This window comes from Carlito syrichta, unplaced genomic scaffold, assembly GCF_000164805.1.
Source record: "Carlito syrichta isolate Samal-C Ts95f unplaced genomic scaffold, Tarsius_syrichta-2.0.1 Scaffold84601, whole genome shotgun sequence".
In the NCBI taxonomy this organism is placed as follows: Eukaryota; Metazoa; Chordata; class Mammalia; order Primates; family Tarsiidae; genus Carlito; species Carlito syrichta.
The window spans coordinates 406,531-478,619 of record NW_007028697.1 but is presented as its reverse complement, the minus strand read 5'-3'; the positions used below and the strand labels follow the sequence as shown (position 1 = coordinate 478,619).

The 72,089-nt window shown below is 46.7% G+C and overlaps 1 protein-coding gene and 1 pseudogene across 1 annotated transcript; one reads left to right on the top strand and one right to left on the bottom strand.

Moving 5' to 3' along the window:
- Nucleotides 1–16,315: 16,315 nt before the first annotated feature.
- On the bottom strand, nucleotides 16,316–63,898 carry PDHX (pyruvate dehydrogenase complex component X). Its single transcript, XM_021711475.1, has 10 exons — nucleotides 63,816–63,898; nucleotides 52,764–52,864; nucleotides 48,597–48,796; nucleotides 45,578–45,676; nucleotides 39,044–39,212; nucleotides 36,867–37,014; nucleotides 28,631–28,689; nucleotides 24,918–25,076; nucleotides 18,168–18,232; nucleotides 16,316–17,440 (listed from the first exon to the last, which is right to left on the bottom strand). Exons 1-10 carry the CDS (start codon nucleotides 63,874–63,876, stop codon nucleotides 17,182–17,184), a joined length of 1,320 nt encoding a protein of 439 aa, XP_021567150.1. The 5' UTR covers nucleotides 63,877–63,898; the 3' UTR covers nucleotides 16,316–17,181.
- On the top strand, nucleotides 33,590–34,032 carry LOC110595487 (annotated as a pseudogene).
- Nucleotides 63,899–72,089: the final 8,191 nt, after the last annotated feature.

The window sequence follows — 72,089 nt, the reverse complement described above, 5'->3', positions numbered from 1 at the left end:
ACGTGAACAGGCTTGAGAGGTCCTAGGGTCATCCTCGACCTCTGGGCAGCTGGGCTTGGGATCTGCCCTTGCCAGTGGAAGTAGGTAATTGCCATATTCTTGCCATTAAAAATCATGCTACATGAGAACCCTTAAGCAAAACTTTGCACATGTCATGTGTCTTTCAAAGAAGTTTCTAGAAATAGGATTAGACACCACCACATTTCCCTTCTGATTCTGTCATATCGCTTCACCACTCGGTTCATAATAAAGCGAATACTGACAACAGCAGTTTTATTTCCTGAGGCTTCGTAGGTGTCAGGCACTGTATCTGGCACTTTTCATGCGCTGTCTTGTTGAGCCTGTCATCAACCCAGCAGGGCAAGTTCGAGAATGAGCTCCCTTTTTGGGATGAGGGATGGAGCCACAGGGCATGCAAGTTACTTGCTCAAAGTGACCAAGTCAGTGCCAGACCCAGGCCTTCTGACCCAGAGTCTGCCCCATCCTTTCCGAGAGAATCCACCTCCATTCAGGAGGAGACAGCTTGGGGAATGTCTAGTGAGGCCGGTGGCCTTGCATGGGACAGGAGGCCAAATGGAAACTCATTGCATCTTGCATCTTCATTAACAAATCTTTGAGTTTAGTGCTGATATAAAGATTCAAGTTCAAGGCCATAAAAAAGATTTCACTCCAGCTGTGCCCATGCATAGTTTAATCAGCACAGTGGTTCTCTTTAACCTCTGACAAGCAGATGGTGGAAGTGAATTTTTTCCCAGTTATAGTAACTGGCTGTCTTGGAGTTCTGTCACATGAGGCCGTGTGAAGCATGAAACGGGATGGCGGGTCAATCCATTTCCAGGCTTACAACCTTACAGTTAAGAGCATAGTTGCTCGTTTTACATTTTAACAGGCCCACAAGATCCCCCAGAGCAAGGACTGCTGGGAGGCCGCCCTTCAGTTTGTGGCAGGAAGGTGGTGTGTGGACTCATGGCTGGAGTGCCTTCAGACTGGTATTCACCATAGAAAGTTTCCCAAGCACCCTCAGGTGTTGTCAGCGTCGAGTCCCTGGGCTTTCCCATCATGAACCCTCCGGGAGCAGGTGGCTGGGGGCAGTGCACAGGGCTGCCAGGCTCCGTCCTCCGTGGCCCACACACCCACGACCATGCCCCCTCCGGGGGACCCGACGCACTTGGTAGTCACCAGAGGCACACGACACCCCGGAGCAAGTCCATGGACAGGGGTTTTCTTGGCTCCCATCGACCTGGCGGCCACGGGCACACCTGCCATGTGCTGGGTGAGGAGCTCTCCCCCATGTGTCTGGCTGCCAAGCAGGGACTCCACTCGTGTGCCTGCCCCTGGGCGGCTCAGACTCATCCCCAGCTAAACACCGGGTCACTTCACCTCAATGTGTTCATCTGAGTGTTTGTCAGGCATTCCCAGTGCTCCCTTGTGTTGGTCTGACCATCACAACTCTTTCAAGCCCACCTGGGCGTCCGCCTCCTGCGTCCTTCAAGGCTCTGTGTTCCTGGGAATGTCACGCAACACACCCTGACGGGCACCCTGTCCAGTCCCTCCCCTTCCATGGGCCACTGAACACACAGGAGTCTGACCTCTCTGGGAGTGAGCCCCGAGACCCTTACCCCGCCCTTCCTCTCATTCATTTTAATTTCTAGGTTTGTCACATGCCAGGCTGAAGACACTGAGATCAGAGGCTCATAAGAGGTGGACGGGACATAAGAGGGCCTGATGACACCAGGCCCTGTGCTAGGGACAGGCTAGAAGGACCTTCCCGGACACAGAGATCCCAGGAGAGCCCAGCGTGAGCCATGAAGAGGTTGTGTTGCTCAGGGGCTTCGGAGACAACTGGCGAGGGGGGGTCAAACCACGGGCGGTGGACTGGACATAAAGAGAGGTGGCATCCTGTTGGGTTCTAAGAGCTGCTGGAGGTGACCTTGATCTTCAGGCAGGGGCGAGACAGTAGAGCAGGAAGGGGCCTGAGGGCATGTAGGAAAGGCCAGAATCCGCAGAGTGACTCATCTGAGGGGGCTGCTCGACTCTCGAGATGGCCCCAGGTGCGGGAAGCTGAGCCCAGGCCTGGTGCGGCTCACACCGAGTCTTCCGGCGTGTGGAGCACGCTTGCTACCACGGCGTCTCACATACGTATTTCAAAGACGTCATGGCTTGGGACAGGAGAATGAATGCCTTTGTAAAGGTGAAATACAGCATAACTACCAAACAAAGAAGAATAGATTAAAAATCCTATTACTTGGTCTTGTTTGGTAACTTGAGGCCAATGCCATGAGCCAACAGTAACCACTAAGGTGCCCTTCAGTGCAGGAAAAAAATGTCTCCAAGTTTTCTTTTGAAAACAAATGACCAGTCCTGCCTCGAATCCAAATGGACCCATGACCACACATGTCGCTCCTGTCCCTGTGCCCACTCGAGTTCACATATTCAGAGCAACACACACAGTCACATATTCGGTATTTTTCACTCAGCATCCCAGGAATATCTGTCCATTTGCTCGTCTTATTTCGCCTTCACCTTCTCCTTCACCAATTTTCCCTTTAAAAAAAAGGCAAAGGTCACCAGGCGCCCGGTTATCCGAGTACCGTAAGTTAAAGCCTTTGCTACAGCCATCCCCTAATTAAAGGGAGTTCAATTTTTCACTTAGGAAAAAAACACAGGTGGTGCAGATGATGACAACAAGTCTCAAGTAAGGTGCTTCTGAAGGCCTCGGTTATGGTATTGCAGGAAAGAAGCAGAGACTGCCACAAGGCCTCCAAGCGGAGACCAGTCAGTGCCGCAACCATCACATGTACCACACGCAAGAGGGGGTGCAGTGTGTCCACAGAAAGCATCTCGTCTCGACAGCACCGGTCGGCCCCAGGGTTCCCCGTCCTGAAAGGAGTGTCTGGTGAAGCCACACTGACTCTGGGGACGGGGAGCCCCGCCAGCCGGGCCCCACCAGGGCCGAGCCCGAGTTCACCCTGGACCAGCTGGCACTGTGCTGGTGCCTTGGGGGCAGGGGCGGGGGAAGATGCCCCCATGAGCAAAACCACTGGCAGAAACCACAGAGCAGAGGACTGCCGGGCAAGAGCAGGGACTATCGCCAGAAGGTGCTATGCCAGGTCTTATCTCTGAACTTTTATTAGGCTTCTTTTCCTGTGACTTGTCATTGCAAAACATGTGTGGGAGCCTTGTGGGACTTTCAGAACTGTCCAGGAACAGCCGGTCAGCAACCGAGTCGTTTGAAAGAGAGGTCTGTATCCACCCAAAGAGAGCTAAGTAGCCAGATAACTAGAAACGTGATATTAAAATATCCACCAAGAAAATAAAAGTCCCAAATTGTTTTTTCCAAGACCTTGATTCAGTAAAAGCAAAGAAAATACCTGGAACATAAGATATTTTTGTTTTGTACTAATCAGTATTTATTTGGCCGGATTTTTCAGCCTTTTAGTGAAATTGTTCCTCTTGATATTTTCCAAAGTTGTAACACTTACTTGGTAAAGAAGAAAACACACACATACACAGACAGACACATGCGCGCGCGCGCGGGGCACACTCCACCCAAATCCAGGCTCAGGCTCATCTACCTTCCACTTAAGGAACAATGACTTGCAACACTCTCCTAATGGTGGCTAAAATGGAAACATTTTAAAGGGGTGTTGGAGTTGGCTCTCAAAACAGCCAGGCACAGTGGCTCACCCTGTAAGTCCAGCACTGGGAGGCTGAGGCGGGAGGATCACTTGAGTCCAGGTCTCTGGGACCAGCCTGGCCAACATATTTTGTAGTGAGAACTTGTCACTACAAAAATAAAAACAAAAAAGTTAGCCAGGCACAATGGCACCTGCCTGTAGTTCCAGCTACTCGGGAGTCTGAGGTGGGAGGAGCGGCTAAGCCCAGGAGGTGGAGGCTGTGGTGAGCCTTGATCATGCCACTGCACTGCAGCCTGGACGATAGAGCAAGCAAGACCCTGACTCAAAACAACCAGACCCCCACTTCAAAAAACAAAACAAGACAAAAACAGGTGCTTCTACTAAATGTGGCTCCACTCTCACTCTTTTTTTTTTTTTTTTGAGTTGGAGTCTCACTCTGTCGCCCAGACTGGAGTGCAGTGGCCACTCCCGGCCACCGCAGCCTCGACCTGTTGGGCTCTGGTGATCCTTCCGCCTCAGCCTTCCGAGTAGCTGGAAGTACAGGCGTACGCTACCATGCCTGGCTAATTTTTTTGATTTATTGTAGAGATGAGGTCTCACCAAGTTGCCTAGGCGGGTCTCGAACCCGTGGGCTCAGGCAATCCACTCACCTCAGCCTCCCAAAGGCCATTCTCATTCTTTTAAAGTTGTCTCTAGCATTGAAAGCACCAAGAGAATACCTGAAATGCATCATGGCATTCTGACTAGTATTTAATTAACAGCTTAAACATGCTTGTTGATTTACCAATAATAGATAATTTAGTGTCCAAATGAAATGCCCACAGGTAGTTAAATCTAGTCACTGATGACAGGCTAGGAGACCCAGACACCTAAGGGCCTCGAGTGAGGGGCGTCTCCACACCTCAAGGGTTCCTTCTGGATGAGTCATTCTAAAGAACATCCTAGCCTGACTTCTCGAAGTAAACACACAATTACTCAAAATGCAACTTGACTTTCACTTCCTCCTATAGTGCTTCTCATAAGCTGGAGGGCCCCAGGAGGATGTAGCCTCTCTGAAGAGGAATTTAGCCAACAGTCCCTTGAGAACAAGAACAAACGGTGCGAAGACACATTTGCACACAGAGACACCTTTAAAAAAGCAGGGGCTGGAGAGGAGGCAGGTGAGTGGGAATGAAAACGCCTTCTGGTTAAGCAGATTAGCGCCCATTCCTAGCTGGCCTCAGCCGCTCCAGGTGACCTGGCGAGAGCGTTCCCTTCTGCGAGCGGCAGGGTGTCCAGCTTTCCCTGCCTGTCTCCCCAGGCGAGCAGCCTTTCCTCCAAGTACAAGCTCCTCAGCTTTGTTGGAATTAGTTATCGTAACACACACAGGCACTGGGTCAAGGTCTTGGAAAAAACAACTGGTGAGTTTATGTATCTGGATGCCAAGTATTTGTACTGAAACGAGAGAAACCAGAAACGAATGGGGGCTCACAGCCAGTAGCGTAAAGACCTGCACATGTCACCGGCTCGGTGGAACCTTCCTGTCCACGATGCACGCACATGGCTGTTGGGACTTGTTGGGTGGCGACTGGAGGCACCTGTGGTCCTAGCTGACCGGGCATGTGCTGTTGGCTGGCGGCTGTGCACAGCAGAGGTTCACAATTGTTGAATGAATAGTATTGTTTCCACGTATTATTTTTGTTTCACATGAGTAAACGTTTCATCCATTAAGTCAGGTAATTCATTTAAAATCAGTGACAATGTTTTCAAAATGATAATTCCTACCCACAAAAGCAGGTCTCATGTAGACTGCTGAGCCTTTCCGCACTGTCTTACCATTTGGTCGCATTCCATATGACAAGACTATGTCTCTTCTCCCCGCTTCTCCGACTGGGCTCTGTGCCACCTACTAAGTCCGCCGCGCAGCACCACCCTGGCCCGAGCACCTGCTCCACGACAGTGGACGGGACTCTTGTCAGCGTTGCTCCTTCACAGCAAGCATGACCCCACGTGCCCCCGCAGGCGGCGCCGGCAATCACAGCCGTTCCAGCAAGTGAGGGGTGTCCAGCGGCGCCAGGCCCCTGCTGTGTGCAGGATGGTGGCCCCAGGGGGCCTGACGACCCCTCACTGGGGAGGCATTGCAGGCCTGCCCTCTGGCCTGCAGTGCTCCCTGACCCCACTGGCCTGGGCCCACCTGTGCTTGGGGGTGGGCTTCCCAGCTGCCCAGTGACTATGAACGTTCGGCCTGGGCAACCCAATGAACTTTTCTGCCATTAGCACCTGGACCCTACCTAATTAGGCCTGGCTGACAAGGGTGTCAATGATCAGTAAGGCAGCCTGAAGCCTTTGAAGGTAACACAGAGGGAACTGCTTTGGGACTGAACTAGGACCTGAGTCAAGCACCAGAGCAGTGTTCCATACCGTATTTCACTCCAGAGGCATGAAGCCTCTCATGTGTCAGAAGCTTCTATCTTTCTAAGCTGACCTTTCAGAGGCACAAGCCCCAACACTCAACTTCTGTATTTCAGGTTAAGAGTAAAACACGACAAAAACAGAAACAGCCCTCAGCTCACTCTGCACTCTCCCAGAAAGGCACAAAGGTCCCCATGGGAGAGACTGGGCTCTGAGTGGCGATGTGGTCAATGAGCCCATCTCATGGCCGAGGAAGGCTTCCCGCCACCGCGAGGAGGGCTCCCCTGCTCCTGACCGGCTCCCGCAGCAGCATGGCCTCGAGGGCTGCAGGCAGCGGCGACGAGCTGGGTGGGGGCTGAGGCTGCGCCAGCTCAGTGATCTCCCTGAGAGCCCACGCGGGAGGCATCTCTGCAGTCATCACACACAGCAACCACGTGGTACACGCCTGCACAGAGCCTGGGCGACCACACAAGTGCCACTGCGTGACCAATCTTCCTTTTGCGCATTTCACAGCGAAAGACACTGAGGGATGGAGAGAAAGCTGGAAGTAAGCTTTGAAAACACAGCAGGCAAACTCAGGAGACCGAACTGCATGAGGGCCCAGCAGCCCTCCCTCCGGGCGCTCCGCTGCCCTCCCTGCCACCAGCACTTGGTAGCCCTCCGGGAGGCCAGCCACTCATCACCACCCACAGGGTCCTGATGGACACCGCTCCAAGCAAAAATGCCGATGAGCCATGACAACGCGAGTCTCTGTGTCTGCAGGACACTTCACACCTGCAGGAGCTAGGACCAGTGAGGCCACCTGACTCCCAGAGCCTTATCTTCAGGAGGCCTGTTTGGCCAGAGTAGTCAAGAATTCCCTAAGTTGAGACTTTCAGAGACGCGTTCTTTTAGGCATGAAAAGGCAAACACGGCTAATGAATGATTTTCTAATCATTTCTCAACTTCTAACAGAAGCTCCAGCTTCCCTCAAGTGGTCTACAACAAAGGTTAAATCAAAACACCCCCTTTCTCAGAAAGAAGATGGCCACTTGAACTTGTTGCAAAAAACAGACATGAGACAAAATGTGAAAATACACTTTATACGCTCAAAGAGACAAAACACTGCTACTGAGAGGCTAACACTCATTTTTCAAATCATCTCTATCCATCACAGTTTCAATGAGATGGTGTCTTCGGTGTTACAAGCTGTGTCTTCCCTCCGAACCTGCCTGCCCCATTACTCGAAGCCAGGGGAGACACGAGAAGAAAAGATTTTAACGTAAAGTTGTTTGAAATTAGTCTGTCCGCAGACCATGGCTCTTCCCGTTTATAAGAAGTTTAAATGCCGACCGAAATGGACCAGGGCAGTCCGCGGCCCAGGACTGCCCAGCTCGACCTGCCTGTGTGCTACGGGCCGGTCAATGCCGGTGAGCGCTGCAAGGCCCCCATGGGCAGCATTCCGTTTAGATGAGTGGCTAATCCTCCCTGCAACATCGGCATCCCTTCACTGAGACAAGGCTACCCTGGGCAGCGTGATGACAACTGCCCTTCCCAAGCTGTCAACCCACACTCACAGCCACATGCCTGCTCGCAGCACCACCTGCCTTTCAAGGAAAGGGCAGAAAACCAGGCTTACTCTCTGCACACCCTGTACGACTGGCCCATACAGCTCGGTGTAGGATTAAGTCCAAAGTGCAAAAGAGGGAACACCTAGATGCAGAAGTTCCACTTGACGCCACATGAAGTCCCCACACCAGCGTGTGCCACTTCTTAGGAATGTTCACAGGGCCTGTCCCACCAGAGGGCAGTGACTTCAAACCAGCACAAGACAGTGGTGCAGCTGTGTCCGTAAACGTCTGTCAGGAACGGTAACCAGGAGTCACTGGGCCATTCTGACTCGTTGCTGTTTTCACGTCCAGGTGTTAACTGGAATATGTGTTACCTTTTCCTTAGAAGTCTTCCCAGTATTTTAGGCATTTTTCTGTGTTTAAATGAGAAAATGAGACTGACTAGGTACAAAATCCCATGTTCTTTCCCCTCACTGTAATGCCTCTTACGAACACAGTACCGTGGAGTACTGCAATGGGCCTGATGTGGCAGAAAGGGGGGTTGGTAGCAGTTAAAGGTATTTCCTTTTGAAAGGCAAGCTGCAAGCTTTAAAGACCCACCAGGCTCCAGGCAGGTTTTGTCTAAGAAAGGCCAAATGGCCAGAGACTGGCCATTTCATGGAAATGCAAGAGTAACTAATTCACAGACTTATCCAAAACCCCTCTTCTAAAGTTGATGGTTTACAACCCTGCAGTTCCTGAAAATCATTTGTTCTTTGAAAAATCTGATTTTGCTGAGTACAACCAAGTAAGATTCCAAAGGAAATATGTAATCACTCAACATGATCCCCTCCCTTACCTAAACAAGGGTATAAGACCCCGCTTCTCCCATTCTAAGGTGCTTGATTTGGATGCATTAGCCCCTCGAAGCCCACTGGGCCGGCCAGCGTAATAAAGTGCCACTTCCTATAATAGCCTCGGTGTCACGATCTCTCTGTCTTCCCGCTACGTATCTGGTGCATTGGCCGGGAAATGGAGAGTTTGGAGATGGTGTGTTCCACCTCCTTTTTCATCGAGGTACAACCTCCAGGGCAACGGGAAGGGCAATCTCGCCTGGTGTGCAATGGACCCTTTGATCCGTAGGAGGGAGGCCCCTCCCGGCGCACTGAAGCTTAGATCACGGAAGCACAACAGGGACTCAAGAGGCGAGGAACTGGCATAAGGATGACCACCTGACAGAAAGGACAGAAAGACCACCCAACGGAAAGGGTAGGAATAAAGGCCTTTGCATAGACCTGCCAATGAATGGCAAAAGGGGAACTTGATCACCTCCCGGAGCCCGGTAGTAATCTCCAGGCTGAAGGAAAGGGCTGAAAGGCAGTGAAAGGAAACACTGTCTGAAGATGAAACCATAGGCTCCTTGGATTAGGACAGAGTTGAAGAATGTGCTGTGTGATTGTGTGTGAATGAGACAGACGGCGGGAGGGTTCTGCATAAAGTTAGTCTGTGTTGGGGGTGTACCAACCTGCCAATTGCTAAGAGGTGTCTGAGATATCTTTGTGAGAAATATGACTGGAAGGGGACAAAGCAGATGTTTCCCCTACCCCTCATCCTCTTATTTGTGAGTGTCTGTCATTTTGAATCTGCTAAAAAGCTGGTTGAGTTATTATGCTTTGTTTGATGGGACATGTTGTCGTTTAAAAACTTGATCAGCGTATGTTTCTTTATGTCATTTTATGTCTCCCTTTATTTGTGTGGTGTTTTCTCCCAACCCGTTGGTACTGTTAAAATTTCTGCCTTTTGTTGTTCAGGTTGTGGAAAAATTGCCTACTGCATATGTGAAGTGTTACCGGTTATCTTAAATTCTTTCCGGGAACCACGCCCCCTCCCTTCCTTAGCCTGGGTTCTCCTTCATAAATTCTGAAGGAGCTCATTCTAATCCACCTGTAAAGAAACGTAGAAATGTCTCTTATATGCTACTTAGCTTTTGCTAACTCAGTGTAAGTTAATGCTAGCCTTGGAGAATATAATTTTGTAATCTTTCTCTGGCAACTAAGGGAATGAACAGGCTGTTCTTGTTTTCAAATGCTAAAAGCCAGGTTAGTTGAGAGTAAATCTGTTTCTAAAGGTTTAGGCCTTGCCTAAGATCGTAATCAACCGCTTGTCCCTGTAAAACTGTTGGGAAGTCTCTTAGAAGTTGTGTAATGTATGCTGAGTCCCTACTTTATATTGTAATGCTAAATAACACTGCTGCTTGGGTTTTTGGCTAAGCCTAACTAGCACACCTCTTAGAAGACTGGTAAAACTTTAAATGCTGAATACTTTGCAGGACTTAATAAGGCATGGGAACTGGCCATTCCCACCTGATTAAGTCACCCTGTAAGCTCAGTACTTCACCTAAGGGACAGGCCAAGTATTAGGCACACTGTGGAGCATAGAGACCTAATCACTTTCATTTAATTGTCCACGTCTTAACGACTAAGGTTGCTGTTTAGTAATTCATGAGGATTTTTGACAATTTTGCCTGATCATAATTAGGAATAAGTAAGAACAGATCATTTTACATCTATGTGGTCTGTTCACTCTAAAAAGGTTTGTACCAGGCCATTTTCGTAGATATCACTGGAAAGTCGTGTAGAAAAATTTTAAAAAGGGCTTCAAGGAAGACTGAGAACACTCAGCCTGGAAAAGACCATCAGGGTCCTAGGAATTCCCAGCATTGCTGTTGATGGCTTTATTTAGTTATTTGTTTGTTTTAAAATTCTTCTTTGAGGAATAAATTGCAAGTGTTCAGAACAAATTCTGGGTTTTCAAGAAACATGACCAAGAAAATATGTAATAATCTGTACCCTCAGACACCTCAATAGGACAGATTTTGAATAATATGAGCAAATTAAAATTATGTGATTTAATAATAATAAGTATATTATTAAAAATCAAATTTGAACTCACTACAAGTCAGCAGATGATAAGATTTGGAAAGGAGCAAAACTATCTGGCAGTTAAATTCACTTTGTAGACCTAAAAATAATGGTCAAAAATTCTGTATGCAGAGGCATTTAAAGAAATTTATTTCACTACTTAGCAAACAAGATTATATCCTATAGAATGTTAAATGCCTAATTCCAGAGGCTTGACCCAGGACTATGAATACCAAACTCCCAATTATAGAAAACCTCTGAAGTTCTTAGAAACTGAAACATTAAGAAGAAAAAAAAAGGAGAAGAACTCCAAAATGAGCACTAGCCAGAGAAAAGGTAAACAAATTGGCAGTTGCCACTAAAGGCAAAGCTTGAGTCACCCAAAAGAGGCCTGATAAGGATAAATCTGCTAAGGGGGGTGGTATGGATGGTATCAGCTGCTATGAATGTGGTCGATCTGGGCACCTAAAGCACAATTGTTCTTGATGGCCTAAGCCCGCAGGACCTTGTCCAACATCTGGACTAAAAAGCCACTGAAAGAGATGGTGTGGCCTCTCCCGAACGGGGGGAGGGGCACCTAGCTCAGTGATGGTGGTTGTTGACTGAAGGGGGAGGGGCACGGCCCAGCACAGCACTCTGTCATCCACCCAGAGAAGCCTTGGGTCTATATAAATGTGGCTGGGGTCCAAATTAATTTCTTAATTAATACTGAGGTTAAGTTTCTAGCCCTTGTGCTCATACTGAACTTCTTTCTCCTAAAAACTGTTCTCTAGTGGGAGTTAAAGGTATTCCAAAAGTTAAATGTTTCATCTAACGGTTACTAAAAGGTGAATTCAGATTATAACTGTAACAGGTAATCTATAAATAAATAAAAAGAAAAGCAAAAAGCAAAGAAAAAATATAAAAAGGTTGTTGGTATACAAGGATTTAGTAAGAAAACAAAAAAGGAAGGAATATAAGAAAAAATATATTTTTATCTAAAAAAGAAATCTTATATGGTACATTCCTGCCCTATAATAAATAGTTATGAGAATTTTTAAAAAGGGGGTTAAAGAACAAAAATAAAATAGTATAAACGTGCCAAAAATGGTATGAGAAAAGTTTATAAGAAAAAGAAAAAATATATGCAGAAAAAATTCTATAAACAATCTAGGCATAATAAAGTCTTTTCTGGATACAAGTCTCCAAACATTTTTGGATTTCTCTTCAAATTTTATATAGAATTTACTTAAGTGCCTAGTTCAAATTATAGTCTAAAAACAATCTGTCAGGTTATCATTATAGTCCAGAAATACATTAAAAACTCCAAAGGCTGGTACTTGTAATAAAGCTGCAGAAATTAAAGTTTATCATTTAAGTTATGTTAATAACTTTGGGCCTTGTAGCTTTTGTACAAAAAGGTAATCAGCCACTGCCTACAATTGTCAAAATGTAGGCCTGACTTTATTCCTTTTATTGAGCTAGAATCCAGTAATTTCATGCCCACATAACAGTCATGCAAGAATTCCAGTCAGTGCCAGCAAACAAATCTGGACGCCTCAAGATAGACAGGGAGAGATTTTCAATCTCGGCTAGGCAAGACTGCGCCCATTATCAGCTCTGAAGAAATTACAGAAGATGGACCTTCACCCCTCAGCACCCCAAATGGTTATGGAATTGAAAAATGTCTAAAGAATAAAGATTGAGGCAGGGTAGCTAGTACAGGCTAGACATAAATGAATTTCCTATAGGTAGGTTTTAAAAGGCACTCAAACGTTTCTACTGCAGGCCAAGTGGCAACCTATCCCACCCATTAGCAAATCCAGGGAAAACTCCATCAGATGTAGAACTAGGACGTACAATCTTTCGATTCGTGGTCTAGCATAATAATCACTAGAAATCCTTTGGAGACACGAGTAAACTAAACACAGGTATTTGGTATTGCATCACTCAGGATCCAAGTCCCTGAAATGGAATTTGTTAAACCTTTGAAATTGTCTAACAGTAGGCCTTTTCCCACACCTCTGAAAGAAAGGGGGCCACAAACATAAATGCTCATAAGAAAATGTGTTGTCCATTTGGAACAAATTTTTTTTTTTTTTGAGTTGGAATCTCACTGTCGCCCAGACTGGAGTGCAGTGGCCGCTCCTGGCCACCGCAGCCTCGACCTATTGGGCTCTGGAGATCCTTCCACCTCAGCCTTCCGAGTAGCTGGAACTGCAGGCACGTGCTACCACGCCCGGCTAATTTTTAAATTTATTGTAGAGATGAGGTCTTGCCAAGTTGCCCAGGAGGGTCTCGAACCGCGGGCTCAGGCAATCCACTCACCTCGGCCTCCCAAAGTGCGAGATTACAGGCTGAGCCACTGAGCCCGGCCTGGAACAAATTTTAATCAGTTTATAAGCTTATTTCCCTAGACAATTCTTGGACCAGAAGAAACTCAAACACCCCAGGGAAGTAAGTGCTGCTAAAAATTGAAGGAAGGAAGGGCTCAAGCAACAACTGTAAGAAAAAAAGGACCCTAAGGGTGGTCCTGTTCCTATACTATTCTATAGAATTTAAATACTTAACTTCTCTATCATGATGAAACCCCTCTATGAAGCCTCAAAGGGGGGTGAACAGAAGCCCGTTATGGGAAAAGGCCCCCAAACAGGCCTTTGAATAAAGTAAATAGGCTCCTCGCCTTTTGAAATTCTTTATGAGCGGCCACCCTCTCTTGTTAAGGGCATACAGGAATTAGGAAGTCTTGCCCTAAAACAGCAAATGCAAGCCTCAGGTTCAGTCCTAAATGCCATCCATTGTCAAGTCAGAGAATGATTGCCAATTAGTTTAACTACCGATGCCCATTCTTTTTAGCCAGGTAATATGGTATGGGTAAAAGAATGAAATGTACAACCTCTAAACCTCTGGAGGGGGGCCATTTACTATTTTTTTGTTTACCCTGACCAGTCAAAGTAGCCGAAGTAGTTCCTCGGATTCATTATAGCAGAATAGGATTGGGAGTGCACTGCAGATTCAGCAACACCCCTTAAGGTGACCGTCCATAAAGTCAAAATTTCTCAAGCCCTGCTCTAGAAGCCTGAGGATACTTCAAGCCCTGCTTCAGTCACACACCCGGCGGATTAAGGATTCAGCTTAAGAACTCAGCGGACATTACTGATAAGCCATTGTTTTGCTTTGTCAACCTTTATATTTGCTAAACTGTTTGTCATTTTAATTGCTGTAGAACTGACTTTATTTGCTGTAGAATTAACAGGCTTGTCCCCATTGAGCATGTCAGAAAAGGGTTTCCTAGCATTCCCGTTCTTTCTTATAATAGGAAATGTTCTTGTGCTTTTATGTATTTCTGCCTAATTTGGGTGTTTATCGCTTCCCTCACACACCCAGCATGTACATGTATAGAAACCATCTGGCCAGACTTAAGAGTTTTCCATCATTATTCATCCCAGCCAGGAGTTTGTTGTGGTGGCCAACAAGACCTGTTTGGTATTGGGCATCTGCTTATGCATCTAAATTTTCTCAATGTACTAAAGGGCTATTTTGAACATATGAAAAGGTTACATATGCCCAGCTCCCAGAATTATGAAAAGGCGCATGTACCATAGGAATAATCCAGTCAGGATTTTTCCATCTGCTTAACTCAAGGGGGGATGAACTAGGCATTCCCCTTCATGAAGGCCTCAAAACACGAGATGCTCAATCCCTCAACCAAGTTCCTAGTATAGGAGGGGCCCAGGTTTGAAAAAATAACAAATGGCCACCCCAGAAAATTATAAATACTTATGGCCTAGCCACATGGGCACAAGATAGGAGTCAAAAATGCCGCACGCCTATATATATGTTAAGTCGCATTATCAGGTTACAAACTGTCTGAGAAATTATAACTAATCAAACAGCCATGGTTTTTGAGCTTGCTGCTCAGCAAGAAGCCCAAATGAGCGCAGCTATTTATCAAAACTGCTTAGTTTTAAACTACCTGCTAGCGGAAAAAGAAGTAGTATGTGGTAAATTTAATAGCTCTAACTGCTGTTTGCAAATGGATAATAATGGTAAAGTTATAACTGATATAGCCACCAATGTTAGAAGACTTGCCCATGTCCCGATGCAAAAATGGCAAGGCATAGAAATCGGCAATTAATTTGAAAACATGTTCTCGGGTCTGGGAGGATTTAAGTACATTATTGGATCTGCAGTCCTATTGGTGGGATCCTGTCTTATCCACCCTTGCATAGCCCCAATAATTATGAATGCCATTTCTAAGTTTGTGGAAACAGTTGTTGAATGAAAAACTGCAGCCCATATAATGTGAATGTACCAAACTAAGAATAAGGATGCCTTAAATATATAAAAAATCAAGCATCAAGTGGGGAATGATGTGGCAGAAAGGAGGGTTGGTAGCAGTCAAAGGTATTTCCTTTTGAAAGGCAAGCTGCAAGCTTTAAAGACCCGCCAGGCTCCAGGCAGGTTTTGTCTAAGAAAGGCCAAATGGCCAGAGACTGGCCATTTCATGGAAATGCAAAAGAGTAACTAATTCACAGATTTATCCAAAACCCCTCTTCTAAAGTTGATGGTTTACAACCCTGCAGTTCCTGAAAATCGTTTGTTCTTTGAAAAATCTGATTTTGCTGAGTATAACCTTGTAAGATTCCAAAGGAAATATGTAATCACTCAACACGATCCCCTCCCTTACCTAAACAAGGGTATAAGACCCCACTTCTCCTGTTCTAGGGTGCTCGATTTGGACACATTAGCCCCTTGAAGCCCACTGGGCCGGCCAGCGTAATAAAGTGCCACTTCCTATAATAGCCTCGGTGTCACGATCTCTCTGTCTTCCCACTACAGGCTGGGCGCACAGAGCCTCACCACGGGCCCGCCTCCCATCAGGGTTGGCCTCAGGTCTCGTGCTGTAAGAGAATTCTCCATAAAAAGGAAAATTTCCTAACATAAACCATGTCAGTATGGAAAGACTAGAGGAAGTGCTTTCAGAATGAACTAGCATTTTACCAAAAGCGGAGAGTCAAGCATGAGATGTAGTTGGTCACAGGAAAAGCTCGGCTGGGATGTGCATGAGGAATTAACAGGTCAAGCTGCTGGCACCGCCTTCACCATACAGCTCGCCACATGCGAAGACAGGGCTGGAGGGCCATGCCTCACGTCCATACATAGTCGTCCAGGCAACACAGGCTCCAAGCCACTCCTTCTTTTTGGGTGTCTATTCTGTTCCTCAGATGTAAAAAGCAGGAAGAACGCAAATAATGTCAGTAAAACTGACCTAGAAGATAAAGTTCCTTATAAAATTTATTCTGAAAACTGCACCTGGTTACAATTTTCAGCACAACTCTTCAAACAACAAAAGTTTGGAAGACTATTTTTAAAATGGCTTGTTCGAGGCACGTCCCTGGAGGAAGCATTTCCTGTTGGTGGACTGGAGGTTCCTTCCTGAGGCCTCGCAGAGCCTCACGTCATGGCATGTGACTTGAGCCACGGCCCTCCCTCTGGTGATTCGTGGCCGCCAGCGCCAGCCATTCTGTGCTGGCTGACCAGGTCACCACACGCCTCCATCTGGTTTAAATCTCGCTCCCTTGCTCGTGACGGCAGAGCTGGCAGAGGAGAGCCTAAGCTCTTGTGACATTTCTAATCAGGGAAAGTCCACATCACTGATGGAAGCAACAGGACCACTCTCAGCCATCCCTCCTCCTCCTGGGTCCTTCCCACTCTCTTTCCAAGGTTTCCGTTTCCACCAGTTACTCTCCCAAGTTTCAATCCCTTCTCTCCTCCCGTGGAGACTCTGAAGTTGCTCCAGAAAAGCTGCTCCTCTGCTTTTGTGTCGGAATGTTTGAAACAAAACAAAGGCTCATAACTTCTCACATTTTATTGCACAGGACAAAATGTATTACAATGCATCAAGAAACAACATTTTGTGTTTAGACCAACGCTAACTTCAAATGTTTGGTAGCAGACAACACATTTTCTTTAAATATATTCAACTCAGGGTGAAAGCAAGCCATTTGCTTCAAAGGGTTCAAGTACCTCAGCCGTGGTTTCTCATTGAGCCAAACTGGTTTTCGGAAATGTCTCTCCTCCTCTCGTCTCATCTTGCTGTCTACCTTTCCTCCTCAGACAGTCATAGTGTTACACAGGTGAAAAACAAGCCGCGTAGGAACCACTCACAACATGGGGCTTTACACAGAATACCCAAGAATGTGGCTGCAGCCCCAAGGCAATGTGACCCTACTGACCCTACTATTATCTAGAATAAACTTCTGTACACACTAACTAGTTCAAGTATATCTAGAGCAGTGCTTCTGAAAGTGAGGTCCCTCTGCTAATATGAAGGGCGCCGCTTTGAAGACCACAACTACCTTCCAAAGGCAGAGTTCTAACCATCTTTTTATCTTACAATGCATCATACATTCTCCAGTATTCTAAAATGTTCCAGCGAGCCAAGTGTATACTTGCTTCCCCTGGACGATACGCCTTTTGTGCAGCACCAGAGGGTTAAAGTGGATCTCAGTGCCCTGGTTACCAGTCACAGCTGACCAGGGTTTATTTCTACAGCATCAAATCCAAACTGAAAATGAAGACAATTGGGGTCAAATGCCCTCATTTTTATAATAGATAAGCATTTCATGCACTTCACACGTGAACACCCAGTTGCTCCCTACGTGCAGGTCTCAGTAACAGCTACTCCCTAGGCCAAGACACACGTGGGGGCCCTGAAGCCTAGGCCAGCCGGAGGGGGTTTTCCAGGTTGGCCTTGAAACTCTCGAGGAACCTGGTGGCCAGCTCATCGTCAACCACGCGACTGTCACTTGACATCGTGACGGTGACAAGCTGGTGCTGCTGCAGTCGGATGTTCCCTTCTTCGTCCTCCGTGAGCTTCAGCACAGGTCGCGACCTCCCGACGGCCAGGATGCAGGCTTGTGGGGGGTTGATCACGGCGGTGAACTCGTCGATGCCAAACATGCCCAGGTTGGAAACACTAGGGGAGAAGAGAAAGCTGAGTGGCATGGCCTTACGCGAAGCCCCACTCCCTGAAGCGCACAGCTTCTTTCTCAACTCTACTGAGCCATTCTAGAAGCTGTAGCAGTGACCACCTGAACACTGACTCTACCAGTGCATACACATTCAGCACTGAAGTGGATGGACGAATCGGACAGAGAAGAGGCAAGAAGGAATCTGACGAATAAGCACTGAAAGAAAAACTGCTATGGCAGATGGACTTACTGTATACACAGAAACGTCCAAGGCTCTACAGAAAAAACAGTCCAATAAATAAGTAAATTCAGCTGACTCATCAGATCAAAGGTCAACGGAAAATTAAACTTGTATCTACAGTCAGGGGTCCCACACAACATAGCGGCACCTATCAGCAGTTATGCTGGGGAAGTCAGCACCAAAGAATACACAGCATCTGTCATCTTTCTTTTGGGGGGTCAGAACCTAAAAAATACAAGCATGTGTCACCTCATGCTTATCACTGTGTACTCAGAAGGACCTCCAGTTCAACATGCATGGGTCCTACCAGTTGTGAAGTGAAAGCCTGGCTAGCCAGAGTCATATTTTCACGTGTTCTGTTGTGTCAGTAAAATGTGTGACCTTTCCTTTAAACTTAAAAGATATTTTAGGTAAATAAATCAGACAGGTAGACCTGGACCAAGTCTTGTCTCTGTTTCAGGCTACTCATAAGTTAAGAGTTTAAATTTTACCTAAAAGATCCTCCTTGGTATTCTTCAGGTAACAGCTTTCCATCTCTTGCTTTCTTTGACAGAGCCTGAGCAAGACACAAATACAGCATGACAACCGGCAGTGTTGCAGTCACCTTCTCACCTGAGACGTCTGTACACACATATTCCCATGTGTGGTGTGTCTTGATTTGACTTAGAGTTACACATAAACATATCTTCTCTAATAAAACTGTAAGAACAAAGAAGAACACAGATAATCAAAGAAGCTACAGATGTTAATCCTGACTCCAGAAAAGTCACCTCCTTCAAACACTTTTCAAATTCAGAATTACCCAGCGCACCCCCACAGTGCACAATGCTTCAGCATCTTCTGTACACACAATGCAACTTCCTATTTCACCGTCACAATTTTTTCTTGTAAGATAAAATACGAGAAGCTATTCTTATCAGTCTAGTGGCTTTTAAACAAATTATCCAACGTAACCCAAGGTATGTGCCCAACCCCACAACCATAGGCCAGTCTCACACCTCACAGCTGGCTTTACCTTTATCCACAACACACACATGTACATACAGCCTCAGGCAATGGCAAACAGTGGAACTGTAGGCCGGGCATAGTGGCTCACACCTGTCATCCCAGCACTTTGGGAGGCTGAGGCGAGAAGACTGCCTGAGCTCAGGAGTTTGAGACCAGCCTGAACAACATGGTGAGACCTTATCTCTACAATAAATAAAAAAAATTAGCCGGGCGTGGCAGCAAACACCTGTGGCTCCAGCTACTTGGCAGTCTGAGGTGGAAGGATTGCCTGAGCCCAGCAGGTCAAGGCTGTGGTGGCTGTGAGCATGCCACTGCACTCCAGCCTGGGCAATAGAGTGGAACTGTATAATTCACTTCTCAATGGTTTATGTGTCTTCTGTGTTGTTAGTGTTTATAAGTCATTTTTAAAATATCTACTTACCATTTCAAAGAGTGCATAGGCTATAATTTACTTAGTCGTTTTCTCAATGTTAGTTTAATCAGTGATTTCTTCTGAATTATCTCAATGTCCAGAAGTGGAATTAAGAGTGTTCTGGGGAGTAGACCTGACTAAAACATTTCCTGAATGAGCTAATCCATGTTTGATACACTTCCACAAGGAATCTAAGAATGTACTAGTATCATTTCACTCTTAACAATACCAATCTCTGGAAACCTACAGAGCTGAGACAGATGACACGGGGAAAGGCAGAGGTGGTGTTCAATGTCAGGTTGATTAAAAACAAAAGGTAGTGAACGTTTCCTCACTTGCACTTGGGATTAAACACCCTTCTGTCCTTTTATTTTCCAATGCTTCAAAAGCAAGGAAACAGAGTTATCTTATGTGAAAGAAGTAATTGTGAATTATTTTATGAGAGGAATTAATTTATAGAGGAAAATGAAGCTACTGTCATTTGGGTAGATAAAGTAAATCTGGGGCATAGTTAATATTTTGTATCACATAGCTAACATAGGCACGGTTACAATCACAGTTGATAAGTACTTAATTTTAAACCAGAGATAATTTAATTTTTGAAAACTCAAGCGTTATTTTAAAATCTCAAAACTCCAGGAATCGGGCAGCCCCTTTGGGTCCCCTCCCACTGTGGGAGGTTTTCTGCCCTCTCAATAAATCCTGCTTTCTCAAAAAAACAAAAAACTCTAGGGATGACCTCAACACATCATCATGACTCATTGGCAACTGAAGTGATTTCAGACTCAGGAGTTGGACGCAGCTACTGAAAATCTTTGGATCACAGTGAAAAGAAGGTGATCTTGACTTGCACAGTCCTTGAACTCTCTAGAGAGAGACAAAATAGCAGTGCCTCTTTCCCGCTTTCAGCGATTGAAGTGCGCATGTGATATGAACAGACACGAATCATATGCACCCCGAACAGCAGACATCTCAAGACATCCTGATGAATTACCAGGCTACAACAATGAAAACAAAATCCGAGAACCCGCTGCAAGCACACACACCACACCGCCCTAATCAGAGCAGCGGCACATCCTGTCCATGAACTCTTGAGAGAGTCTGGAGTCCAATCTGAGGAGGCCCGCTGGTACTGAAAACGTGTAATTCTCACTGGGATCTCCTGGCAGTGTGAACCTGAAATCGAAGCGCATGATACCTGAAGCGTCCAGCTGGAAAGATGTAATACAAAGCGACTAGCAAATGTCTCTACAATACATTACATTGCTTTGCTAATTCATTTAAAAAAAAATTGATGGGTGCCCGTGTGGTAACATTGCCTCTGCCTTTTCATACTGCTGTAAGGAACGAGGCATTAAGGAGAGCATGGGCTGCAACACTCGTGACCTCATTACTTCCTTTGGGGAGGACTGACACCAGCGTGGCAGGGCATGCGTGAACCTCACACACTAACATTGCTGGGTTCCTGTGGGTTGAGGGGTGATTACGTGGTATGGGTATTCTTTTTTTTGTTTTGAGTTGGAGTCTCACTCTGTCACCCAGACTGGAGTGCAGTGGCCGCTCCCGGCCACCGCAGCCTCGACCTGCTGGGCTCCAGCGATCCTTCCACCTCAGCCTTCCAAGTAGCCGGAATTACAGGCATGCGCTACCACACTTGGCTGATTTTTTTTTTGATTTATTGTAGAGATGAGGTCTTGCTGCCCAGGCCGGTCTCGAACCCGTGGGCTCAGGCAATCCACTGACCTCAGCCTCCCAAAGGCACGGGATTACAGGCTGAGCCACCAAACCCAGCTAGTATGGGTATTCTTAACAGGGGGTTCATGGGCAAATGTGCAGAGAACCAGAAACCCTTGAAAAACTAATTCCACTAAACCATTGTTACAGAAAATTAAAAAAAACACAAATTCACTGAATGACTGATAAATTCGAAGCACTCTTCCACGATCAGGTAAACCACATCAGACAGCTGGCATTAGACTGCAGAGACACAGTAAAGGCCAACAAGCAAGAAGCGAGGCCGTGTCAAAGAGTAGAAAATGCACAAAGACAACAGCGTGATGGGGCCAAGCACCAGAAGCATCTTCACGGTTGGAGCCAGAAGGTCTGGGAAGCTGCAACTGGAATGAGAAGGCAGTGAGGCGGGAAGTGTGTCCTGGGAGGCCTGTGGCCGGGAGCCCCGGGAGCCCTGCCTGCTCACAGTCTGCAACCGTCCCACCCGCCTGTCTGCTAAAGCCACTCCTCACAGCCCTGCCAGAGCTTTACTCCCAACTCCACGGGTGTATCCCTCCTCAGCTCTCTTCACCTGGTCACATACCTCATCCCCTCATCTGCAGGGCCCTGCCGTGGGTGCCTGCAACGGAGACCAGGACCCAACTTGATGGGCATGGTTCTGAGCCATGCAAGGACGCTTGGCCAGAGACAACTGCAAATGTGATGGAGTCCCCCAAGGTGGTGGCGAGCTGAGAAGGCCATGCCCGAGGGTGCTGGGCACAGGAGCCTGCTGCTTTGTGGGGGGGGCCGCCATGCTATTTAGGTGTGTGGAAGCATGGGGTGACGCTCCCACAGCGACAAAGACACCCAATGCTGCCTTCCTCAGAGTGGATCTCTGGCATTAGGTGACGCAGGCCTGTACTGTCTGACCCTATGACAAGGATTTATGTATGAACTAGGCACAGAAAGAGATCCGCAACAATAACTACAGTAAAATAGATAACTATAACAGGATACCAATCACACGAATATGGTCTCTCGCTCTCAAAACGCCCTGGACCATCCTCAACTATTTTCAGCCCACGGCGGAGCACAGGTAATGGAAGCCATGGTAAGTAAAACCCTGGGGAAGGGGGAGCTGATACTGTATCTCAGCTCCTGAATTGGAAGGGTGGTCTCTCAGGCATGGAGCACCAACACCCTCACGCCCTCTCCTCCACCTGGCGAGTCTGCTGGCCGCAGTGAACCTGGTGGAACTCCTGCGTCTTTTGCTACTCTTGACATGTTTTCAAAGACCACGAGCTGCTTTTCAAACACCTTTTTGAGAGGAACCTGCTTCTAGATGGATGCTGAACTGACCATTGAGTCACCAATGGTTCTATCACTGGTGAGAGCCCCAAAGTTCAGAGTGTGGGCCAGGCCTAGTCGACAGCCTCACTTCTGGGTTCAAACACAAACGACACCACTCAGTAGGTCTAGGGCCTTCATCTCATCTTCCCTATCAGTTTCTCCATCAACCGGATCAAAGTAGGATCTTGTACTCGGTAGGGCAGTTTTAAAGAGGATTTAAAAAGTTAACATATGCAAAAGACTTACAACAGCAGCTGGTCAGAGTAGGCCAGTTCCACTACTATGGCCGCCAAGGCCATGAACTGACAGCTACTTCCCAGAGTTGTTGACACGAGGACTCAAATATGACATTCCTATGTGAATCTGCCACATTATCCTACTGGGCCTGGAGCAGATGTTATGCCTGGAATTAAAATCATTCTGCATTTCCTCTTCAAACAGATAAACGTTACACTTTTTAATCAGCTGCAGCACAAAGCTTGACACAGATATACTGAACAGATTCAAACAGTATAAAAACAGCACTCTTCTGTAAATGGGACTCTACTGTCTACCCTTCTTGGAGGACAGGGTCCAACACAAGGACTTTGAAGCACAGGAGAGCAAATGCGTTCATCACCAAAGAAGACCCACACCTGCACCTGGACTGCCAGGCAGAACACAGTTCGACATAATTTTGCTTAATTTGGAACTAAGTCAAAACCTGCCATGGACATGAAGGAGATATCCCCTCCCTGAGTTCCCAGTTGGTGCATAAAAATGCTTAACACCTGCCTGTCCACGCAGGCAATGCAACCATCCTGGCAGACCATCTGAATGCCTTGTTTTTAAGTCAGTCTAAACATCACCACCCAAGATTCAAGTTTTAAAATCATCACACATCTTCCACACCACTTCAGCAAGAAACTCATTTTGCAGGCGTTCAGCTCTCTCCCTCCCTCACACACACACACATGCATACCTGTGCCCTTAAAGAGAGCTTGGTCACACTGGACAGGCCATGCGAGGTGCCTGCTTCTTATGAGGGTCCTCTGTGGCCCTCAGACCCCTGTTCTTCCCGAACAGACCAAAGCGGTTACATTCACAGAGGTTGTCACATATGCACCCAGTGACCACCGGCCTGGATGAAAGACCTGTCCAGCAAGAGTCCTGCCTACAGGGGAGTACTTGGTGGACCAAGCCCACTCCTCCCTTCTGGAGAGTGTGAAGGAGAAAATGGCCAAGTGTGGCAGGAAGAGGAAGACAGGGCAGGAGAAAAGGAAGCAGGACAAGGGAGGGGACAGCGCGCGGAGCTCAGGAGGCACAGGATCTGCCTGCAACCCCACTCCCACAGCCTCTGTTCCTCTTCACCGCCCCCCCTGAAAACTCAGAGAGGCTGTAGCTCAGTCCCACAGCCTCATGGGAGTTCAGGTTCCCAGTGTGGCGACTAGGATGGAAAGATGCGCTCAGCCCGTGCCTGGCGTCCTGAGAACAAGGAGGTGTGCTGGTCACAGACAGCAGGCTGGGAGAGCAGCCGGGCCCCGCCCCCTGGGGAACCCACTGGGAGGAACAGGACACACACAGGGCCACCTTGGCCTCTCCAGGGCTACTGACCACCCGAGATTGCACTGGCATCCTCCTAGCTCTCTGTGGCAGGGAAGTGGGATCGGAGGAGACCGACATGGCACCTGGGGAACCAGTCCACGTAGGGACAGATGGCGAAGTGCAGAGTTGAAGGCTCTCCTGAACAGCTGACTCAAAACGATGGCCATCAAAAGAAGGATACTCTAGCTCGCTTGTTAAGTCCCAGAACGACTATACTGACAGCATCTCATACTTTAAGGTTGATCCAACAGTTGATCTCACTGGGCTTTTACAAGTCACTGAGATATATTTACAAATGTGCACACTTTGCCGCTGCGGAAATCCCTGGACTTTTGATGACCTCTAATTCTAGAAGTCTAAGTTAGCTCAACATTTCAAGGTAGTGGCTGAAGCCAGACTAACCGGCATTCATTCAGGTCCACACAGTCACACACGAAAGTGCCCTAAGAAGCCCTGCCTTCTCCTTTTAACCTCCTTTGCAACTTGTTCCCTCAGTAAGTAGAAAAGAATCACTCACCCAAACCAATTTGAAATCCTCAATGTAAGCCCTCAAAACCTGGGTTATTTCCGCCAAAACGACTCCTGGAAGCTCCCAGGCTGTGGAGCTGACCACTCCCCTGGGCTTCTGCCACGCAATGTACTTTTTTGGTTAAATTAGATTCCTCCATACAGAAGCTATGAAAACTGCTTTTCAAGAAACCCAGAAAAAACACAGTACCTTTGCCTCTGGAATGCTAAGTACTTTTAATGTTCTCAGTTTTAGGGAGGACATGAATGAAATGCACTTTCTTTAAGAATGAAATGCGTAACACTGAGATTTATGCATTGCTGCTTTCATAGAAACAGTTTCACCTTATTTCAACTCTGCAACCTCTCTGAAATAGCATGTTTAGGGTGGAATTTTGGGCTGCGGAAAATAAAGCTTGTCGTTAACCTGAGTAAAACTGCTCCCTCATTACCTATATGCTATTTCTGAATTTTTGAACATTACCTTTTCTTAGAATGGGTCATACCTGTATAAAAACTTTAAAACCTACATACAGCTAATAATCACTTGAAATAACACTCTGTCCACCAAAAAACCCGATGTGACCAGCTCCTGTCAAGACCCTACCAGAAAGTCATCACCTGGAAGTATTTCCAGCAACCTGTAAGTGCAGTACTGCCTAGGACATACCTTCACAGAGTCCGAGATTTCCTGCAGCCCCTTGGCGGCCGCATCTTTTATGATTGGTGTGATCAGGCCTTTATCTGTGGCCACAGCCACTGAAATGTCGATGAAGGGCAGGGGCCTGGGGCCGTCTCCATCCCAGCTGACGTTGACACCTGGCATTTGCTGGGAACAGAAAACATGTCACTAGCAAAGCAGCTGTAGACTAAGGTGGTACAGAACAACAATCACGATTATTATGCACTGTCCACAGGGAATACAGCTAGACACAAGAAAATACACAGATATTTGGTTTAAAAAAGTGATGTGATTTCTGTGCCATCTGTCTTCAGTGTCTGGGAAGAACAACCAGCACACCACCTCCTGAAGCAGCTTCAGGAAGTCCAGAGGACAGATTTGTTTTCACCTCATCATCCCTTCGGAGGAAGGAAGTCCAGCTGTCTAGCCTGTTGCTAGGATTCACACCATCAGCCTCAAGGGGAACTCCCCACGTAAGGGATCTCGCAGGCTCCACAAACACCACACACCACACGTGAACACACACACACTTGACACTTGTCTGGGAAGAACAACCAGCACACCACCTTCTGAACACCACACACCACACGTGAACACACACACACTTGACATACTCAGTGTTGCACCGAGGATGAACACTTCGGGTGAAATGACCAAGTACCTGGAAACAGCATGTATTGATAAGGTTGCCAAAAGCCACAGGGGAAAAGAGTGTCAAAAACTAGAAAGTAGAAACTAATTTCTCTTTCTAAAGCTCTTTGTGTTCTAGAGTGACCCAGGTCCCAGCAAGCCACGACAGCAGGCACAAGCTTGAGTCCTCACCACCCACCCATCCCATGTCGTATGACTGCACCCCTGGAGGGATTTTTCGAAGCTCTGGCCTCTCCTTGCCACACCCACTTCCCCTCCAAAGAGACCTTCCCACCACTTTCAACTGCTCTTTCCATTTTCCCATCATTCAAGGCTCAGCTGCTCCATTCATTCAGCAATGTCAGTATGTCAAAAGAGTAAACAATAAAGTCTCAATTCCTCAGACAATTTAAAATTTGTCAGGCACAGAGGCTCACATCTGTCATCCTAGCACTTTGGAATGCCGAGGTGAGAGGATTGCCTGAGTCCAGGGGTTCGAGACCAGCTTGGGAAACTTGGTAAGACCTCATCTCTACAATAAATCAAAAAATTAGCCATGCATGGTGGCCTGCACCTGTGGTTCCAGCTTCTTGGAAGGCTGAGGTGGAAGGATCACCTGAGCCCAGCAGGGTCAGGCTGCGGTGGCCATGAGTGTGCCACTGTACTCCAGTCTGGGAAACAGAGTGAGATTCCTAACAACAATCTAAACTAAAAAAAAAAAAAGAATTATTCATAGACAACACTAAAGTAAGAGAGAAGGGGGAAGGAGGGGTTAGGGTCAGAAACTACATACGGGGCACGATGCTCACATCAGGGGAATGGATCACCTGAGAAGCAATCCTCACCACTATACAACATGTTCGTGTAATGAGCATGCATGTGCACCCCCGAATCTAAAAAAGAAATAAAATAGAATAATAAAGAGAGAAACAAAAAACCGTAAACATCATGAATACAGACTACCTGGCAAGTAAATTTAAGTACAAAGCTACATAATAAGCCCTACAGGAGATGATCTAAGGTGTGTTCACAGGAAAACCCATAATCTCAAGCCTCATTGATTAAAAAAGAGAGACATGAATTACACATTCAGGTCTTTTAATCACATATTTCTAGCCAAAACAAACCTAAGGAAAAAAGAAAGGAAACACACACCCAAGCAGCGTGGGCTGAGAACCCAGGTCCGCGACCCCAGAAGCAAGGCCGAGTGGGCCCCAGCCCTGAAGATGTTGAAACTGTCAAAGAAACAAACTCAAAGAACTCTTGGTGCACGTGTTTTGGAATCAGATTAAAAGTGGTTTTCTGGGAAAATGTTACCTTCCAAATTGATCCAAGAAAAAGCTAAAAATTAAACATATTCGTAATTATGGGGGGAATAATAGGAAAGCTGCCAAGATCCCCTCCTCGAAGTAGAAATAGATTCAGGTATTTTTACCAGTGAAGTCTATAAAGTTACAGGAAATAAAAATCCTTTAGTATTGAAGTGAACACAGAGAAACAGAAATGTGAATTCCTTTAGTGAAGTCAATAATATTTTTTAAAAGGTCTGATAAAGCTAGCACAAAACTTACATTCTAACTACTTATGGCTCCAGACACAAAACAAAAATAATACACAATAATATTAACTGCTGAGGGCCACTAGCAACTCATTTAAGGAGTACAAAGATGATACACAATTAGAAAACCATTAATATAATCCAAAATATTTGGTCAAAGGGAAAGTCTTATAAACAGCCAGACATGCTGAGAAGGCATAGCTTCCAAGCTCTGTAACAGTGATTTTTCAAGAAACAGAAACAGAAACAGTCATGGTGGACATGCTTCACACGCACTGCTGCTAATGGCAGCAATTCCAAAAGCAGTTCATGGCAGAGGGCAGGGGATGGGGGCTCCAGACTTAGCTCCAGGGATACCCCCACGGCCAAAAGCTCGTGCCCCTGCCTTCCTGCCACTTCACTGGGCACCTCCAGGCTCCTGGGGCTTCCTGTGGCCAGCAGTGAATGACACTCATGCCGCAGGCCACTCCTGTCCCTCCCCGGTTTGGTCCATGGAGCACCCCCAACCTGGAGCCTCCCCCCCCACACCCCAGTGTCAGCACACCTGCCGGTTCTGCTCAGACACACGACCAACTCTCCACTCGACCCAGCTTCCCGCCACTGCCGGCAGGGCCACTGTCACCCTCCACAGTCCCATGGCAGGCCCCACTACCTCACTCAGCACCCCAGCAGTCCCTCCCATCAAGTCCAAGTCATGTCACCTGAGCCCTTGGCTCAAAACCCCACAGAGGTGATTCCTCAGCCTTCAGCTCTTCCTTTCCATCCTCCCCCCGAGGCCTCCGGTGCTCTGGCCTCCCTTTCCTCCTCTCTGAAGCCTTCTGTGCTCTGACGTCCTGTCTCTTCCTCCCCAAGGCCTCCTCTGCTCTGGCCCCCTTATCCTCCTCCCCAGGCCTCCTGTGTGCTGACCTCCCAGCTCCTCCTCCTTTTTAAACTTCATCTCCCACCCTCTTCCTTCTTCCTAACTCCTCTCTCGAGGAGCTCCACCCTCAGGGCCATGACTCTGATGAGCCCCCTGGCAGCGGGTTGCCTGCAGTCCCTGTATGGAACTTTGGGCTCGCCTCTCTTTCCTCCGGCTGCTTTCCATCCCACCTGGTCAGGAACTTCACTGGTCTCACGTCTGGAAAAGGCCCCGCTCACTCTGGCCCTGGCGCCTTTCTCCTCTGCTCTTTCACACCTGACGTGCCTGTGTCTCCCCAGCTGGAGTGAGAGCAGAAATCCCTGGGCCTCCGCTGGCTGCTGCCTCTCTCAGCCGAGACTGGCCTTAGTGAAGACGGCATCAGTCAGCGTTGGTGGAGAAACGGCGCCTGCTCTGTGCCAGTTCATGGGGAGCCCTTTAGAGTCACGGTGTCTTCATGTGTGAAACAAGAAAGTGAGGGTGACTGACAGGATATTTTTACTGACAAAATTATAACATTTTTGTGACTTAAAAGCAAGCATTCTATTTATCATTATAGACATTCCAAGATATGAAACTACTTGAGAAGCCGAAATTACCTGAAGTTTTGCTACTTACTTTAAGAGTAACAGCTGCTGCCTTGATGATGAAATCATTTACTGACACTTTAATGTCATCTGAAAGACACAGAAACACAGCAGGGTCAGTATTCTGACACAACTTTAACCCTGAGCACTGTGATGTCAGACTCGTGCGTCAGCAGTGACCAGGACTGTACTCGCTCGTTCAAGGTGGTTCCCGTGATTATCAGAGCCTGCATTTATGCACTCCTGGATGCTTAATATTAGTCCTGAATGTAGTTTCCTTTTGGGCCTCAGAATTTTTTAAAACTGCTCAGATAACACACACGAGAACCTGAAGGAAACATCACAAGCACCAGAAAGAGGAGACCCAACCCCCACGTCTCCAGAAACACAAGTGGTCTCTGGTGTGTGCCGCCAAAGCTTAAAGGAAATGCCCTTGTTCCCTGCATGTTTTATAATAACCCGATTACAACAGTGCAGGGGTGCATGGAGGCACTCTACACAAGCAATTGTATGTATACATGGGGGGACTGTGCACAAATTTATTTTTACTACGGGGGTGTATGTAGAAAAACCTGCAGACCATGGTACTGAACGAGAGCTGCTTTTTAACTTAACAAACCGGAGATGCCAAGCCCCTAGGACGCAGCAGTGCCGCACAGGTCCCAGAGCGACGAGTGACGTGCCGTCCCCGTCTGGTTTTCCGACAAATACGCTTGGGTCAACTTCCTTTCAGCACACGTAATGAGTTGAAGATAAAGCTGGGGTCCCCCTGCTCCCCACAGAGCTGGTCATCACGAAATCATCTGATTTATACCTCTGCTTTTGCCAGTGGTATGAAAGTGATGGAAAATGGAAATCACACTTCTTTTGGCGAGAGCTTCTAGAAAAAGGTTTTCCGGCGAGGATCCAGTCAGAGGCATGCAGAAGGAAGCACATATGCTGTGACTGAAGCATCACGGGACTTAATGTGACAGCTCAGTCCAAAGGCACGCTGGGAACTCCAGGACGAGATGAGACCAGCGACCACAGACCTGGATCCTGTCAAACTGCCACGGCCACAGTCAGCTGGGCAGCACCAGACACCGTGACATGGAAACATTCCTGTTTGTCTGCTCAAAGCCCCTCGAGGAGCAGAAATATAAGTGGATTTCCAGTGCTTGGAGACTTGTAATGGCAACCGACACAAAACACTGGTGGCAAGAACTCAAGTGTGTGGGCGTGCTATTCCGTGAGCTTCCTCTGCTCACCTCCCGTGGCCCTCAGAGCCCTCCTCACGCTGTCTGCCGTCCACAGATCCCCATGGTGGAGATTTCCCAAGCACCGGCCAGCCAACGATCCCAGACCTGCCTCCCAAGTCACGGTCTCACTCAGGAGCATTCTAGAGCGAGACACTTGGCCCTGTCTTCCACACTAGCAGCTCCCAGGCAGAAACTTTCAGCTCCTGGATTTGGCTCTGAGGAGTATAACGACTCCTCCTGAGAGCTTTACCTCTCAGCCTGGTGTAGTCAAAGCATCAGACCTGTATATCCAACTTCTCTTGTGACGTTTCTACTCACACGCCAACAGTATGTGTAAAGCAGATTTCTTTTCATATTCCTTTATTTTTAACTCTTTATGATGGACATTTTCAAGCACACTAAAAGGATATGTGATGACATTTACTGAGGAGGATAGTTTGTAAGGGAATATCAAATAGTCTCATCTGCATGTTGTCAAGTCACAAATGCAAAGTGTGGAACATACTTGGGCGTGTTATATACCATAACCTCATACATGAAGGAGGGGGAAGACAGACAACGTGGCTCTCTCAAGACTCATGTGGAGACTCTGAATTACAAGGAGCAACCAAGCTGGACCATGCGAGACTCTACATTCATCCATATCTCCATGGACCCATCACTGTTTCCTGCCTCGTGAGAGTAAGACAATGGAAAACCATTCCCACGCCAACCTCTACATCACGAAGGAGCCAGCGTGACCCAAGAACCAGAGAGGCACTTCCTGGGCTGACTTCTTAGACATCTGTCACTTTCCATTTGGTTCCGGAAGCTTTAAAGGCTGCCTAGCATCGTTCTAGGAAATTCTGGAGTCTGCATATAAACCGACTCATTCCAGTCCTGCTCTCACTCAGAAGTAGGGGATGCAAAAGAAGCTGCTCTGCACCAGCAGGGGAGGAGAGGGCAGGATCAACTAAGACCCACACTGCTCTTGAGCCCACTGGGGACTGACTACACAGCAATGGGCGGCTGACCGCCAGAGGGTGACGGCCACTGAGGAGCCAGCGCGGGAGGAGGAGGGCAGAGCACAGGCCGCGATGTGAGCCGGGGAACGTGTAGTGAGAGATGGAAACCACAGAAATGCCCAGACAGAAATCCAGGGGGCAGCCACGCTCAGAAATGAAAAACATGAGTGTCCAGAGAGGAGAATCAGCGAATTCAAAGCCAGGCCAACATGATGTCCAAGCTGAAATCCCAAGGGAAAAAGGAATGAGCAAAAGGAGCAGAGCCCAATGAGCTCCAGATAGTTTAGAAAGCCTCCCATTTATAGTTGAAGGCCCAGGAGATGACAGTGCAGCAGAAGTAATTTAAAAGAACAAGGAAAGACAACAAGCCACAGATCTGTGAAGCTGGGAGAAACCAAAATTTGGGAATACAACAGCAAGAGAAACTGGGCAGGTAAAGCCAAACCACTGATGCAGAAAACCCTGAGGGCAGCCAGAGAGGGTGGAACGCCACACGGGAGTGTCAGGCCACACGGGAAGTGGCAGATACCTGGCAAGTTACAGGAATGGAGGAGCGTCTCCATGGAAAGCTCTGGAGCAAAAGTCTCATTAGCACAAAATTCTATGCCTAGCAAAAATATCCTTTAAAAATGGAGATGCTGAACCCATTAAGAGGACTCCCATCAAAAGAACAGAAACAACAAGCCCAGGCAAAGCTAGGGAGAAACCCGAACCTTGTATGGCTGTGGGAAGGCCAACTGGCAGAGCCAGTACAGAGAACAGGACCCACGCACAGGCAAAGGCACGAAGAGGCATCTGCACGTCCAGTTCATGGCAGTACGGCCTGCCCAAAGGTGAAACAACTCGACAGATCTACCCATGGACAGACGGTGAGAAGATGTGGTCTCCACATGGTGGGGCATGGCCCAGCCTTGGAGGGAGGAAAACAGGCAGGAACCTGAAGACAGCGTCCAAGGGAAAGAAGCCAGTGGCAAAAGAGCAAGCATTCTCTGATCCCACCCACCTGAGGGATGCAGACGCCAATTTTACTTGGATACAAAGCAGAGCGGCAGTTGCCAGGGACGGGGTGTGTGTGCGCGCGCGACATTTACAAGGCCACAAGGCCACAAGGCAAATGGTGGTCGCCAGGGGCTGGGAGGGAGAGTGAATACAGAGGCTTAGTGTTACAGGACACGAAAGCCCTGTGGGTGCGCATGGGTCACGGCTGCGCAATGTGAATGCACTTCGTGCCGAAGATCTAACTGTAGACTTAAAAATCGTTAACATGGAAAAACTTACGTCACCTATATTCAACCACAATTAAACACTGCTTTTTTAGATTGGAAAATACAGTTAGAAAGCAAATTGGGGGGGATTCACCTCCCCAAGGGAGAGGAGGGGGCCAAAGTTAGAAAACATGGTTATGGCCATAGTTCAAAGAGCACATGGCCACACCAGAGTCTAGTAAGGCAATGGCCAAAACATTTTCTTAGAAAAGAAAAAGAACAAATAGACTTTTTCAGACAAAAGCTAAAATAATTTATTGATGTGTGACAGCAGACAGCACTTTGATTCCATACAAAGAAACACAAAAACTATAAATAAATATAAAGAGACACTTTTCTCACTTTAAACATCTTAGCAGAAAGCATTAAACATGTATTCTGTGGCTTACATCATATGTAGAAGTAAAACAGGAAAGCCACAACACAAACTGTGGAAGGGAGGAAAGGTTCTCGCATTAAACACGAGGCGGTGTGACCCAAGTTGAAGGTAGACTGTGGACAATTACGGAATTACTTTGTGAACCCCAAGGAAAACATCACAGAGAGAGAGAACACAGAAGCAAAATGGAATCAGAGCAAAATGTGGAAACGCTACTGACTGTGGACTCCCGAGGCTTTACCGAAATCACTCACCAGGTCTAAGAGTCTTCTGGTGGAATCTTTAGGGTTTTCTAGATTTAGAATCACATCGTCTGCCAAGAGCAATAGTTTGATGTCCTCGTTTCCTACCTGGATATGTTTTTCTTCTTTCTTTAGCCTGATTGCTCTGGCTAAGACTCCCTCAGGACAAAATAACCCAAACAGAGATAAGGAAAGAAGAAAAATGGAAGAAATGGAAGAAGGAAAACAGAAGGAACAAAACAGTGGCTTTGAATCCAACCACAACATTAAATAGGAATGGTCAGAACGCCTGAGTTAAGAGACTGTAGTACTGGAAGAGAAAGCAAAACCCGACCACATGCTGTCTGCAAGAAGCCTGTTTAAGTAAAGACATAGGTCATCAAAAGTAAAAGATGTAGAAAGATGTACTATAAAAACAAATTTTTAAAAATCTGAAGTGGCTAAATCAATACGATAAAAAAGGCTGAGGACAAGGCGCAGCACCAGAACAGATGGAAATGGGATGTGATGACGGGCCTGTCCACCAAGAAAACAGAGGACTCCTCAGCATGTGTGCCTAACAATCAACCTTCGAAATACAGGAAGCAGAACGGACAGCGCTGAAAGGAGAAACACACAGTGCACAACGACAATCAGGAGTTTGACACTCCTCTCCAGGATATGAACAACACCATCAGCCATCTTGACCTAGCTGACACTTACAAAACACTCCCTGCAAAAACGTGGAACATACATTCTTTTTGAGCACAAAAGGAACATTCTCCAAGACAGAACACATTACAAATCTCAACAAATTAAGAAGACTGAAATCATACAAAGTATTTTCTCTAAACAGTTAATAAAAGAGCCTTTCCAAGGAGCCGGCAAGATGGTAGAAGTGGAGCAGAAGAAGAAGAGGACCTTTTGCAAGGTCACCTACCACAGCGTGGACCTGGACCAGCTGCTGGACATGTCCTATGAGCAGCTGATGCAGCTGTACCACGCACGACGGTGGTGGTGGCTGAACTGAGGCCTGCGGCGGAAGCAGCACTTGCTGCTTAAGGGGTTGCGCAAGGCCAAGAAGGAGGCGCCCTCCTTGGAGAAGTCAGAGGTGGTGAAGACACACTGTGCAACATGATCATTGTGCCTGAGATGGCGGGCAGCATGTGGGCGTGTGCAATGGTAAGACCTTCCACCAGGTGGAGACCAAGCCGGAGATGATCAGTTACTACTTGGGCGAGTTCTTCATCACCTACAGGCCTGTAAAGCACGGTCGACCCGGCATCAGTGACACCCCACTCCTCCTGCTTCATTCCACTCAAGTAGTCGCTGCTAACAGACACGCCTGCCTGTTCAGTCAAAAAAAAAAAAATCATAAAAGAAAGATAACTGAATAGCCTTCAAGTATTTGGAAATTAAATTCTCACTTACCATGGATCAAGGAAATCACAAGGGAAGATGGAGAACATTTTGAATTGAATACAAAGAAAAAACAAAACATAGGCAGTGCTTAAAGAGAACTCAGTAGCTGGGCTCGGTGGCTCAGCCTGTAATCCCATGCTTTGGGAGGCTGCGGTGAGTGGATTGTCTAAGCCCATGGGTTCGAGACCCGCCTGGGCAACTTGGCAAGACCTCATCTCTACAATAAATAAAAAAAAAATTAGCCAGGCATGGTAGCGTACACCTGTGGTTCCAGCTACTTGGAAGGCGGAGGCGGAAGGATCACCGGAGCCCAGCAGGTCGAGGTTGCAGTGGCCAGGAGCGGCCACTGCACTCCAGTCTGGGTGACAGAGTGAGACTCCAACTAAAAAAAAAACAAAAAAAAACAAAAAAAAAGAGCACTCAGTATCATATGCTTATGTCAGGGTAAGGTCTCATGTAAATGATCCAGGTTTTCACCTTGAAAAACCAGAAATAAAAGAGCAAATTAAACCCAAAGTAAAAAAGCAAAAAACAAAATAATAAAGTGCAGAAGGTAATTAGACCAATGTCATAGAAATACTAGAGAAAGATAATAAAACCACATGCTGGTTCTTTGAAGAGATCAGAGTGATAAACCTTTAGTCAGACTAATCTAGAAAGTAAAAGAAAATACAAAGTAATGACATCAAAAATAGAATTATCACTTCAGATTACATAGATGTCACAAGTATAATATGGTAATACTGCAAGCAACTTAATGCCGATAAATTTGGAAATTTAAAAGACAAACAAATTCCTTGAAAGACACAAACTACCAATGCTTACCCAAGCATTGGTGTCCATTTTAACAATTAAATTCATAGTTAAAAAGCTTCCCACAAAGAAACTCACTGGTGAATTCCACCAAACAATCAAAAGAGAAATAATACCAACTGTGCCAAACTCTTCTAGAAAATAAAGGAGGAGGAGGCCAAGCTGGCAGGGTGGCTCACACCTGTAATCCCAGCACTTTGAGAGGCTGAGGAGTGAGGGTTGCCTCAGCCCAGGAGCTAGAGATCAGCCTACGCAACATGGCGAGGCCTTGTCGCTATAATACATAGAAAAAATTAGCTAGGTGTGGTGGTGCATACCTGTAGTCCCAGCTACTTGGGAGGCTGAGGCGGAAGGATCACCCAGGCCCAGGAGGTGAGGCTGCGGTGGCCATGATCATTGTGATCATGCCACTGTACTCCAACCTGGGCAACAGAGTGAGACCCTGTCCAAAAATAAATAAATGAAAATAAAAGAGGAGAAAATGTTTCCCAAACTACTCCACTCGATCTGGTAACAAACCAGGAAAAAAACACAAGGAAAGCAAACTACAGGCTAGCATTTCCTATGGGCATAGATGTAGAGAGTCTAACAGAACCTCAGAAATGGAACCTAAAAGTATGAGAGGTGATTAAATGGGTTTCCTCGGTATATGGGGAATGCAAAGTTGACTCCTCATTTGAAAATCAACTGATGTAACTTACCACCGAAACAGACGGAAAAAGGAAAGAAGTCAAGAGACGCACAAAAAGCGCTTGGCAAATTCTGCACCCATTCATGTTTAGAACTCCCAGCAATCAGGGATGGAAATTCTCTCAACCTGAAGGCAATCTACAAAAAACTTACACTCAGTGTTAAAGACTAAATGCTCCCCCGAGATGAAGGCTACAGCAACGCCTGTTTTTACCACTTACATTCATCATTATACTGGAGGTCTTAGTGCAATAAGGCAAGAAAGTAATATAGAAACCATAGAGATTGGAAAAGAAAAAAGCTATCAGTTCATGCTAAAATCTGTATGTCTCTCAGCAACCTTATATATGTTTTTTGGGAGAGACATTACAAATGTAATAACTAGAAGATGCGTTTTGGACATATAAAATTAAAACTTGCAACTTGCATTAAAAAGAATGCTATCTAAGATATATTTATAACTTAAAACATTCTTAAAAGTTTTGGATTTTAAATGTGTGAGAATGTTAAGGATCGCTTTGTTTAAATACCATACTAAAAAATATTTAAAGCAAAAATAACCATCTAGGCTGAGCAAGACGTTCATATGTTCTTACAAAAAATTTACATATGTAAGAGTTAAAGCAAACCAAAAAATTAAGCCTACTACTTTTGCTTTTCAACCAACCAACCAATCAACCAACCAATTAACCAACCCAAACACAGTGCTACAGGACTGAGTATCCCTTATCCAAAATGCAGGGGAACAGAAGTGCCTCGGATCGCCCATGTGCTCAGACTTGGAATATCACATCTGGCAGCCCCAGCCTCCCAACCCGAAATTCGAAATCTGAAAGGCTCTCATGAAAATTTCCTGCGAGTGTCATGAGAAAAGCTTCAAATCTGGGAGCATTTTGAATTTTCGGTTGGGGATGCTCAAACTGTGTTTGCAGAGAATAGGACTCAGGACCATCTGCCAAAGGGATGTCATTCAAACATGACAGAAGGAGGGGTCAAGAGCAAGGTGGAGCAGAGCCCCTCACTTGCAAAAAAGGGAAAACGTCTACGATCCATTCACCACAACAAAGCCACACATTTCTTACAGAAAACTGAACTAAATTCCTTTTCTCGAGCACAAAATATTACCAGAGTAGAGGGAAAGTACATTAGGCAGCTGAAATTGAAGGCTCACAACGTGAGCATCCATGGAAGTGAAGGCCCATGTGCGCTGTATTAAGTCACTTCCCTTTACTGACCTTTGACCAGATCTTGCCTAACTTTCAGGACAGCTCCGAGGTCACAGTCGGCGGTGGCATAGGCGTGAGGTACAGTACTCTTAGATTCAGTTAACCTCTTGGCAATGACTCTTCGAATATTGCTAGCGGGGATTTCAGTGAATGTGCCCTAAAAAAAAAAAAAAAAAAGGCACAATCTGCCCATTCAACCATAAGTAGAATGAGGGGAAAAAACTCCAGAAACAAAGAACCTTCATAAATAAAATTCATTCTCAGTGATCTAATTTATTAATTAAAGATTAATACAAGAATAGCACCATTAAAATTTTTAGTATAAGGGGAATATAAAAAAACTGAGGCGTTTTAGCTTTATAGGATATAACTAACTATAGAAAAAAGTAACAAAATTCATGTTTCAGTTGTGATGGGACATCGTATGTCACTATGCTTAAGATGATTAAAAGGAAATTAATCATTAAGTAATGAATAATTCTCCTATGGATGTGTACATATACATATGTACATATGTACACACACAAATACAAACCATACACACATACCACATATACACTATACACACACGCATGTGCGCACATGCACAGACAGCGAGCCATATACATACCACCCATAAGCAGTTTTTGTTACAAATAACATTAAAGCTCAAATCAGCAATAAATCAACAAATCAACTGCAGATGCGCCTCAATTTACAATCGTCTCGACAATCCATTGTAAGTTGAAAACACTGTTAGCCGAAACGCATTCAGTACGTCTAACCTACTAAGCACCCTGGATTAGCCCAGCCTGCCGTCACAGTGCTCAGAGCACTTCTGTTACTCCACGGTTCCAAAAGTGCCCAGTGACACAGTGCACTGCAGAGCGCCAGCGGTCAGTCTCCGATACAGTGAGAGTTGCAGCTCTCTCCCACACTGCAAGGGAGGGCCGCCCCGCTTCTACCAAACATGGGTCACTCTCACATCATAGAGCTGAAAAGCTGTAAGTGGAACCACCTTTGCAAGGACACATGGAACACTCACCAAGACAGACAACACTACAAATATAAGATCGATCTCAACACATTTAGGAAGACCAAAATCATACAGAGTGTGTTCTCTAAACACAATGGAGTTAAGCTAGAGATGATAAAAGAAAGATACCTGGACTGTCTTCAAATATTTCAAAGTTAAATTCATACTTATAAATAGCTCATGGATCAAAGAAATCACAAGGAAAATGAAAAGGTTGGAGACCTTTTGTGCAGGCAGTTCTTACAAAAACAGCACATGGCAGAAAACGATCATCCAAGATGCCAGACAGTCTGCCAAATTATGTCTGTCTGGATGTGCAATTAAGGAAAATCACACGAGCATCTTATTCCCTAGACTCCTCACAGAAAGCATGAATGAGATCCTAAGACCTGCCGGCAATGTCCCTGCGGCCACTGCAGTGTGCTCCTCGAACCACTCATAGAAGCACCACGGCCCTTCAGTTACATCCGGGCCCCTCCTCAGCCTCACTCTGTCTTGGGATTTCACAACACTCACTTCAGGACTGTGGTTCTAGTGCTTTTCAAATGTTACGCTGAAATGCATTTTCCCATCAGAAATAGCATGTTTATTTATTTTTCTTCTTTTCATTTTTTAATTGCTCAATTTTAAATACACTTGAGCACCTCATGCTGCTTCTGAGAAATAGCCTGAAAGGCACTCAGAAAGGGAGGCGGAGGCAGAATGGAGTCACTTGAAAATACAGAGGTGGTCCTACTGCATGCATTCCAGGAGGAGAGGGAAGTGCCACATGGTTGTAAGGTGCTTCACTGTGACGTGACGTGGTCAGCAAACAGGCCGTATCCTCGACAGGGACGCACTTCAGAAAATGAAGCACGAAGAGTGTCATGATTGCGCGTATGTTAGCGGAGTTGTGGAATTTGAGGCAAGTTCAAGTTGATCATACTTTCAATGATCTATTTGGAAGTCAGTATAGAAACAGACCTGGTTTCTGCTAGGAAGTCTGTTTGGAGTTGTGTCTGTATGGAGTGTCACTTCCGCCACTGCTTAGATCACACTTCCTTTACCATGTTATCTCTTTAGCATGACGCTAGAACAGATCAGTAAACCTGCTCACAAAACATGTGGCAGTTGTTCCTATTTTCTCACTTGCTTAAATCTGTAAAGTAAAAATCAACTCAGAGGACATTACCACGGCTTTGGGCTGTCCAGGAGTGGACAACGGGGGCGTCATCGGCCGGGGATAAGCGAACCCCACTGTGGCCTGCGGGGGGGCTGGAACAGGGGCAGGGACTGCAGGGGTTGGTCGGGACTCTGGAATCTTGCCCGTCTGTTTCAGCTGGACCAGTCTGAGAGCATCCCTGGAGACAGGGGAAGAAGAAAACCATGGTTAGCAGCTAGGAAGAGAAGAGCCTCCAGAAATGCCGGGACGGTATGGAGGGAAGAGATGGATGCCAGGCTATGTTTCCAACCAATTCCTTGAGCTAGAAAATTAAATCCTGTCTCTTACCTGGTCTGTTGATTCCTATCATTTGTCCAATATATAATGTGTGTTCATTTTCAAAAACCTAATAATTAAAACTTTATCAAAGTTGGCTACGGGAAGTGATTGTGGAAAAGGAAATGAGTCTTTTTTCTGTGGGGTGGATGCCCTTTGGTAGGTGAACAATTCACTAGTGAAACCATACCCTCATCCTCCACACTCAAGGACTAATGTTCACATGGCATTCAGAAAGTGTCAAGCTTATTACACCTATGCTTTTGTCAGGATACTTACTAACTTATTGTTTATTCTAGTGCAAATCAGCTTGTCTATGACCAGGAAATAAAGTCATTTTCAATTTCACTCAATATGCTATCAGTACAACCTAAGGGAATGAATCTAACCCACAACCACCATTTAGAGTGAAAGTTAACTAGCTTAGTTACAGACTTGTCTTTGTATTACTCTGTAAAACAAAGGCATCTTTGTTTTGTAAAAGAATATAATTAGATTACTAACTACGCCAAGCCTTCAATTCACTATGCTAAGTCACAGTGGTATATAAGACAACACAGTTTCTTAAGAAAAATAATTTTCGGAAAATGTTAATATCAAACAATTAATTAGAAAGTACTTCTTTCTTTTTTTTTTTTTGAGTTAGAGTCTCACTCTGTCGCCCAGACTGGAGTGCAGTGGCCGCTCCCGGCCACTGTTGTCTCGATCCACTGGGCTCCGGCGATCCTTCCGCCTCAGCCTTCTGAGTACCCTGAATTACAGGTGTGCACTACCATGCCCGGCTGATTTTTTAATTTATTGTAGAGATGAGGTCTTGCCAAGTTGCCCAGGTGGGTCTCAAACCCACGGGTTCAGGCAATCCACTCACCTCGGCCTCCCAAAGCGTGGAATTACAGGCTGAGCCACTGAGCCCAGCTAGAAAGTACTTTTTTCAATTAAAAAATCTGTTTACATAATCTAAAAACAACTTCAGGATGACACACATCTAAAGAAGAAATATTTCTTAAGCACAATTATTATTCTAGTATTGCTTATCAGAAGGTTGATGAGAAGAAAAACCTAGCATCTGGTGAGCATATCTGAGATGGCAATTCTCTCCCCCCAAACAAACCTCGGGCTTGTGGTAACATGGTGGAAGACCCCGCATTCCTGTGCCTGCTATACCCACCCTGTGTCATCAACCACCTTGAGTGTGGTTGGCTGGAACAAGATGGCAGTCACTCCCGTGATTAAGCTATATTCCGTGATAAAGCTGGCGGGAGTTCACAGACACAACTAAAGGTCCAAGTCAGTTGACTTTAACCAAAAGACAACTCATCCTGGGGTCCCAGGCACAGCAGGCAACCCCTAAAAGAAAATGGGCCTTCCTGAAAAGATTTGAATGGAAAGAGATCCCATAGCTGGCCTTGGAGAAGCACAGCCCATTGCGGGCTGCCCACAGAGGACACATGGCAAAGCCCATGATGGCCCAAGGGAGCTGTCAGTGGTTCCTGGCTAGCACGCAAGGACACAGGGTCCACAGTCCTACAGCCCCATGGAACTGAATTCTGCCAACACCTGGGGAGGACGTTGAGCTCCATGTGAGACCCCAGGCATGGCCCATGCCTGAGGTCAGACCCGTGAGCTCAGGAGCTGAGCCCTGATCATATGGTGCTGGGACTGCTGACTGACTGAATTGTTGGGAGAGAAACAGTTGTTTTCGGCTGCTTGTATGCTGTGACCCGTTATGCAGCAACAGAAACTCCACCACGCAGGACACTCTTTCACACTGGGATGCAAAATCCACGTTGTCAGTGCCCAAATATGCTTTTTTCAAGGAGGCTGGGAGGCCAGAGAGACACGTTGCTCTCTCACTCTTACTGTCTTATCTTTTGAGAAAGGAGCTCAGTTGTGTCCCTGAGGTAATTTGGACTCTCGGGTAAAAAGGCACTTAGTGAGGAATAAAAGCAACAGGAGCCACTCATCATAAGGAAGCAAGCAGGAAGCTGATTCCGGCCAAGGTTCCCAGAAAACCCTGACTGCTGACTTCATACCCATAGGCCTCAGGAGATAGCAATGCTAACTACTGTTCAGTAACAGCCAACACTTCAGCTTTTGTAGTGCGGACAAACAATGACTTTAATGGTTTCTGTACATTCAATAGTTAATCAGAATACAATTCAAAGAGGGGGCATTAAAAGGTACAACTAGGAGAAAAACCAGCACCTCCCTCCTCTGTGGAAAGGCAAGGCCGCGGAGGGAGTCCAGTCAGGCAGGGCCTCTCGGCAGGGACCTGCAGGGGTAACTCATGTGGGTGTAACACCAGTCACTGCTGAAAAGAAATGTCCCCAAAACCCACACGATCCCGGCCTGTCAAGCTCACAAGTCTTCCGATGCTGTGACAGAATACTAACAAGAACGAGGACTGAGGCCGGGCTCGGTGGCTCAGCCTGTCATCCCAGCACTTTTGGAGGCCGAGGCGAGTGGACTGCCTGAGCCCGCAGGTTCAAGACCAGCCTGGGCAACTTGGCAAGACCCCGGGTCTACAATAAATAAAAAATTAGCCAGGCATGGTAGCATGTACCTATAGTTTCGGCTACCTGGAAGGCTGAGGTGGAAGGATTGCCGGAGCCCAGCAGGTCAAGGCTAGAGTGGCTGTGAGTGTGCCATGGCACTCCAGCCTGGGCGACAGAGTGAGACTCCAACTCAAAAAAAAAAACTAAGACTGTGACTTAATTCACAGACAGGTTGAACACGTGGCAGCCACAGGCAGACTCCTGCCTCTCACAGCAGCTCACATCACTCACTGGCCAGGTGGAGCCTGCATGTGTGTACTACACGCCTTGTTTTAAGGCAAAACTAAAATGGCAGCCAATGCCTCTGATTTTCCTCGCCGACACCAGAGCCATGTCCTCTGCAGTTGGATGGGTCCCTCTGCCCCCTGTGCTCGGTTGATGAGGCGTGGAGGAAGGACGCCGCCACATGTGCGACCAGGCTGCACCGAGGTTTTCTGAGGCAGCCGTGTCACAGCCTGCGAGGTCTCAACCACATCAGATGACACCAATTCTGTACATGATGCCAGGCTCCATCTCGTTCTAAAACCCACCCTACCATTAACCTAAACATGGGTGTTTCAGTAGTGCATACACGAGTAAAATCCTCCACTACATGTGCTGTACAAAACTGCTTTTCTCACAGACTTCTTTCTTATTTTGGAAAACAAGTGCTGATTCTTTTCTGGCATAGCCAAGCAACAAGGGCAGGGCAGGGGATAGGGCAGTGAGAGGAACGCGGAAGAGCACATAAGGGAGCCCTTGGCGTCTGCCTCCCTGTGGCTTCTGAAGACACTGGTGGCATCAGTCACTGTCAACTCAGGTCTTTAAAACACTGTCAGTGGTCACATGTGAGCTAAGCACACATGGAAGGAGGAGAAAGGGAGGGCGCAGCCTCACTCGATCCCCCGCCGCAGCCCGAGTGGCCCCCACCCTTGCTGGTCGCCTCTTTCAGGGCCTTCTCAGACCCACCCTCCCTGGCTTTCCATCCACTCCCAGGCCTCCTGCACACGAGAGTGTCCCCTCTGGGCAGTGTCTGTGCCCACTGCAGTCCAGAACCTGCCCCATCCTCCGCCAAGCCCACCCCTAACCCCAGTACTCCTGGGACGTGTCCTTATCTCACGGATCCCGACACCTACGTGGTCTGGCAATACAGTTCAAACAAGCTTATTCCACCAAGACGGACACTCCCAAGCCCTCACCTCTAGTTCTGGAGTCAAGTGCTATCACCCCGGGCCGAGTCCCATACTCCGTGACCTGTTGCCACCCTAGCCCTCACGCCACATCCCATCTTCACAGAGGCTTCTGGATTCCAGCCTCACAACATTGTATCAGATATCCCCCCTTTTCTTCTTCCACCTGCATGCAAGTATTCGTGACAGCCCCACTGGATGACCTTATAAGCCCATGCATTTGCCTCCCTGTCAAGTCTCTTTCTGCTCCGTTTGCCTTACACAAATTTGCAAAATGGATCCCTCTAAGGGGCAGCTATGGTTATTTTACATTTCACCAATTCTTCAGTGATTCATGAATTAAATAATCATTAGTTTACTACCAGGCATAGTGGCTCACAGCTGTCACCCCAGCAGCTTGGGAAGCCAATGTTGAGGACAGCTTGAGCCCAGGAGCTCATGATCAGCCTAGGCAACACAGCAAGAACCTGTCTCAAAAAAAAAAAAAAAAAAAATCCATTATCCCTCAGAAATACAATCAAGGCAAGTTTACCTTGTTATAAAATACTTGCTTTTCTCTATTTGTACGGAGTGCTCTCCTAAAGCACAGACTGGCAGAATTAACAAATTACGACACCAATGGTAGATACTAGATAAGGACTGATGTGGAATACAACTAGGTTTGACTGACTATCAGAATTCTTAACTTTAATTGTTTTAGGGCTAAGTGAAACTTTAAGTTCTTTAACTAAAAACTCCCTGGTCTGGATGCTGCCCTTCAGCCAGCACTCAGGACAGCAGATTCCAGCCCGTGCCGTGTGACAAAAACATCACAGACGTATGTAACAGTGCCACACACTCATCAACTCAGGCCATGAGGCAGGAACATCCCAGGACGTCACCTAGCACAGCAATGCCCAGAATAATCTCATGACCATTGCTCTATCTCAACTTATTCAAATTCTGGTCAATACTGATTACTTCTTATCAATATTAGATGCACATGGAATGAGCACATTGCCTTCAAACACCACTCCCTTTGAAGTATTGGCTGTACTGCCCATGGAAACGTAGCACCTATCAGATCACTACTGAGCTTTTACACTAGCTCATAAGGCTGTTTGATTCATCTCTGTCTACTCCACTAGACCAAGTTTTCACAGACCTGGGGCCGTCTTCTTTGAAAGACACAAAAGTGGAAAGACACACCGGTGCTGCTGAACAGGAAGACTCACCATCATAAAGATGTCCATTCTCACCAAGTTAAGAGGTGACACAATCTCGTACAAATGCCACCATCCCCCGACTCCTACGCAAACTGCTTAACCCTTTGCACTCAGAGACACCTCGTGGGTCATTTACCAGCAACTCGAGTCCCCTTTTTTTTACATAAAGGGAAAAGTACATCACTTCCTATTAAACGGTAAAGCACCGGAACCAATTGTTTTACTGTAATGATGTTTCACTGATAACGGAATTTTGCACATTGAGGAACTTATTCATGACACAAATATCAAAATTCCATATCTTACATCTAGAACAAGTGGTAACCTGTGAAACAGTCACCGACATGCCTCGCTACCAGCTGTGCAATGGGAGTTTGCTGGACATCTTCCACTTGGTGCTTTTCTATTTGAGCAGACGATACAGACTTGTTTTCTCCCTCTCACATTAACAACATGTGAACTGTCCAGTCTGCTGTTTGAAGACGATGTGGAAGGACATTTTCTTTGTACGCAGCACCAGCTGACTTTTTTTTTACTTATCTCTCAGACATATTCCAGTTCTTCATTTGCTTTTTCGTGCAATTTGAAGAGAAAATTTAAGCAAACATATATTTTTTAAAAATCTGCGCTGGCATAATGTCCCCAAGAGGGACATCTGTGTGCAAAGACTAAGATTCACTTGGAAGAATCATAAAACAAGAAGAAAACTGGTTAATTAAAAAGAAAAAAGGAGCAAGGCTGCCTCTGTCAGATTTAAGAGCATCCTATAAAGTTTTATAATTAAGAGTGTGGTTAAAAAAAAAAAGGGGTGATGCTAGCTTATGGTTAGATGGATCAATGGAATAGAAAATACAAAGAGACCCAAATGCTTGGAAAATTTTATGGAAATTGCTTTGTAACATTACAAGCGAATATAATCCAAATGGATAATAATGAAATTATTTTTAAAAAGATACATTTCCACATCTTAGAAATGTAAATGCTATTGCAGGATTTCATACTTAGAACAATGCTGTATCACGTTTCACTGCTCTGCACTCTACTTTCCTGCATTCATGGCCATTTCTAAGGATCTTGCTTGGTTTCCAAATTAGAACTGTTCTGCAGCGATGCTGCGATTATTCAGAAAACAACCCTTGCATAGAATGCAGTTTACAATGACAAAAGCAATTCACAGCACAGAAGCACAGTGCACCACCTTTTAAACTCTAGTACTGAATAAGCTCTTTTAAAATTCTTTCAGAAAAAGACAATCGTGATAAATAATGGAACTGGCTGTTACATAAAGCAAATACATACTCTTTTGTGAATATCCCCCGCGGGCCTGTAGCTGTGCCCTGGCTGGCATCCAGCGCATGTTTTTCCAGAAGGTTGCGGGCAGCTGGACTTAAGCGGAACCTAAGAAGAAAATATGAAAGTCAATAGAATCTGTCAACACTTACATTTCCAGTAGATATAAATGTCAACAGTTTTGCTAATCATTACAAAGTCAAATCTTATAATAAAGCTAAAATGCTCTCACTGATGGTCACAGTCAAATATGTTAATCCACAGCCATCCGGTTTATTTCATTCTCAAAGCATTTTCATAGCAATGTACCTAATTACTATCTCAAAATATCCTTCCAGTAAGCCTAAGTGCCCACGAGGGGACAGAGCTTCCATCCCCACTGGTTCCTCCCACGGTCCCTCAGCACATACATCAGTAAGGACTGGTGACACTGTGACTTCACGCATTTTTCACTGTGGCAAACCACACAGAAAGGTCGTCATTTTAAGCATCCTATAAAATGTTATAATTAAGAGTATGGTAACAAAAGTGTGGTGCGAACTCATGGTTAGATGGGTTAGTGTACCAGGCATAGAGATGAGCAGCATAAAGTACAATCCCATCTGGGCACCGCACACCAGTATCTCCAGAAGGTTCTCGCCTTCTCCCTCCCAGCTCGGCACAGGGCTCTGCTCCCACTTCTCCTATCCCACAGCTCTGGAGACTCCCCATGATGGAACCACAGTGTCGTCTTTGATGCCCACCCGATTTTACTCAGCACAGTACCTTCAAGGTTCGTCCACATGGCATGTATCAGAATTCCCTTCTTTGTAAGGCTAAATGCATTCCATTGCGTGTGCAGTATGTGAATACACGAGACGTTTCTACTGCCTTGCTCCTGGGAATTATGCTGCTGTGAACACTGATGCACACCTCTCTTGCCTGGTCTCTGCTTTTAGTTCTTCTGTATACGTGTCCAATTCTGATTTTCTGAGGAACTGCCACACTTTCCCACAGCTGCACCATTTTCCATTCCCACCCACATGCACATGAGTTCCAGTCTCTCCAGCTCTCACCAAAGCTTGCTGTACTCTGGTTTTTTCCCCCCAATAGTAGCTATCCTGATGGTGTGAAGCGGTGTCTCACTGTGGCCGTGACCTGTGTTTCCCTGCTGTTCAGTGATGCTGAACCTCTTTCTCAAGTGTCTGCTGGACATCTACTTACTTTCTTGGGAGAAACGTCTATTTAGGTTCTTGCCCATTTTTTAACTGGGTTGTTTGTTTTGTGGAGGTTGGACTGTATCTTTCACATATATTTTTTAAAGAGCTCGGCATTTACCTAAAAGCACTTTTACTCTGCATAAACTCCAGAATAGCAGTGCCCGACCTTTGTGGCATCAGGCAATGACAATTTTTCCACAGACACGGGGGCTGGGAGGGACCACCAAGCATTAGATTATCATAAGGAGCCGACATCTAGATACCTGGCATGCGCGGTTCACAATAGGGCTCATGCTCCCATGAGAATCTAATGCCACCACTGATCTGACCAGAGGCGGAGCTCCGCTCACCTGCCGCTCCTCTCCTGCTGTGTGGCCTGGCTCCTAACAGGCCACGAACCGGCATCAGGGATTGGGACCTCTGCTCCAGAATGAGAGGCATAAACAACTGCATGGATTTCAAGGCAGTTGATGTAAACTGTTACATACCCAAGGTCACATGACTGGTCGTAGCTCTCCTTCATAAGACCATTAAGCAAAGCAGTCAGATAGAGAAATTAAACCAGATAGGGACAGAGTACAACAGATGGGGTCTAGAAGTCTAACGCGAGGAAATGGAGAACAGCCATGGTACTGGCTGCATCTCAGAAGCGGGCCAGCGTTAGCAATTCTTTCCACTTGTCAACAGAAACTGAAGTTTTAGGTTTCTAAAAAACTGAAAGATTTCTGAAAACCAAAGATTAACTAGCAACCAACTGATTCAAAATAATTTTAAAAAAAGAAGTCACCGCGTGGGCCGACAGTACACCTGGCTCACAGGCCAGTGGATTTTTGTTTTTTTTAAAGCCTCTCCTGCTGGGCTTGGTGGCTCAAAAACAAAACAAAACACAACAAAACAAAACCTCTCCCTTCTGATCAATACCCTCTAATGGGCCAGTGGGTTTTTAACCTACACGGAGGGGCCTCAGGTTCAAGTGAGTCTCTGATGACGACCAGCCCAGTGGGACCGGGGTCTACACAACACTGGGAACTCTGTGAGGAGAGAAGGTCATTAACTGAGACCATCTTCTGATGTTCAGGGTGAGGAAGGAATTTAGTCAAGGACAGTGAGGGCAATGGAGTCAGAAATGCCTTGCAAAGGGAATTTAAAGTCAGGATTTCAAAACATCCTGTGCATTCCTTTCTGACAAAACTGACAACAGTAAGCAAAAAAGCACTTAAGAATGAAAGATCTGCTTTTCTCTGTGAAAAATTTCTCTTACAAAGAAGTAGTAATTTTTTTTATCAGTATCAAGAATACTCGAATCAATACAACTCAGTTCATCAACTAGAGCCATGTAAGGCCAAAGTGAAGCCTGTTTGTGGCATGTCTGTGTGGCAACAGAACACTGGACAAACTTGAGCTCTAGCCTGTGTCAGAAGCTCTAATACAGAGCAGTCTGGAAAGGAACACATGTTAACACGCAACCCATCCGGTTATACTTTCGGAACAAAAATTCATGCAGCAGTAAGTAGGAGCACAAATGGAAACCACATGAAGTCTGGTATGCTGACTTCCACCCTGGTATCCTAGACCCGATCACAGCTCTGCATGGACAGGCCGGTGGTGCTCACCACCACTTGAGCAAGCAGTGCTTTTGGAGCACCTATGACATAACAAGAGTCCAGAAACTATTTGCCGTGGTGGGAGAAACACTCTGAGGCCCGAGTGCGCTAAGATCAGCAACTTCCCACTTATGTACGAACACATCTGGATGTGACAGTGATCAAAATACCCCAAGAGAGACCATGATGACTATTTTGACTATTTCCATTTGAATCAACACTCACTGCAGTGTCCTGGGTATGTGTTCCTTCTTGACAGGGACAGAAGTCTGTGGTTCTGGGGAGGGACAAGGCACGGACGGTGCTGAGGCTGGCGGTGGGGGACCGACATCTTTGGGAATCTCCACATGTTTCCAATCTCCTCCTTCTTCAACCATCAGACCAATCAGTGAACCGAGCCGTATGTTCTTAGTTCCTTCTTCAACCTGCATTTTAAAAAGAAATAACTGAGAGATGGAAAGGGTCGTGACGGCAGGAGGTGGTTTATTCCTCTGCCGGGCAGTTCTCTTAATTGAGCTAAGAGCCATTTCCAAGATGCATATGCCTGCTTTTCCATCTGCCCCCTTCCTCCACTCACGCCTCCCATCACACTCCCCGGCCCGGTTACAAATGCTCTCCCAAATAAAGGACAAATCTAGACTCCTCCTCCTGATGGCCTTCAGGTGGAAGTGCTGCCATCACCATCTTCCCCCTGTCCATAAACACAAATCCCAAACAGGAGACTGTGGTGACAAGTCTCAACTGTATGTCTTTCCCAGTTTCTATCCGATGGCCTGGAAATTCTAAGAACTCCCAAGGGATTAACTCCCCCAACTTAGTCCTAGCTACTGAAATTAACTTACAGCATAATCTTAGTCTCTGGATAAAAAGAACGCTCCACTGTACAGAGAGAACTAGTTAACTATTCTCGTTAACGTGAGGTACAGTTTACTTCTTTCTCCATATTTTATTCTCCCCCTGAGTACCTATTTACAAAACCTGAGAAATAACACAAAACCTCATGAGTTTTTCCACAAGTGCATCAGAAGTATGGTGGTGGCTCAGCTAACCAACTTTTTTTAAACAGATAATACCAATCAAAACCCTAAATAAGACAAAAGATAAATTTTTGATTAAGAAAGATGTACTTTAAGCATTTCAGCATTTATTTAAAAGGCTGATTCAAATTCACTTACTGAAAAGAAGTCTCTAGAAAACCTTCAGATAATGATATTTTATAAGTTCAGTAATGGAAGAAAATGTCATTGCTTTAAGGTTTTCTATTATTCCCTTTCAGTGACTCTCCATAAGGTTCACTGCAGATGTACTGAATGAATAACGGAACAACAGACTGCAGGACACTCACTGAGACAGCGATTACAGGGAAGAGCCTTGTCCAAGAGTGAGGGGGGGCATGCTGGAGCAACACCGACTCTGATGCTTATTAGTACATGGCCTTTCTTTTTGAGTTGGCGTCTCACTCTGTCACCCAGGCTGAAGTGCAGGGGCACGGTCATGGCCACTGCAGCCTCGATATGCTGGGCTCAGAGGATCCTTCTGCCTCAGCCTTCTAAGTAGCTGGAACTACAGGCATGCACCACCATACCCAGCAAATTTTTTGATTTGCTGTAGAGACGAGGTCCTTGCCAAGTTGCCCAGGCTGGTCTCGAACCCCTGGGCTCAGGCAATCCTCTTACCTCTGCCTCTCAAAGTGCTGGGATGACAGGCATGAGCCACTATACCTGGCTCGTGCACAACTCTTAAAATCAAATGGCGTAGCAAACTGAGGGCCAGGAGGTGGGTCTAAGTTTACTGGTTACTGAGGGAGAAGAACAAGAGCGACACTCTGGTGGAGCAAAATATTCATAAGAAGTAGGCACAGAAAACCAAGCAAGAACGTCTAGCCAAGCACAAGCTGTGGAAAAAGACTAACACAGCTCAAAAGAAGGCAGGTGCTTACTTGTGTGCCACATGCTAGAAAGTCTTATTTCTGGGGACTGTCTATTTTTCTATGTCCAAAGTGGAGTTAAGATTATTATTAAGCTAACGTTTATTTCTTCCTCTGGAAGTGTTTAATTATCTACCTACAAACAGCTAATTCAAAAATCACAAAGTAAAATGATAAATTTTCTTTAAAAACGGATAGAAAAATAGCTTCATTAAGTGGTATGAAGTCCCTGAACCAGAAATAGGACTGCTATCCAAGCACAGAGCACACCATTCAAATGCAAAACTTCTTTAAAAAAGTTAAAAAAAAAAAATCAATGGGTTTCTAAAATCAGAGTCAAACACTGTGCTAAACTAAAGCTGACCCCGCCACTGTCTCACTCACGTAAACCACACAAGGGACTCCATGCATCCTCCACAAGTGTGACCCGACACCTCCCAGGAGGCGGCCAAGAGAAGTTACCGGCACTCCGGCTGCTACCGTATCTAAACAGCACACTTATAGCTTTCCACTCAAAGAGGGCTCCAAGAAGCATGAAACCCAGACACAATGGACAAGGACAGGTGACATCACACAGCTTGAGTAGTGACAGAAGTAGCATCGACCGTAATTCCATCCAGACCACCACGTGAGTCAGAGGTAATCTGGCTTTTCCATTCAGTTTAGAAGTGTGCTGGTCCCCCACGGACATCTGTGGCAGACATTCAAAACTGGTGCAGACTCAGTTGTAGGCCAGAGGCCCGCAAGCCACTGCCACTGCTCCTGCGGTCTGGGTGACCCTGAACGCCCGGTGCCTGCTCCTCTAAAGAACCAGGCAGAGGACAACCCCAGAAAGCACCCCCATCACTTAGCTCCCTTGATCCAAGCCCTCCCTCACTCTTGTGTGCTGACTTCTGAATGTTAAGTGCAGAGTTTCTACAATGAGCATTGTTAACGTACAGCTCATCAATGCTAATATTTAACCTTGAGTCAGCCTTGGAAGTATTACTGGCCCTCCCTCCCAGTTGCGAGCAGACTTCCTGAGTCTCAATGTTGACTCCACTACCTGCCAACATGTGCCCTTAGTGATGGTTCCTTACTGCACCAGCCTGTGTTTCCTGATTGTCGATGCAAGCACCAATGGTAGTCATTTCAGAGCCATCATGAGGAATGAATGAATTCTGTGTGTGACCCTTAGAATAGTGGCCGACAGCCAGCAGCTGCCATATAAATATCAAATGTGTCATTATGGTGGTTACTGCTGTCCTGGTGTGTTCCTTCAAGTGACTGATTTTTAAAACAACAACAAAAAAACCACTCAACAAAGATCAAGTTTGACTACTGGGGGTGCCCCCTGGTAAGGTTTGGAGACTCATGCTGAGGCCTGGTCTGTGGCTGGCAGCATTCAGGGTAAACAGACGCATTCAGGACTACTGGAGGTCAGGTTCCTGACAAGCAACTCCTGAGACTCCTCAGAGCTGGACTCCGCCCTTGGCCCGGGTCCCTAGCAAGGGCCTCCTTACAGAGCCACTCCCACAGGCTGACCATGAACATCCTGCCAAGGTGCTAACCACAGCCACCTTGCTCACCCTGTCCCAAGGACAGGAGATGCTCCAGGCAAGACACAAGGCACCTGCAGCAGCAGGTCCCAACCCACCAAGGGCGCCAGTCAACTGTGCTGGCTTTCGCTGATAGGACACAAAACGCAAGCACTGTAACACACCTCGCACTCCTCTCCCCCTCAAAAATGTGCCAGGGTGTATGACAAATTATACAGCAACCCCAGCAGGAGGGGCATAGATGGGCACTTCAGTCCCACCACCACCGACCAGTACAAGTGAGTAGGCAACACACAGACAGGTTCGGGGTTAGCAGTCACTGCGAGCCGAGAGAACAGATCAACGCTGGAAAAGCAGCCTGCGAGGGGCGCATGGTGGTCATGGGTCCTGGGACAAGCGGCACACACCTGTCCCCTAGTCCCCCCTGCCCCAGGCACCATGATCCCCCATCTGAGCACAAAAAAACAGGCAGAGGTGAGAGAATCTGCTAGTGCTCGTATGGCAGAGAGCCAGCTGAACCATGCAGCTGTGAAAATCCACAGCAGGGGACTACAGGGCCCCCAGTCTCAGCTGCTTTCCACCCAACCTCAACAGTGTTCGAGAAGTCAAGCAACAAACATGCCAGCTGGCTCCATCAGTGAGTGTACCACGGACCCTAAAAGGTCACACTTTTACCATATGTAGCTTTACACAATTTACTCACTTTTCACACAAAGACTCCATGATAAAAAGAACATACACATTACAGAAAATGTAGAAAAGACAGAAAAATGGTCTATTGTACCTTAACACTAAAACATTTTAAACACTTGAACAAAATGTATTATGCAGTAGAGAATACAACATCATAAATAAAGAGATAAAAGTAAAAGGAAACTCTATTTCAAGGAACAATTAAGAAAGTTTCACCTGTTTGAAAACACTCACCACGATTTTGGCCAAGATGCCATCATCACTGGCATCCAAGGTAACCACGGCCTTGTCAGTCTCAATTTCACACAAGGCATCGCCAGCACTCACGGCTTCACCTGCAAAACAAGACTGGGTTGGTTCTGGTTTTTAGACTATGAACATGAGTATGTGCACATGCATATGTGTACAAACATGAGTAAATACCAAAACCTTCTGCAGCTATTTCTGGGTTTGGGAAGTACAAGTAATTCTCACTGTGTGTCTGTGTTTGTGTGTATGCGTATGCTCTGCTGCGTTTTCCAAAAGCTCCATATGGACATAAATTTTACTTGTTATATTAAAAAAGCTATGACTAAGGGCGCCGAGCAAATGTTAAAAGTGAAAGCACACTTTAGAGACAAGTGCATATTCACCTCTGAACAAATCAATTCCAGGCCCACATTCCCCTCTCACACTCTCTGGCCATTTTTCCATGAAGAGAAGTTTTAAAATTAACAGTATTTCAGGGCTAACACCTCACGGCAAGTCCAGAACTCTGTTGGTACTGCATAGCATGAACAGACAAAGGTTCATATAAAGTACAAGAAGGGAAGCTCAAAGACACAGCTGAGGTCAGACGAGGATGGGCTCTGTGCAACAGAACAGATCTGAAAGCTCACAAATGCCAAGCAAGGCCCGCAGTGTCTGCAGTAGAGCTGCTTCCAGGTTCTAGAGGTAGGCTGGGGAAGAGGAGAAGGTGGTTCCTCTGGGGAGTAACGGGAACGGTAAGTCGTCAGTTGGACAGAGGGGACTCGTGGCAGATTCACATCTGATGCCCTGGCTGAGTTGGGCTTGTGCTCACCACCAGCTGATAAAATGGGCAACCAAGCTGACTGAGGCTGTGGCTCTCATCAGAAACCGGGGTCTTGGACAAAAGCAAACTCACTACCAGGGCAGAGCCATGCCCGCCGCCCCCAGTATCTGCCCACACCCCCAACATCAACAGCAGAGTATTAAGGAGGGGGGACGGGTAGGTGGGAAGACGTCATTCAAAAGTGACTTCCCAAAGTGCTGAAAACATGAAGAAATCTAACACTAAGAAGTAAGCCACCAATTTACTGAGTGCAACCTGTCAACAGTTGTAAAATACCTTGAGGATGTTCAAAAACATAAATGAAAGTAAAAGAACCATCAAAAGAAGGAGGAATAAGAAAATGATTATGTACAGATATGAAACAAGATAGCATTGGGTGAAAGTGAAAAGCTAATCAGAATTCTTAAAAATGAAAAATTAAGTCATTGAAATAAAAAAGAACCCATCAGTGGAACGTCTTCTAGATAGGACACAGTGAGAGAGTGAATGAGTGAGTTATGAGGCCACATAAGCAAATGCCCAACTCCACACGCCAGAGGTGCAAGAGTAGGCAAGAGCGGCAGGTGACCTTGGCAGGCGTGAGGTGGGCCAAGGAGTGCGAGGGAAGGGGCTGGCGGGCGTGGCGCAGAGCAGCACCTCCCACCAGGAGAGGGCTCCGAGTGGTCTAGGACGGGCATGTCTACAGGAGCGGGGCGTGCGAGCCCTGCAGCCTGGGGGAGTATTCTAGGCTCTGACGGAGGTGGTGGCAACACAGACAGCATCTGGAATTGGGCTGAGTTTATACCTCATGCAAATTATACCTGATAAAAAATGAAGCCTGTTGGGAGCCAACATCTATAGCTACATGGCTGAGGCCTGTAAAGGCCCATCTGGAAGATCGCCTCTGACATAGGACATAGCATCCTCTGACATAGGATAGCATGTGATTAGTGACCAGTGTGTATACATGGCAGTAAAACTTATAAGTAAATATCAATATGCCTGATGGAAAGTGCATAGCAGAATTATTTTTCTCTGTCTTTCTAAGTTTTACTTCTTTCTAGATATTTTTTAACTTCTATTTCCTGGTAGACTGGTTAGTTAGCTCTTGTTCCCCAAAGGCAGTTTCTCCTAGGATTAAGATTAGAAACTAAATTATCATAATAGTTTTATTGCCCTGCCCCTAGCCAGGCAGGAAGTTTTTCTAGTTTCGTTACATGCCGAAACTCTGTTTGCTTCAGCCCGTGGTCATTGTCATGGTAACCGTGCAGACCATTATCCAAGAGTGTGACAGCTACTATTTGATTTTTAGAATAGACTTGTTTGGATAAAACATACATTTAAACGATACAATTTCCATCGAAAAGATTTAAACAGTAATAAGCATTCATAGAAAACTTTTAAGTTTTGTTTGAGTTTTTAAGTTTCCTTTTCTCAGATTATGACTTTAGTTCCTATTCCTGTAGGCCAATTTTAAGATCCTTTGATTAGTATACCAAAACTTTCCCAACGGTGCTGTTTTTGCTTCTAATATGACAATAGGAAATTTTACACGTAGCCATGTATTAATGTACTAGGAAAAAAGATTTAAGTTTTGGGTTAAAGTCGTCGTTTTATTAGAATAGAATGAGAATTATGGTGTTATGATTTTTAAAATCATACGTTAATGGTAATCATAAGATTTAATGATAAGGTATTAGCTTAATAGGATATAGCATAGTATTAAAGTCCAATCACTAGATCATATAATAATTAAAGTTTAGACATATGAAACTCACATGAATTATAGTAAAGTTTGGTAGTTTAAGAATAAGTTTTAACTGAGTTATAAGGCATTACGTTAAATCGTAATAGGATAATAGTATAACTAACAGCTAAGTCACTTAAGTAAACTTATAGATTATAGTATAGTGTTAAGTTGATAATATTAATCGTTAAAAATATTTGGAGTCAGTGACCTTGGATTGAACCTAGAGTTAACTTAGAAAGTTTTTGTATTAATCAGGGTTTAGAACAAAGAGTATAATATGAATGATTTATTGAACATTACAGAAAACACTTTGAATGATTTGTATTGAAATTGTGCACCTGTGACCTTAATGTAAGCACGACAGACATCATGGAGTTCGAATTGTCTGTTTGGAACTTGCAAGTCTCGTGATGGTCTTGTGATGCATGGTTTGTAAAGCACGGAACTTGTACGCCCCTAGTAAGTGATTATCACACTGCTGGAGGGTATAGAAAATGGTATATGAGTTGGAAAAGGTTTGAATAAAATTGGCTTCAGTCCTGATCAGACTGTTCCCAGAAGAACTGCCTCTGAGTGGTCTCTTCTTGCTGTCCAGATTCTCTGGTGCGGGTCCTAACCCACCCTTGGTCAGTGCTGGTCACCGACAGAAGCCGGAAACAGTATCAGACTGTACAAACACAAATCCATATCGGACACACTGCAGAGAAAATGCACAGTCTTAGCAACAGAAGCACAACCTTAAGAGCTCTGAGGAAAAGAACAGACACCTCAAGGGAACGACGACAGAGCACACTTCCCAGGAACTGCAACAAAGGCCAGGAAACAGGGGAGTTACAGTTTCAATGAGCTGGGGAAGTCACTGTCTAGAACCTTATATGCAGCCAGGCCTTATTCCAAAGGGAGGAGGAGTATTCTTTGGACATACAAAAGCTAAGAAAATGTGCCCCAAATGAAGATGCTTCAGAAAGTTCTCACAGCTGGGCATGGTGGCTCAGTCTGCAATGCCAGCACTTTGGGAGGCCGAGGTGAAAGGATTGCCTAAGCCTGTGGGTCCGAGACCAGCCCAGGCAACATGGTAAGACCTCATCTCTGAGAAAAATTAGCTGGTCAAATATCTATAATTCCACACACCAATTTAAAATTTGGCTATAATACCAATGTTAGCAATAAATGTAAAGAAGCATAATGACAGAGAGCAATTCGGTAATAAAAGGAACAAACTGCCAACTGCTGCTGCAGCAGGGGAGCCTCAGTCAGGCTCAGTGGGAGAACCTGGTTGCCACACACCACACGTCCCCGGGAAGGACCATCCGCATAAAACCCGTCAAAGGCACAGCCTCGGCACAGAGGCAGGTCAGAGCCACCCGGGCTAACAGGGAGAAGAAGGAGCTGCAGGCAGACATCAGGGCTCTTTTTGGGGGTGACAGAAATGTTCTAAAATTGGACTGGGGTGATGGTTGCACGACTCTATACATATGCTAAAAGCCGCTGAACTGTATACTCAAAACAAGCACATGCTATGGTGTGTACTGTCCTAATAGACTCTGGCGTGACCATGTATTCTTTGAGCTATGGCTGTCACCATGTTTCCTAAGCTTTGGCCCCCTCCCCCCCCTTGGGAAGGTGAATCTCCTCTCTTTCTCTCTAATTTATTTTCTAAATAAACTATATTTTCTAATCTAAAAAAAAAAATTACACCCCATTGAAGCTGTTGAGACACTTGTACACCAACACGTCACACACTACTTGTGGAACATTTTCTGTCTTAGCAGCACATACACCGTAACCCATGGTGATGACATGTTCCAGCAGAGGCAGAACCAGAGGACACGGGGCACGCAGGACCAGGGACACGGGGTCAGGTCCTTCCATGCAGGACCAGGGACACGGGGCTCTATGGGCACCTGCAGAGCGGGGCATCGCTCTGCCAAGCAGTTCTGCCTCTGCACCTTGAACAATGACAGGCTGTGGTCAGGGCAGGCTACAACTTTCACAGAAACTACTAGACATGGAGCACACTCAGAGAATGACAAGTCCGAGGGAGCCGGGGCCACAGCCACGTGTAAGTACTCGGACCATGGGCTCCAGGTGCTGGTGGCTGCCACACCCCAGAGTGGTGCGGTCTGGGGTGCCCACAGGGCTTCCCAGCAGAGCAGACAATCTTAAGTACGTCAAGGAAAAAGCGATGTTTCCATACCCTCAAATATTCTCACACAACAGGGAAATAAGAATATTTTCTTCCTTTTTAAAAACAGGTTTGACCTTTCAACTGACTAAAAAAAAAAAAAAAAAAGTACATCGTTTAATTAAACTGAAAACATCTGAAGCACGTTTCCCCCAAACTAAAAAACTTGCAATAAAGATGTAGACCTGGGCGCGCCTTCCAAAGATGCTGAGACTGTGGCTGTCACCCAGCACCACCAGTGTCTCTCCGCTCATCAATGACGTGGACTTTTTGTCCAATCCCGAGACTGAGATGAAATATGCTAATACACACTATAAAACCAGCCCTCTGAGACTCATTAGTTCAACAAAGAACACACACAATTTATATGCTGCACCACTGCATGCTTTTGCGACTAATAAAATCAAACTGGGCTACTATGCAATTCTGGAGTCAGGTCACATTGGACCTGAGGGTTCATCGAGCCCGACTCACTCCTGCTAGCTCACAAGGGACGCTGAGGACACACCATGCTTCCAGGAACCATTCCTTTCACTGCACCCTTATCCCCTTGGCTTTAAAACACACACACACACACACACACACACACACAAAACATTGGTCAAAAGAAATGTGCATTACAGTCCTGGATTGTTTTTTTAAAGAGTTTTTTATTTTTATTTTTTATTTTAAAGATGTGGGGTACAATTCAGGGTTAGGTATGCAAATGAGTCCTAGATTTTCAAGAAACCTTAAAGGTCTCTAAGACTGAACTGCTATCCACTCAATGTTATCAAGTCATTATCATTATCAAGTCTTTGCTTAAAAATAAACTAGATTCAGCCCGAAGCAGTGGCTCATGCCTGTAATCCCAGCACTTTGGGTGGCTAAGGTGAGAGGACTGCGAGGACTGCTTGAGCCCAGGAGTTTGAGACTAGCCTGGGAAACACAGCAAGACATTATCGCTACAAAAAAAAGAAAGAAAAATTAGTTGGCTATGGTGGCACACACCTATAGTCCCAACCACCTAGAAGGTCGAGGTGGGAAGATTGCCTGTGCCCAGAAGATCAAAGCTGTGGTGAGCCATGATCATACCACTGCATTCCAGCCAGGGCAACAGCATGAGACCTTGACTGATAAAAAAGTAAAGCCTGATTCATAATTAAATACACCATTCTTTTTCAATCTTCTTAATGTATAAAGGCCTAAACACACGGCTTTAAATAACAGTGGCCATACATTAATAAAGATCTCAAAATCCAACTTAAAACATAGCCAAAAAGAGAAAAGACGTATAAAAAGCATTATCTGTCAGAATATAAACTTGTTTTTAATATGAAATGACTGAACCAAGTTATCAAGCTGTAGCAAGCACTGGCGTGCTTGGACACACGGTTGATCCTGTGTGTTCGGCTAACAGGTGTTAGCGAGAAGCAGCAAACCACAACTGAAGCACACAGACGACCAGCTTAAGGGAGCTGGTAATCTGCCAGGAACCGGGGGGAAGACTGCTCCCAGCGTCTCAGTAAATCCCCCGTCGGCAAATCCTCCATCGGCGGACACCACATTCAGAGCAACCCATTAGGCAACGTGCTCCGGGCTTCAAATGTGGCTGGCCTGTCCCCAGGGAGACAGTGCGGTATAGTGAAGGAGAAAAGGCAGAAGGATGAGGCCACATGGCCGGCTCTATCATCTGTCCCATTCTAGCAGATGTAAGGGGACTGCCAGATGGCCCATGAGCTGGATGGCTGAGGGGTAAACACAGCCCAGGAAACCTCTAACTACTGCCTATAAATTCTCAATGTGTGAAGAAACCTAATCTTTTAAAAGTAATCGCTAAAAGGCTGTCCTGTGTCTGACTCATTATTTAATGACAGCAACGCCCTGTCATATGAAATATGAAAACAGCCAAGGCTCTAGGGAAAAGGAACCTAAGAAAAGACTCCAACAGATTCATCATTTTAAGGGCAAAACATCCTGGATACTTATACCACTGTAAAAGGTGGTGGCAGCCACAGAGTCAAGTGCTCATAGCACTTCCCAGTGGGGCTGTGGCTCTTCCATGGACAGGACACGTCTCTTTCTGAGATTCTAGAACACTCTCTACCCTTTTGACCTCTTCCCCTCCCCTCTTTTTCTCCTCTGAGATCCCTCCCAGTGGATTCCTCGGGGGTCTTCATTTCATCTGTCATGTCTCCACATCTCTCACAGTTTTCAGAACTTTCTCTGTGCTACGTTTAGCTGATTTCTTCAGGGTGTTCTTCAGTTCCCAAATCCTTTCCTCAATCCTGTCTCATTACACTTTAGCCCACCGCCCCCGAAGATTTCTTGCTTCTTAATTTTAGGGATAATATTTTTCATTACTAGAAGTTCTACTTCTCCTTTTCAAGCCTGCCTAAGGTTTCTGGATGGTATCTGTCTTTTTTCATATTTTCAATCATTCCAAACGTCTGTTTTCACATCCAGTGATTTCAACCAATGAGGCTTTGGGGGTTTGGACCTGCTCCATGTTGTGCCTGCTGACTTTTCCTCCTGCGAGTGCTCCTGTGCATATGATTAAATCGTGATTGCAAGCTCTCAGTAAGTGGACTTGATCTGCGAATGCTGTGAGGTTTGAGTTAGAGGCTGGACGCTTCCAGAAGAATGGCTTCTGCCAGGTAACCCAGGGGATGTGGGTTCCCAGAAAATCAAGTACTACAAATCTGAACCCTAAGCTTCAGAGGACAGGCCCAAGAGGGAGCAAGTGCCCTTATCCACAGATTCCTACTCCAGACAAACCCGCCTGTCACTACCCACATGCTGATGGTGCTCCGTCTGTCTCCAAGCCAGACTTCACTGTGAACTTCACCTCCTGCAACCAACCGTCTCCTGAACATCCCTGGATGTCCAATAGCATCTCAAGGTTCATCCCATTCAACCCTAACCTTGATGTCCCTTCTTCCCTCTCTGCCTTGTTGATTCCTGCCACAGCCCACCCATGCCCAGGTCAGCGACTCCAACCTCCAGCTCTGGCCCAGTGGTGCACGTGGCCTCTGCTCCCATCCCTGCTCAGGTGCTGGGACAATTGGACCTTTGCCTCCGTCCTGGCTCAGGCTGCCTGCATGGAGAGAGCTGTTTCATAGCATCACATCCAGTATGAGCGGACGGCTTACCCCACATGATCAGGCCACACTGCCCAGAAGTCCTCAGCGCTGGCTCTTCAGACGGGCCTAGGCAGGGGGCTACCAACACTGCCCAGTCACCCTCTGGGTGTTCTGAACAGCGCAGTGCAACCAGCAGCGCAACCAGCAGCGCTTTGTTAAATCACTACGAGCGCAGATATCAGGGCTTGCAGGTGAGGATCCCACAGACTGACAAACCACAGGCTGTACTGAAGCCCCTTCCCTGACCTGTCTTACCCCCTATCCACTGTGTCCCCCAGGAGCCAGGGCCTGCTGCACTGCCGAAAGGCCCTACGCCCTCCTCCCTCCTGAGACTCGGCCCCTCTGCTCACTCACCTGGACGGCCCCCCATCTCCCTGTCCTAAGAGCCCATTTACTCTACAATGAGCAACTCAAATCCTCTCCCTGTGAGCCGTCCAGGTCCCTGTCAAATACATTGCTTGTCCTTCCTCTGGCAGGTCTATGTGTAAAGAAACCAGCCGCAGTGCTGGGCAGGCCCACTCCTACACCTGTCACCACGGGGACAGGAAACACACTAAAACACTCACAAGTGCTCCCCTTGAGGAACAGAACGAAGAAGTTTTCAGCAGATCAGGGCGGTCGAGGACCAGCCTCGGGCTCCTGGGCGCTGAGGACCAGCTCGGCTCCTGTCTCACTGGCTGCCTCCCATCCATCGTCCAGTCCACAGGAATCTAAGACTCTCTCAAAGAGCCTGGGCCTTATCCAAGGCTCCTTGACTCATCTGTCGAGCGTTCTCCAGACAATGCCTGCCAGCCTTCTCCTGAGTCCACACTCACCGTCACTGGAAATGGGACATAGGCAAGGCTAGACCTCCCGGAATCACATCGCTGACTCTGACGCGCCCACTGCAGCTCACCTGGACAAACTTGAGGGCAGGGATCACCTTTGGGTTGACAAGTCCTGCTCAGGCCACGCCTCTGCTCCATTCTGGCGTCCGACTCCTCCAGGAGACGCAGGATGCCGAGGGGCCCTTGCCCAGCAAACATGTCCGCCTGACAATCCTGGACAGGACTGGAGATTCCAACTCCCTCCTCACAGGAGCTTAACCTGGTGCGGAATGCATCATGCACAGGGAAAGATGGCTACTTCAATGCCAAGGGAGGCTACTCTGTGCCCAGTGCCCGGGGGCTCCACACCACACTGGCCTACCATGAGGACCAGAGGAGAAAGAAACAAGCAGCAGCAGAAAGTCTCTCCTCGGCTCTGTCCCATCTGCCGAGCCTCGTGGCAGGCCCCATCCAGGACTTCATTTTCTGAGTTGTGTTTTCTAAGCACCACACCAAGTCCTTGCCTGCTGACTAGATGAGACAGTCCCGGCTCATCTGTATGTTTCCTGTCCAGATGGAAGCTGCCATTCTCCAAGGAGCTGTCGTCACTCGGTAGGCATGGCCAGGGAGACGATAGTCTGGGCCCTGGGGGTGCTCGCTGCTCCTGGGCTGGTCCTTGCTTCTAGGCACTGCTGGGAAAGAGCTAAAACATTCGCCATCAGAGTCTTTCCTGACCGGAGTGACTTTTCACCTGTTTTTCCTTTAAACCACACTGAAATTCTGAGTTCTCAGTGATGTCATCCTAACCACTCACTCACTTTGTCTGTAAAACACACGTGGGGGCCTGGGCTGATCATCCTGACACGGCCAGCGGGATGTGACTACACCAGGCGCCTGGGCTGCTTTTTGGAGATGCTCTGTCCTTCAGCTGTCACCCACTGGGACTTGTAATCAGGTCTCGTGACATTTAAAATAGGCCTCTCTGTACAGTTGCACAACCAGTTCAAGGTATAAGTAAGATCACCTATTTCATTTTTAGGTTTTTACATTTTAATTTAGTTTTAAAATTATGCAAAACATATACTTGGTTCCATAGTCCAAGAGACAGAGAAGACACATCAGAAGTCCACGCTCCATGCCCCACCACGCTGTGTCCCTCTCTGCTGATTTGAGCTTCCTAAGCAGCCGTGCCACCGCCCTCCTGTGATTCACGCAGTGTTCCTGTCTCCACCTGCCTCCTCCACAGAGGGCCCTGCAAAGCAGCACAGCAGTGCTCTTAGCCCTTCCAGGCAGGGGTGCGAACTGCCACATTTGGCGGGAGCCTCCACAGCGGTCACACGGGGCCTCAGGGAGTGACAGGGTAAACAGGAGCACCTTTTCCAGACAGGTCCCGGCTCTCCTTCCAGCAACCTGCAGGATGTCTGCTTCCCCTAGCCTCCAGCCTCTCAGCAGACAGCTGCAAGCCTTGACACTTCTGTCAGCCAGGTTGCCAAGAAATGATATTCCAGCCAACCATGTGTGTTTTCCTCATCAGCACAAAGGTAAAAAGCCCCGTTTGCTATGTGTATGAGCTATTTGCAGTTTTTGCTCCATAAAGCAACTGCTCACACGTCTTGCCATTTTCCCACTGAGTTTGCAGTCTTAGTCTCCATTTTTCAGGGCTATCACGCCCTGTGACATAAACTGCAAATACCCTTTTCCAATCCGGCACTTGCGATTGACTTGGCTTGCTGAGTTTTCAGCCACGTAAAAGTGTATGTTCGTCACCAGATCCGCCAATGCTTCCATATGAAGTATCTGATGCATTGGCAATTCGTCCTTGGCAAGACACGAAGAGTAACTCTAACGCTGTCTTCCTTGATTTTTCCCTCAGCCCCCATGGGCAACTGCACCTACTTCCTCATTTTCTATTTGGTTCCACCGGTCTTTCTTTTTAAGCACCAACCCCACAGTTTCAATTATGAGGCTTAAGAATATGTGTCAATAATCAGGAGGGCTCCAGTCCTTCTCCCTTGCTCTTCTTCCAAGGGTTTTCCTCATATACTTACTCATTTGTTCTTTCCAGTGACATTTATAATCAACTTGCCTAGCTCTAGGAAAACACACAGAATTGGGATAGTGGTAACTGACAAGTTCGTGATGTTGAAATCGAGGGCTGGGTATAAGGGCTAAGACTTGGGGACAAACCTTAAGAGATTTTCATGATTCTGTGCTTGTGAAAAGATACAGGCTGAACCCGAACACCCCTGCTGCGCTGGCATGGGAACATGTTATTTAACTAAACTCCCACTGACTAATGAACAAACATCACGTTATGTGGTACACAATGATCAGAGAACTGCCCGCAGGATGCCAGTCATGGCCTCACTCACCTTCCTTCTTCAGCCACTTCACGATGTTTCCCTCTTCCATCGTGGGAGACAGTGATGGCATCAGGACCTTGATGGGATCGACTGGAATTGGAAAATGGAAAGATTAGCCAAAACAGCACTTATCCCGAGGAACCGTTCAATTAATGCAAGTAAATTAGCACCAGATTCCATTCAAGAAAGAGGCTAGTCCAAAGTCTAAGGGTTTTCCAACCGGTAAACTATGTCAACTGAAGAGTACAGAAACATAATACTCAAGTTACAAACGAAAACCAAAACTCTTCTGAAAAACCTCCAAGTCCTCCCATAGCTCCTAGCACTCTGTGCATCCTTTCAAGCCAGGTGCTCGAAAGCCAGGTTAGAAAAGGAAAGCTGAGGGGGGTGATCTCCTCCCTCCCTTTGTCTCTGAAGAAACACTGACAGGTAAAGACAAAAAGGAAAAACACCAAAACCACTGGTAACAAGCGCAAAAATGGGGCTCTGATGCCGTGACCAAATGGCCAGGCCGGGCTGCAGGAAGCTGGTTGCTTTTACTTCCCTCTGCTACGACACCCCTCAGGGAGGCAGTCGGCAAGAGAACGTAGGTGGCTGAGTTAACCTCACACCACAATCAACCGGGCGCCAAAACGGCAGACCTCAATCCAGAAGCACCTCCCACTCAACAGAAGTGCTTTCTCAGACCATGTCTCCGCGGCCCAGGACCAGGACTGCACTCAGTTGGTGCTCGATGGGCAGAGGAAAACTGACTAACAAAAAGCCTGGGGACAATGACATGCCCTAAAGTGTCCCCTGGAGACTGCTGCTCCTCCTCCGTTTACGACTCTCCAGCCCCAAACAGGCAAATGTTGCCACACAGCCAGCACATCTCAGGTGTAGGGAGACAGAACAGTGCTCCCCACTTCCTCAGTCTCATGGATGTCTTAGGGCAAAAGTAAGGAAAGTGAGCACTGATGGCAGGTAAGGTGGATGTTTCTGTCATTTTAAATGGAGAGCATCCAGGCTAGCACTGCGATCCCTTTGAAGTGTCTGCAAGAAAGTTTGTCATTCTCTTCTCTGAGGAAGAATGGCACACAGACTCACTCAGCCTTTCCCTCATCATCTGAGAGTCCCTGCCCATGGGGAACCTGCAGTGTCCCCTTGGCATGTCCCTGTGCAGGACCTTCTGCGCATCTCTCTGGCCGCCACCAGGGGCCATGGGGTGAGGCGGTGACTAGACTGTGTTTGCCTCTCATACGCGGCCTCTCCCTCTCGACAAGAAGCCCGCAGTCCACATGTGGCATTGACTAAGACGCCTACAGTCCACATGCGGTGTCTCCTAAGAAGCCCACAGTCCACACATGGCATTTACTAAGAAATCTTCAGCCCATATATGTTATTTACTATGAAGCCCAAGTTTGCATGTGACGTTAACAAGAAGCTCGGCTGCAGAAGGCCACAGACCCCAGCCCCACCCCCCAACCAGCATGACCACTGGCACCAAGACGATGACTTCTAAATGCATCATATGCCGGAAACGTGAGCGGAACAGCATCTGAAGTGAGCTCCCCATCCCGGGTGACCATGACAACACGGCTACTTCAGAAGAGCCTAGAGCCCAGCAGCAAGCCCCAGTCCATTAAGGAGCTCAGGGACTCCCAAGCTACCGCCAGTTGAAATGCAAATGCCAATTAGAAGATAGCTTTGACAATCTGCGCTTTTTCTTAGTAAGTCCTTGTGGACTAAAATAGGTACATTAAAGTACTAGATAGGTTAAAAAATAATACAAATTACTATGCACAACCTCAATGCACTGCCTAACCCTGGAGCACCAGATTCTTGGGTGAATTAGGATTAGGAAAGCATGCTTACAGCGCACGCGCCGCGCATGCACACGACAACTCCTACGGCCACATTCACGAGGCATCTCCAAATTCAAACCCTAACAATCCTACACTTAACGGCAAGGATTCTTCAAAAGTGCTCAAAGCTTCACACACTGAATTCATCTGAAATGACAGATTCTCTAATACTCTATATTGTGGCGTGTCCACTCCCTTTGTCATTGTTTACTTGGCTTGAGGAAGAACACAAGAATATCTGCCTGAAGAATGTACAGCCAGCTCAAGCCCCAGAGTTCACTCTGTCAAGCTCAGAAGGACAAAGGGGCTTTTTGCAAAAACAAAACAAAACAAAAAACCAACAAAAAACTTTACCTTCTAAATAGCACCATGGTAAGAGGCCAGCAGCAGCTTCTTGAAAAACATAGCTTTGAAAAAGTCCCAATGTTTTCCTTCTATCAAAAAGTTCAAGCCTGGTGTTATGAGATAAAATATTTTATAAACAAATACATATTAAATGTATATATCAAATAGAGTTCCATTCAAAAAAGCAACTAAATGGACCTCACTGCTTCTATATCCCGATTCCAATTTACCACAAATACTAAATTGATCCTCTTAAAACAGAGTCTGTCTTCCATAGGTTTGTACTTTGGCTCTGGTTGCCATGATCAACTCACATTAATTCTACGACTCGCTACTCTGTTCTCTCTTGCCTAAGAGACCTTTACAATTCCATTATTCCTGACATTAAAGTCTATATTATGAATCCTCTGCATTTATTATTATTTTCCAAATCACTGTATCAAGAACCTCAAACATTTTCATATTTTAAAATCAAAAGAAAATCATTCCTCATGCAGTCACCCTTCATGAAATGAACTGAAACTACCTCTCCGAGTAACGGCAATAAAATGTAAAGTCTATAATGATCACTCTCCTTACCAGAAGCAAGGACAGACAGGCATGTGGACAGTGGCCTACTCGGCGCCTGCTCACGACCAATCATGATCTCTGTACGGAGATAAACGTGCAGAACGCTTCCCAGTGCTTCTCCCCGTCTATCTACCCTCAGCCCCTCATGCAGGAACCATGGCGTCGAGACGTTAGCATTTGGGGTTAGTAGCAGTACATACTCATGCTCGTATATTCTCTTTGGATTCAAATGTCATAGATATCTTTTCCAATGTGTTTTCTGACGGAAAAGTAATTATGCAATTATAGTATCAGCTTTGAGGGACAGGGCTGCACAGAGTTAATGCAAACCCTGCATGGCTGCTCACGATGCTATCAGATAGACTGTTCTAGATTCCTTGGAATGAAATTTTAACCTATTATTTTATTTTCACTAGACGTAACACACAGCCCCTCTCCTCACTCCAGTAAGCAGAACATCCTACCCTTCTCCCATTCAGTGGAGAAGGCCTCAGAATGGGCACCAAGCGTATGAGCGTTTCTTACTGATATTTACTGCACAGCTATGAGTAATAAAAGAAACGTGGGCTTTCCAGTCAGTACTTGAAAGTCCTCAGCATCTCGCTGGAATCGACCCTTCGCAGTTCTTTTAATGTTCTTTTTTGTAAAGCTAGCAAATTACACCCAACTGGCTGCGAACGTCTGCCCTTCCACAGCAGTTCAACAGACGTTAACATTTTTTAAACGACCGTGGCGATATGCACGTGCAGGACTTTATCTCTAAATGCACTGCTTTTAAGGCCTGGAAGTCCTGAGGACTGTCTCACTCACTCTCCGCCTCAACAGCATGACAGTGAGTCTCGGCCCCAGCGCACACACGTGTCCTCCTCTGTCCCTGAACTTCAGAGATCCTCTATGGAATCCCCACATCTGCCTCCCAATCTGCTCTTCTCATTGCTCCACAGCACAATCCTGACTTCAATGTCAAACAGGGTGCGCTAATCCAATTCTAATTTCTTTTTTCTGAAGTGTGTCTTTCATCCTAAGAACAAAGCACTCATATTCGGCAAACTCAGTTATGTCGAAGCTTCACGCCGACGACTTCTGCACAAACTTCAAAGGTCTCCAGACTGAAACCCAGGCCAACTCTTAAGCACAAATGCAGGATGACCTGCTTCTGGTGACTAGGCAGCTGATCCATGCGCCATGACCTTGAGGGATGGCAAGGAGGCTGGACAAGCAGGCAGGCACAGGTGGGTGGGGACACGCCAGGCTCCTGTGCACCTACAGGACAGAACCCACATGCACAGAAGCCACCAGATGGGCCAGAGGAGGGCGTGAGTCATGCAGGATTCCTGGCGGGGCTCCCGTACCCGCATGAAGCTGCTTCTCTCAAGGGAGAGGCTGCTTACCTCATCGCCTGACTCAGACTGTAAAACCGAACCTTGAAGGTTCAAGTGCAGCACACCTGCCCTCTGTGGGCTGGAGGCGGTAACACGGGTGACACACAGACGATGGAGTCAGCAAGAGGAGCAGACAGGATGCCACGGAGGACAGGACGCTGCAGCATGGGGTCAAGGCAGTAGCAGCGGTTTCTTCTTTCACTGAGTGCTGTCACGTAAGCCTTCTTTACTCCAGTGGTCATTCTGGGGTGGCACTGCTGCAAAAACAGACTGAAAACGTCCACAGACCACACAGGACGCACAGCGTTAGTTGGAAAAAGCGCTACGGGCTCTACATGCCGATCACTGTGCACAGCGCACTGCCAGCATGCCTCCCTCCCCAGAAACGCTTGGAATCTCGGGATGTTTACATTACTCTCTGGGTTGAGCATATCTAATCCAGAAACAGCATTTTCTAAGAGTATGACCTCTGGGCACCACGCCAGAGTGCAAACGTCTTCAGATTCAGATTTTTGAACTCGGGATGCTTAGGCTGTACACAGCCCAGAGCCACCTGCCGCCTGTGCCTGCACACATAGGCGGAAGGACACGCCCCAAGTGACCGCAGCAGCTACCTCCCAACAGTGATATCACTCTAAGGACTTTCCATCTCTTCTCTTTCTCATGACTACATTTCAATGACTTTTTACAATAAATTTATCCAATTTCATTCCTTTCCACAAACTCACCCAACACTAAATAAAATATGTACTTTCTGTTTTTGTTATTTTAAAACAGAAACCCACAAGACACAGAGAAGAGGAGGAATGGTGGCATGCAGCTCTGGAAGTGGAAAAGTAAACGGATGAGGAATAACCAACCAGAGAGCTCCCAAGCCGCACCGAAGTCAGGCAGGACTCGGGGCTGCCGTGTGAGAAGCAGCCACACTGGGACCCCTCCCGCCTGGGGAGGGAACAGCCCCACCCTCAGTAGGCAGCAGGTTGGACACCGGCACTCTGGACAGGGCAGAAAGAGGCTCCTGGAGTGGGGGTTCAACTACACCACTGCAGACAGACACACACTGCAAAAACACGTTGCAAGAAAGGGTCTATGTGACTGACATGACAGAAGACTATATGGAGACGCTATCAGATGTGGGTGATTTAGTGATGGTCACAGCGAAACCCACACGCAACTCTAAGGGTAGCAAGGGCTGCAGGAAAGGCAAGGCAGCAACCCCAACATGAGACCACACGTGACAGTCCTCAGCCAAACAGTGTTCACTCAGTGCAGTACGGGTTTACTTGGAAGGGCACAATAACCACACTGGAAAGGAAACACAGAGGCTGGCCTGGATGGGGCACCCCCGGAGAGCATCTCACGGAAAGTAGGGGATGTGCACATGCTGAAGTAAGGTGAACCATGAGCCACTGTGTCCCGGAGAGCAGGCGGGAGGAAGGGCAGAGCCCACCATCCCGCTGCAGCTTCTGGCTCTACCTGACCATGTCACCATGTGCCTGTGTGGCTGTGCTAAGCGAAGCATTGATCAGTGAACAGGCTATTAAATTTCCTAAAAACACTCAGGAGAAGCAGGACGCCACAGTGAACCCGATTCAGCAGGGGAGCCAAAGCTCGAATTACAGATCCACCACCTGCCTGTACATGCTGCCTCAGTTTCCTCTTCTGTAAAACAGTGGAGACTAGAACAGTCAGTCTCAAAAGTTTTAGCTGTTTGTTACTGACAAGGAGCATGAGTCGTGAAGAGGAAAATTTCAGCAGTGACCAGACAGAGGCCGAATGCACTTGCCATCCTGGAAACTGCAGGTATCATGGCTTCTTCCCAGGGTCAGAAGAGGTTGTGTCACCTTCCCTGAAGGCCCCTCGCACTCTCTCCCCCGGATCCAGCCTTACTCTTATAGCTAAGGCGCACTAAATCTTGACATCTATTCTCACTGTATCTTATATCAAAAAACCAAACTCCAAAACCACTGGCAGACATTTTCCCCTCAGTGCTGCCACAGTATACACTCCCAAAGCCAAATGCCCAGCGTCTGTTATCTTAGCCCTACAATCTCTACCTAAAAGGACTGTAATTTACACAGGAAGAGAAATACACAAGTTCCTGGAGAGTAGCAGATAAAAGTGCTGTGATACCAAGAAAGAATAAGAGAATTGAATGGAGATTCTAGAGGATCAAGAAAGGAAAAAAAGACCGGGCTCAGTGGCTCAGCCTGTAATCCCAGCACCTTGGGAGGCCGAGGTGAGTGGATTGCCTGAGCCTGCGGGTTCGAGACCTGCCTGGGCAACTTGGCGAGCCCTCATCTCTACAATAAATAAAAAATTAGCCGGGCGTGGTAGCACGCGCCTATAGTTCCAGCTACTTGGAAGGCTGAGGCGGAAGGATCACTGGAGCTGCACTCCAGTCTGGGCGACAGAGTGAGATTCCAACTCAAAAAAAAAAAATCAGTGCCAGCACACTTAATATGCATGAGGATAGTAATTACCAAAAACCCACGAGACCAGCGTTGATGAGGATGTAGAGATGTCGCGACCCTGTGCACTGCTGGTGGATCTAGAATGGTGCAGCCATCGTGGAAACCAACAGAAAGGTACTGAAATGTTAAAGAATTGCCCCATGATGCAGCAATTCACCTCTGCGTGCATGACCCAAGGGCTGAAAGCCAGGACGTAAATAGCTAAGCATGGCGCTGGCAGTCACTAAGCAAGAAAAGTCACCCAAGTGTCCATCAAGGTGAGGACACAACATGAGGTTGTACCTGTGTGTACGTACACACACAACAAAATATGACTCGGCCTTAAGGATGACATGCAAACACCTGCAACAATGGATAACACTTGAAGACACTATGCTAAGTGACATAAGCCAGACATAAAAGACAAACGTCCTATGACTCTATTTACAGGATGCTTCTAGAACAAGCAAAGTCACAGAAAGAGAGAACAGAATGGAGGGGCCCGGAACTGGGGGGACAGGCATGGACGGTTACTGCTTAATGGGTAGAATGGCAGTGTGGGACGGCGAGAACACTCAGAGCTGGAAGGTGGTGTGATGGCTGCACAACAGCATGAGGGCCACGGACCACGGACAGGACACTTAACGAACGGCTCGCACTGCACACTTTGTCATGTATGTTAGGCCACCCATTTTTCATTTCAAATAAATGGAACTAAGCAAATAGAATGAGGTGAGGGAAAGAGCAGAGACAGCCCTGACACGGAGAACAGAGCCAGGAATTACGGCTCAGCCTAGTGAGGAGAGGAGCATGGTGAGAACGCAGGCCCTGAAAGCCAGAAAGGACGTTGGGACATTTCACAGTCACCTCCAGCAAGGCTCCCAGGCCCAGGCAGCAGACCTGTCTGTCCCATGGCCTATCAGGAAGTGGGCCCGCACAGCAGGAGGTGAGCGTGAGTGGCACATGCAAGGGGTCCAGGCTGCACCTCTGTGTGAGAATCAAATGCCTGACGATTCCCCACCAGCTGTGGAAAAATTGCCTTCCACAAAACTGGGCCCTGATGCCAAAAATGCCAAGGACTGTTGGTCTACAGCACCTCACAGCACTGTCATAAGAGAAACAGAGAACTGCCTGCAGGTCCTCATTTATGGTTACTGTTCAAAGTTCATAATTCACACACACAAAAAAACTCCCACAAAACCAATGCATACCCCACGGTGGTCCCAGCTGCAGACCTCACTGAGAAGCCAGTGGATGGGCCTTGGGATTTCCGTCAGGAAGTGGTCATGGTGCTACCTGTCCTCACCCACTCGGGCCACCTGACCTGGGGATGCCCAGACACCACTTCCTCCTAGCCTGGCCATCAGCTGGGGAGTGGCACTCCGATCTGTGCCTCTGGACAATCGTTTCGCGGCACAGCAGTGGAGAGGAGAGACTCAGGCAAGAAGGCCCGTGGTTCAGTCACCCACTTTCCCAACAAGCACTTATCTGGCCCCAACTGGGGCTAACCACTCTTCGAGGGGTGCGAGATGGCAGAGTGAACACACACAGACACAACTCCCTGCTCTTGTGAGATTTTCGTGGGGGGTGGGAGAGCATTATGCCTTGTGGCAACAGAACTAAGGAAAAGGCGGGGAAGGGGACAAGGTGACAGCTCCTGTCACTCACCCTAACCCACTCAGTGACCCT

Bases quoted from the DNA above. Each gene is read 5' to 3' on its own strand.
- PDHX (XM_021711475.1), bottom strand. From the start codon at position 63,876: ATGCCATCACTGTCTCCCACGATGGAAGAGGGAAACATCGTGAAGTGG. The intron at 48,797-52,763 runs GTGAGTGTTTTC...TTTAAAATGCAG, and splicing joins GCATCTTGGCCAAAATCGTG to GTTGAAGAAGGAACTAAGAA. The intron at 37,015-39,043 runs GTAATGTCCTCT...TTTTTTTTTTAG, and splicing joins CTGGACAGCCCAAAGCCGTG to GGCACATTCACTGAAATCCC.